This window comes from Amblyomma maculatum, chromosome 4, assembly GCF_055883805.1.
Source record: "Amblyomma maculatum isolate TAMU_Amacu chromosome 4, ASM5588380v1, whole genome shotgun sequence".
Taxonomy (NCBI): domain Eukaryota; kingdom Metazoa; phylum Arthropoda; class Arachnida; order Ixodida; family Ixodidae; genus Amblyomma; species Amblyomma maculatum.
In genome coordinates, this window is record NC_139347.1 from 60,659,822 (window position 1) to 60,731,910 (window position 72,089).

The 72,089-nt window shown below is 44.9% G+C and overlaps 1 protein-coding gene and 1 long non-coding RNA gene across 2 annotated transcripts in view; both read left to right on the forward strand.

Moving 5' to 3' along the window:
- The first annotated feature begins 12,289 nt into the window (after window positions 1-12,289).
- Window positions 12,290-39,434, forward strand: LOC146191195 (uncharacterized). The gene is made up of 3 exons (XR_014706348.1): window positions 12,290-12,348; window positions 13,110-13,270; window positions 39,353-39,434. It is a non-coding gene; the product is annotated as an uncharacterized LOC146191195 (long non-coding RNA).
- Window positions 39,435-47,936: 8,502 nt separating this feature from the next.
- The window catches only part of LOC146191196 (lysosomal alpha-glucosidase-like), a 44,841-nt gene continuing 20,688 nt past the window's right edge, over window positions 47,937-72,089 (forward strand). Inside the window, exons 1-13 of the mRNA XM_084601683.1 lie at window positions 47,937-48,074; window positions 51,018-51,106; window positions 51,489-51,808; window positions 55,632-55,777; window positions 59,355-59,520; window positions 60,321-60,417; window positions 62,743-62,981; window positions 63,160-63,291; window positions 64,150-64,260; window positions 64,340-64,456; window positions 65,068-65,276; window positions 66,192-66,325; window positions 71,911-72,062. Of these exons, the coding sequence (XP_084457809.1) occupies window positions 48,043-48,074; window positions 51,018-51,106; window positions 51,489-51,808; window positions 55,632-55,777; window positions 59,355-59,520; window positions 60,321-60,417; window positions 62,743-62,981; window positions 63,160-63,291; window positions 64,150-64,260; window positions 64,340-64,456; window positions 65,068-65,276; window positions 66,192-66,325; window positions 71,911-72,062 (1,944 nt within the window). The 5' untranslated portion in view covers window positions 47,937-48,042. The remainder of the gene's footprint in view (window positions 48,075-51,017; window positions 51,107-51,488; window positions 51,809-55,631; window positions 55,778-59,354; window positions 59,521-60,320; window positions 60,418-62,742; window positions 62,982-63,159; window positions 63,292-64,149; window positions 64,261-64,339; window positions 64,457-65,067; window positions 65,277-66,191; window positions 66,326-71,910; window positions 72,063-72,089) is intronic.

The window sequence follows — 72,089 nt, forward strand, 5'->3', positions numbered from 1 at the left end:
AGAATTTTTGACAGCCATGTCAAAATATCCTGTTACTATTCCAGATTTAACAAGTCTGAAATGAAAGGACTTGTAGTTTAAACGAGGCTTTACACTCCTAGGAGAGTACTGCCAACACACTTGATTCTAATTAAAAGTCAACTTTAAATCTGAAAATTGCAAGACATTTTGCTGAGGAACCTCAACATTGAAATTTAGTCTAGAACCATTCCAAGCAAAATATCAAGGATTTGAGGCCCACTTACAGTATCCAAGAGTCTAACTAAAACCAGGAAACCATCCACGTATCGGAATATACGAATAACCTTTCGGTTAGGGTGTTCTATATTTTTCATGTCGGCACAGCTAAGATAAATATGGCTGAGAGCAGGAGCTACTTTAGCACCTATACCTACACAAGACATCTACATGAATACTTTATCTTCCCACATTGCATAGGTGTTCTGAAGAAAAAAGGACGCAAGTTCCAGGTAGGATCCAATAGCTATACCGCATTCATTCCGAAACAAACACTCATCATTATCCTGTGTGATGCAATTCTGGACACATTGTAGAAGTTAATTATTGGGAAGAGAATAAAATAAGTCGATCACATCTATGCTAAAACCAGAACATGAAGCCGAGTTCCCGTCCAAAAGGTGCTTTACAACGGTGTCTGAATTTGGCGCAAGAAACGGGTCAATAACGGAAAGTGCTGACAAATTATTGTTAAGGTAAGATGATACAACCACTTGCCAAGTTTGGCGCTCAGAAGCTGTTGCCCGGAAATGTATGCCAGGCTTATGCGTTTTTGCCGAAAAGAAAGTTTCAAGAACTGAAAGTTCAGCTTTCTTTACTTTGCTTGCCGCATTCTCCAGCCCAAAGTCTTGCAGTAAAGCTTCAACTACTTTCTTGCACTCAACCGGATTCTTTCCTCTCACAATAAAATGCTAACTTACTGACTCACAGACTTTTACTGAAAACTGTTTCTCGGAAAGTACAGCAAAGTAGCCTTCTTTATCATACTGCGCAACGCGTAATCGATTCTCCCACGGGTAACTGACACTGATATATTATTTCTTTACAATGACCAGACTAATAGAGAAATCTCCGAGGTCTTCCATATTAACAGGAAGAAATGTTTGTGTAAGTAAAATGTCTGTAGCGTTGATAGTAAAAGAGATGACCATGCTGCACAATGGATAGTGTGTCAGCTGGTTCAACACGTGTGTGTGATGGGGCGTTTTTTTACAAGTTTTTGTATATTTTTTCAGAACATCAAATTTTACTATGCGTATGTGCGTCCACCAAGTGTTTGTACATATATGGTCTTCCTTTATTTCATTAAATCAGTTGTAAGTTCAGCGCCGTTGTTGACTTCTTTACCTGTTTGTCACATCTTTGCTGCTCTCTTATATTACTGTTCGTCATGGTTCACCAACTCGCCTAATCAGCCGTTCTTCGCTAGTTCTTGATTTATTACTATTTTTACTATACATTAATGACTTACCTCGATACGTAACTTCACACACACACCTTTATGCGTACAACTGTGTTCAATATCGCGTGATTAACACACCAGAAGGTCACCTTGAACTAAATTTCTCATTTGTCAGCTTCTTTACATAGTGTAGCACTTGGAAAATAAAAATAAATTTTACTAAAACAGTGATAATATCATTTTCTAATAGTAAATCTCTTCCATTATTCAACTACACATTTCAATGACTTATCTTACACAGAGTTTCAAATTATAAGTATCTTGGCGCCATAATCAAAAGTAACATGTCTTGCTCGAAATATATTAGTTTCATTTGAAATAAAGCAATATGTAAACTTGGGTATCTGAGCCGCAATTTCAGCAGTAACCCAAAGAAGACTAAGTCACTAATGTATAAATCTTTATTTCGTCCAATCCTGGAATATACATCTCCTGTGTGGAACCCCCATAAACATTGTGACATCAACTTCATTGAGAGTATATACAACGAAAATATATTAGGTTTATATATTGTCGCTATGATCAAAATTTTTCACCCTCTCGTGCCTTGCCTTCTCTCAACCTAACCCCTTTATCTGTACGCCGTCATAGTGAGTCATTGAAATTTCTGTATGGCATCGTGAATTTTTTTTATCGTGCCTCATATCCCATATAATATATGGAATATTAAAGCTATGGTGACTCCTACTTGATCGGGGAATATCTGAAGGAATATATTATATTCCTTCAGATATTTGCCGGTCAAATAGGAGTCACCATAGCTTTAATATTAAACCTCACTTTGCTCGATCTGATAATTTTAAATACTGTTTTTTTCCCCGCACTAATGAATTCTGAAACTTAATCCCTCGAGCAATTAGGTGACTGTCATTAACTGATTTTCTGTCAAAAGCTTATTGGGCCTGATTTTATGTATTTTGTTGTTGTTGCAGTGTATGTTGCTGCATTCTCGTTTTGGTACCGTTATTCTGTGTCAGATTTTATCACCTGCCTTATTTCTCGTGAATTTAACATCCCTGCCTTCCGCCCTCCTTTTCTCCTCCTCCTCCTCCTCCTCCTTAAATTTTATTGTTTACTTGCTTTTGTATGACATTTTCAATAGATTTGCATAACCCATTTCTGAAATAGCACCATAATCGGCTGCAGTATGCACAAATAAATAAACAAATAAATGCATTTGAAAAATCTATGAATATTCATTAATATCATTTCAACAAGTTGACTGTATGTTGAAAAACCTTTCCTGAAACCATGTTGATATTTTCTAAAAGAATTTATTTTTTCGAGGCATTCATATATGTGGCAACACAATAATATGTCCTAAAAGTTTGCAAGTTCTTCAAGTTATCAATATTGTCCTGTAGTTTTGAACAGTATTTTTTCCCCTACTTTTATGAATGGATTTATTCCTAGCAGTTCCCCAGTCGTTCGGTCTTTGACCCTCGCTAATTGACCTAGAGAATAAGGCACGCAAGTACTTAGCAGCCCATTCTGCATATCTCTTTCCAAATACATATTATCTGAGCCGTGTGAACTTGAATAGCAGATGCCTTCTTTTTTTTTTTTTTCTTTCTTTAATGGCCAAAATTTTAAGACAAAGGTTATCCCTGAGGCTATATTGGGGGGCAACGCGAACACCAGGTAAGAGGCAGATTGCTAACCAATTAACGAAATGCTTCAACATTTATAATTTTCAATTTAGGGATCATGTTGTATTTACAGAATTAAAGCTCCTCGTTCAAATAGCATAGCTGAGAAAACATTCTTATTAAATAATTTTAGCACAGGTTAAAATTCACCCTAATAAGCAGTATTACACAGTAACACAGTGTGTGACATAGATCGCCCCTCTCCAAAATTTCGTCGCTCTGCTGACATCAGTTTAGAACCAGATGAGTGCGCGGCTGCCTTTATGGATTTCCCTTGGACTTTTGCCTCGCTAATAGCCGCCTCATCGTGGCACTTTGTTACGTTGGCAGCTTCACAACGAAACAAAGTGCCAGCTTGCGCGTCCGGCTTAAATGCCTTGTTTTCTGTTAACTTTGTGCTGCATAAATACTGTCGCTGCCGTCAGGCTTTGCTATATATAGACGCAAACCAAGAAATCATTAGGCATGCCTGTATCTTGAAACGAATGTTTCCATGAAACGAGTTCCAACTTTCCACAGCGCGAGGAAAGAAACTGTGTTTGAAAGCGTCACCAGTGGGCCTTGTAAACCACGCGACAAAACGTATTATTTTTTTCCTTGGCTATGCTCTCTCAAGAACGGTCGATCTCCAACCCTGCAAATACAACAGGCCCCTCAAGATTGAAATTTTATTATCGCGTTCAAATAATTAAAAAACTAATTGAAGCTTCTGCCCATCATATTTCATCCCGTACTGATCATCCCTACAAAGTGCAGCCAATATTCGCACGAACGGTAAAATATCAAACCTCAGCCCTACTGTTATCTATAGAAAATTGGAACTCAATATGATATAGCTACTTAAATTATACTCTATCACAATTTGAAATAAAACTTTCAGGGCACCTTGGTTGTCTATAATCACCGTAGTATTGTTTTCACTATTGTGTTCTTAAGCGCTATGTGTTGTTCCCTGAACATAGTTATCCATTAGGGAATGTAGTGCTGTGCACTTCGATATGTATGATGCTATTCCTATGCCCCCCCCCCCCCCCCCTCCCCCATGTAATACCCACTTGGGCGTTTAGGGTACCTGAATAAATAAAAAAAAAAAATCAAGCGATGATTTTATTTTGGATAAAAGCTCCAATAAAGAAACCCCCAGTCATGGCACGCGAAATCCGGAACACTTGAAGATCTATCCTTGTTGCTCAAAGTTCGCTATGGAAACCCTACTTTGTACTTTTCCTCACTTATTGAATATGTATCGAAATTATAACATTAGCATCTTCGAGCTGAGCCCGAAACGCCTTAAAGATACCTTTGTGAATAATACTGCATTCTAAATTAAAATGACCTTTGCGAACCAATGACTGTTGTCAACCATTCCAGTTAATTTTTAAGCATGACTGACTGCAATGTGACCACCTGTTTGTGAAGCTATTTTTGGCATTTTTTCGACAACCTAAAGTGATTGCTAAATTTTTCTTTTCTATTCATGTTTCTTAGTGTCATCAACTCGTTTTCTGTACCATCATTTTTGATAGCTGTCATGTTATGTATAGATGAGTAGAATAATCATCTTTTTTCTTTTCTTTTGTGAATCGTATTTCCTGCGTTATTTTCGCCATCATTCGAAAATGTCTTTGATATGTTATGCCCACATATTTTGTGCTGTTATTAGGTTGTAGCTAGGTTTTTTTTTTTTTTTCTCCAACATGACACGCTGCAGTTTGTAGGGGACGAAGTCCAGCCAAGCATCGCAAAGCGGCTTTTTACCTCATCTCCACCATTTCTAATGGAAATAAATATTTATCTTATCCTAACTTAAAAACAGCCGAACAATTTAGCGAAGCATTTTGCACGTTCTCCACAGACTTGTGGAAAGCTTGTGGCCTAAAATAATGATGAATGTTAGCTACGGTAACGCATTAGTTAATTAATAAATCAATCAAACTTAAGAGACCATGCTCTCCTAGTAAGACGGTTATTTACTTAAAACGCTGCTCTAACTCAACCTTCTGAGATTGCGCCGTAATTTCTTTGACCTTGGTACTACAATTCTGTATGTGCGCCGCAGATGTGGCTTCGTGCTGATGGTGGCACTCTCCAATAGCCGCTGTCACACGCACAAGAAATGAATATCAATCTTGCGACGTGGGCAGCGACTGCTCGTAAAAGTGCCTTCTTCTTTATGCGGGGAAGAGCAAGCCATCGACGACGCCTTGCTTACCTTCTCTCGGTGCTTGATCGGGTTCAGGTTCACCATTGCGGGGCCGTTGTTCTGGAGTCGCCCAGCCGACTACAGGGGTCGTGTATTCGGTGCCGGCAATGATTCTGAGAGAGAAAGAGAGAGCGAGAGAGATGTAAAACGAAAAGAAAGAAAGAAAGAAAGAAAGAAGAAAGAAAGAAAGAAAGAAAGAAAGAAAGAAAAAAAGAAAGAAAGAAAGAAAGAAAGAAAGAAAGAAAGAAAGAAAGAAAGAAAGAAAGAAAGAAAGAAAGAAAGAAAGAAAGAAAGAAAGAAAGAAAGAAAGAAAGACATTTCGGCGTACATAAAGAGAGGGAAATGAAGTCGTGCAGGAGATGCAGCGTGGGCAACAGATGAGATCAGAAGAAATTGAAAGCGTAGTGATGGGCTGCGAAACGCCTAGTTGGGAGATTCCTTTAGAAGTCGACCACGAGTGGCGTATGTCAATGCTAATTGGAGGCCAATGGAAGAAGCTCTTGATTGGCAGTAATTGGGAGCGAGCAGCGTTCTGAGTTTGCCGTCGTATTTAGCCGACGCCGCGAAGTTTATACAGTTTTGAGACCAAGCTCCTCTTAAAAAGTGCTGAAGAGTGGTGCGAATGCAAGTGATGGACCAAGAAGCATGCGGAAAGGAGGTAGAGATCAATGAATCGCTCATGCTGAATCGTACTCACCTTTTCGGGCTTGCAGGGAGCAAGGACGACACCGAGCATCGGGACCAAGCAGGAGGAGGTGCCGGTGCCAGGGCCCGCTGAAGAAGCGTCGCTCGAAGACAAATGAGGTAGAGAGCAAGGAATCGCTCATGCCGAATAGTATACTCACCTTTTCGGGTTTGCAGGGACCAGGACGCCGCCAAGGATCGGGACCGAGCAGGAGGAGGTGCCGGTGCCAGGGCCTGCTGAAGAAGCGTCTCTCGAAGACAATTCGCCGACGACCGTGTCTCGATGAGACAATGCGGCGCCTTTTATACCGTGTAAGCCATGACGTTGCCTCGGGGCGGTGCGATGGCCCAGCCAATGGAGAGCGAGGGAAACACCCACTTCCCGTGGGCGCGTACGTGTACGTTAGCGGATCATCTGGTTACAGCAGCCATAGATGCATGTACGGGGCGGATGCACGTGACAGATATGCATGCAGGGGCGGGCATCCTTCTTCGGCCCCTGGGCCTTGTGCGAGCTTTGATTGGGTGGACCTAGTGCACGTGGTCTTTTGCGAGAGAGAAATTCTCAGCAGATTATGAGCATCGAAGCAGAACAAGCAAACGGCACTGAAAAACAAATTCGCTTGTGCATCTCATCTGCACTGAATGGAAAAGACGCATCATGCACGATGGAGAGGGTGACTTTAAAAAAAAAAATGATGGCTCATTACTAGCGGTGCAGGAATATTCGAAAATCTTCAATACGAATCTCATATTCATTAAGATCTTAATGGTCGCATTCGAATATTGTAATGTATATGTACGACAGAATTCATGTGTATGGAACAAGGGGGGAGGGGGGGAAGCTATCCGAAAGTAAATATTGCTTATGGTAGTAAATATAATTCATTCGCGGCTTGATTCGATACTCAAACATACTCTGCGCATTGAATTCGAAAATTCGCATTTGGAAAATTTGATATTCACAAAAGTCGTATATGAGGAGTAATGGTTGGTTGAACTCACAGACTGTTCCCAGTCATGTTTTATTTTAAACAAGCATATCTTTCGTTTTATAGTGAAGCATGCGCTTGCTTGGTTAGAACTACATAAATCACATTTGTTACACGCCAGCTCATATGGTTAGGTGGTGGTCTCGTTTACCAAGTGCTGGTCGAAAGTTAGAGAGAGCCGTTTACAGGAGTTGCTGTCTGCTACCCCGAAGACAAATTAAGACTGGAATAAAACGCAAGTAGGCGCCAAGGGCATACAACGAGTGAGCGGCAAATAAAGAAATGATTGATTTTAAAACGACTGCTGTTGATTCCAGGGGTCTCATTTAGGCAGCGTCAATTGTCGTTTCAACACCTGACGTCACGAAAACGCGCCAAGCTGATTGGCTAGAATTCTTCCGAGCTCAATTAGGACACTCGTGGCACGTCCGGGAGCGACGAGGGCAAATGCTACAAGAGGAAAGAGAGGGAACTCGTGACGTCAAGAGTTCCTCTTCTCCTCTTGTGCCTGCGTTTGTCACACAGGATGCCTACCTTGTATGGATGGAAGGATAACCCAACACGTGTGACCGTAGTGGACGCACAGTCGCATGGGTACCATGCGCCTATCCTGCACCTTAATACAATCTCCCTTCGTTCACCCCTTCTTCCGCACCCCTGCCCCGTGTCAATAAACAAGCAGCGGCATTTCGAAGTATATCTCATGTTGCTACAATTCGCATTATCGCAAGGGTAAGCGTGTATTCACATTTTTATTACTACATGCTGGGTAGATGATTAAGCCGCTTGTTAAGGAAAGTTTGTCGCAAAGAAGCAGCTGATCTTTCAGGCGCATGTCTGAACTGAACGCCGAGAGACGGATACAAAACAAACGCCGACAAAACAGCAGCGTGAAAGTGTCTGAGGCCCAGCAGACAACTGGCGCAGCAGACAAAACACGAACTAAAGTGTAACGGCACGGGCATGAGAAAAACGTGCATACTCTACGGTTTCGCTGTCGAATCCAACACGCATAACACAGAAGCAGAAATGAGATTTGCAAGCTGATTCACTTATTTTTTGCCCCTCTCTCTATTTCCTTACCTCAGCTATACCTTAGCCACAAAAATGAAAGCTTGATGGACGAGGAGAGGAAGAAACAAACAACGTCGACGTCGCCCCAGTAGGACGAAATCTGTAAAAAAGAGACAAAAGAAAAAGGCGATAGAGGGGGGAGGGGGGTGGGTAGGTGAAACGACACGTGAAAATTCCAGTCAGCGATTGCAATTACGCTGCTCGACTCGATACAGCAGAATTTGCTTACTTCCTTCTTTACACTTTTTCTTGCGCGGCTAGCACGCATAAATGATTCGGCGATTAATATCCTGCCTGCCCGGCGGTAGACTGCACCAGCCGGTTCAGCGCACTGGTCTTCTCAGGCGCAAAGAAAGCGATGGTTCTGACTTCGTAGCTGCCTACCGAAGCAGGAAGGAACATATATATTCCAGCAGTTCAGACGTCCGTCTTTGGAAGAAACAGCATACATGCGTGATCCATGTACTGGGCGCACAGCTGCAGGCTGCAGGTACTGCATCAGCACTGGTCAAGAGGCAGGTGATGCGGACGGTGGTCTCCTAGCTCTGCAGGAGCATTCAGCCATGCAAAAGAGCAGCGAAAGAGTTGCACCTCGTCGCAAGTCACTTAAAGCTGCATTTATGTTAAAACGACTAAACGCGCCAGCATCAGCTCTTAGAAACCCTGGTCCTATGCATGATCATACTGCAAAGCAACTCGGCAATAGAGAAGACTAGTCGGTGCAATCGAACATTGCTAAGCGCGACTGTACGGCACAGAAATAGAGGAATTCGAATTATCCCACGCTTTTTTATTATTTCTTCTGTTCCCATGTTGTCCTGGGGAACTAGTAAGAAACCCAAAGTAACGCCAAGACTGGGATGTCGTCCAGGTAGCTTACTGTCGTCGCTGACGGGACCAAGGTGACAAGTATAACAGCAGTGCCATTGCGTTTTGTTTATGTCAGGTAGATGGAAGCGGTGCAGTGCGCGGGCCTTGACGCCAAAGAGTGGTATGGAAGTTTGAAATGCCGAAATAGCAAACCATCGCTGTAATCGGGAAGTACGCTCTCAGACGTGTTTGCTCGCTCGAGTTGGAACTTGGGAGGGTAGCCTCATATAGTTTCCCACAGAAACCGACATCTTTAAATCCTTTGCTAAACCCGCGGTTCCATACAAACATTTTTCTGCCTGCATCGTCAGTATCATTATTTATCAAACAATAAATATGAGAGAAAAGCGGTGAACCGACGGTGTTTATTTCTCTCCGACACTAAATATGTTGAACTATATTAGACTTGCACATCTGAAGAAGGAAACGAAGGAAGGAAGGAAGGAAGGAAGGAAGGAAGGAAGGAAGGAAGGAAGGAAGGAAGGAAGGAAGGAAGGAAGGAAGGAAGGAAGGAAGGAAGGAAGGAAGGAAGGAAGGAAGGAAGGAAGGAAGGAAGGAAGGAAGGAAGGAAGGAAGGAAGGAAGGAAGGAAGGAAGGAAGGAAGGAAGGAAGGAAGGAAGGAAGGAAGGAAGGAAGGAAGGAAGGAAGGAAGGAAGGAAGGAAGGAAGGAAGGAAGGAAGGAAGGAAGGAAGGAAGGAAGGAAGGAAGGAAGGAAGGAAGGAAGGAAGGAAGGAAGGAAGGAAGGAAGGAAGGAAGGAAGGAAGGAAGGAAGGAAGGAAGGAAGGAAGGAAGGAAGGAAGGAAGGAAGGAAGGAAGGAAGGAAGGAAGGAAGGAAGGAAGGAAGGAAGGAAGGAAGGAAGGAAGGAAGGAAGGAAGGAAGGAAGGAAGGAAGGAAGGAAGGAAGGAAGGAAGGAAGGAAGGAAGGAAGGAAGGAAGGAAGGAAGGAAGGAAGGAAGGAAGGAAGGAAGGAAGGAAGGGCAAAGGAATGATATAAGTTTGCTTAACGCCCCTTTGCCCCTCCCCCCCATCCACCCCCCTGCCCACCCTTCAAAGAAAACAAAAATACAAGATTGCCGGCTACGTGGCAGAGCGAGCGCGCGCCAGACGAAATAGCTCTCTGCGGATGCGCAATGCAGTGTAACATATATGTTGTATTCGTTAAAGAAAATTTTTGTTTACAAAACGCCACTGCACCAAGATGAGGAATCTTACAAACGGGTTTTCACGGGACCTCTCAAGAAAAGTTATAATTTCGCTGATGTAACTGATTGATTCATCATGGATGCTTGATTTATAGCGAAGTTCAGCTGTGCCATGACACAACGGTGACATGACTCGTGAGGCTAGAATGGCCGCTCGAGTCGAGGCCGTTGAAACAAGCCGATGTCCTGCGTTAAATACTAAATGGCTGCTAGTGGTGACAATGACGTTAAAATAAAAAAGTACTTTATTAACTAATTCAGAGTTAGTGAGAAACAGTCGATTGTGGAACAGAGGCTTCGAGACCAAGTTCCAGACATCTATGCACACATAGAGAGAAAGAACAAAACGGAAATGGGTCTCGTTTCTCGCCGCCATTGTTCTCGGTGCCAACGTCGAGACTCTCTCACGTGAGCGCCATATTGCTGGCGGCTGCGATCATGAGACTTCCGAAGTAAAAGAAGAATAAAAAAACAGAAGCGAAGCAAGACAGAAGCTGGAATGCCGTCGTCGCCGCTGTCGCCATGGGCGTCGCATGTCGCGGGGACCGGACGTAATAGAAGGCGCGAGATCCGGCGTCGGCTCTGGGGCCTCTGGCATCCGCCGCCGTCACTGGCACGGCGCTCGCTCGCAGGTGTCCTCCAAGCATCGGATGTCTGCTGCGGACGCCTTTTGCGCGGACCGCGTACCGGCGCCGCAGTCGTCTCGAGGCGTCTCGGGTGGCTTCTGTCTGCTGCAGCGCCTGAATAACACGCACCCACAGGTACAGTGCGCGTGTACAGCGCACATTGGTTGAGAAGGTCTGGCGGTGATAGCTCATGGAGCCGACTGTGGTGTCGTCGGTGCCAGGCCCTAGACTGCACTCTCTCCAGCCAGACAAACAACGCGTCTAGACGGCCGTACAGCGCCATCTCTGCTTGGTACCGAGGACACCGGTTCACATTTTTGCGTGCATTTACTTTTTATGTCTGTCGGTCAGACGCCCAACAATAAGAAGAAGAGGCTCCAGGGTGTCTAGCGTAGCGTGAGCTGGGGTCGGTCAGACGCCCAACAATAAGAAGAAGAGGCTCCAGGGTGTCTAGCGTAGCGTGAGCTGGGGGTATGTGTGGTCAGCTTAAAAGCGGTATGCATACACACACACGAAAAATTGCCTTTTTATATAACTTTACATAACAAAAAGAAACGAAAGCCGGTTTCGCCAAAAGCGCCTCCTTATCCCTCAATATGGACATGATGCGGCGCCACTATCGCGCAGAAGATATGCGCTGCGTCATGGAGGAAGGACATTGCATTAAACGCTGCCGCACTGCATTGCCGTGAAGCGTTACTATCGCATTCATTAAAAAGCAGCTACAGTTTCTATAAGTGGGACATTTGCAGGCCTTGGATTTTGTGGCTCAGTAGCAACGTTCTTAGATATGTCTGCAAACGCGATGGTGTTTCGTTCGTACAAAGATATGTTTAAAAAACGCAAACGCAATTTTATTTTCTGTTGCATTGCTGAAAGAAGAGGGTTAGTAGTATTTCAAAAATTTCCGCCTGTGTATTAGCTCAATGTCGTCACCCATCTACCGCAGCGGGGGAGAGGGGAGCTGCAGTCGCTTTGCGATCAACTCACGGACCGGCGATATAGTTTTGGCCCACTTCGCACCGCGCAGTTTTTCAACTGTCTCTATCTAAGAACGTTGCTCAGTGGTTAGGGCGCTAGGCTACTGAACTGGGGGACCCGGGTTCGATTCCGGCCACGGCGACCAACGTTACTACCCGGCAACCAGGTTTCAATAAAGGCGAAATGCAAGGAGCCTAAAGTGGTCGAAATTATCCTGAGCCCTCCACTAAGACTTTTGTCATAACCAAAGTCACACTGGAATGTTCAACCTCATAAGCCAATTAACCAACCACCCTCAAAACCGAAACGAACCACTCGACTAAACCACTGCGAAGGGTGCCACTGTGGTCGAGAGCATGAAGAAGGGGTGTGTGAGAGAGAAATAAAAGCACGTGACTTGCCTTGCGAACACCTCCGTGCCTTTGATTGAGTCCTAACGCCATCCAGTGTGCACGCCTGCATCCTTGTCTTTCGGCGGCTGATCGACAGGTGGCGGGACCAAAACCACATTAGGTAGTCATCGAGGCACCCTACAGTCCACACCTTTTATAGCAGTTCTCTGAAGGCTAGCATCGGAAACAGAATAGGTAAATATCTTTCGACGGTTCCGAGTCAACTGCTTTTACTTTTCGCGTTTAACGCTGGATGCTTGAGGAGGAAATATACGGAGAATGATAGCGGTAGATATGACATGGTTTCGACGATGCTTTTGAAAGGAGCGGTTGTCGGTTTCGATGGGCTTTTGAAAGAGTGCCGGTTTTCAGTTTAGGGCTTGAGAGATTGCACTGCGACGGGGTTTTGTTGATGCAGGAGATGCTTTAATGAAAATTCTTGACGCACTGTTTTGTCATCATTCTATCAGCTTCACTACATCCACTCAGGGTAAAGGCCTTTCCCATATCCTTCCAATTAACGCGGCCCTTGCACGTGGGCTCTGATTTCGTGAGCGATTAGTGTGAATGACTGAGTTCGTTCGGATTACCGACAACCCTGCGCGCTGTCTCAGAGGTGAGGGTGCTCGACTACTGAGCCGGGGAATCTGGTTTCAAACCCGGCCACGACCGCCGTGTTTCGATGGAGGCAAACCGCAAGGTGGCCGTCGTAGACTGTGTGATGTCAGCGCACATTACAACTGCAGACAGCTGATCGAAATTATTCGGAGCCCGCCATATACGGTGTTCCTTTTATCCTGAGTTCTTTGGGACGTCTAAACCCATAAAGTATAAACATCACATCACTGACGAGTTATATTAACTTTAATATTTATCCTGCCGCGGGGGCTCAAATTTCCTGCCGTTCCGTGTGACTTGCTCCATGCTTGAAGGTGATGCTTTGTATCTGCCTGCAGCTTGTACTGACAACAAAGCTGGTGAAAGTTGGTGAAGACGATGGTATCCAAAGCACAGAGCGAGGGCCTGGCATCATGCAGCATGATCTGCTGGTATAAAGCACCGGGAAGCAGAGGTGACCAGTTCGCGCCACTTCAGGTTCGAGTCCCGCTCGACTACCGTAAGTATGGCACTCTCCTTTTGTTTTTGTTTTTCTCGTTAGTTGTTTATCTATACTCGGCTGCCGCCGGGTTTCCGCTAGAACAAAAGTTATAATACTAAATTATTTCCTACGGCATGCTTACGAACAACTGAGGGGTCTGAGGGTTTTGACACAAAGCAGAATTAAATGTAACAGAATGGTACGAAGCCACATAGAACGCAGCAGGAAAAATGACATGTGAGAAGAAAACGTCATAAGGACCAAATTTAAATACAAGTACTGAGTACCAGAGTACGGAAAAATCAAGTCAAGGCGCAGAAGAACACTACAGACGAAGGGTGAACTATGTAATGTAGTCCTAGCAAGAGAAAAAAAGAAACACAATATGCAGAACATTGGTATTACGAATTGCGCGTTAAGGGCTACAATAGGGAAAACAAACAGTGAACGCAGAAAAAAAAATCAGCTCGAAAGAAAGAAAGCAGGCTAATGAACTTATCAGCTCTCCGCGAATCAAAGGCAAATACAAATATTGCCACATTCTTTCACTTTTTGGCAAAGTGCACGATCACATAGTTGCCCTTGAATGTTCAGTTTTCCTAACAATCTGCTTGCAGCAGATTTATGAAGGCGATTAGAATAGCATGTGAACGACAGCTTATTCTACTGTTGGTAGGGGCTTTTATAAATGAAATATGCACAGGGATATTGGATTGACATTATGAAAACAAGAATTCACTATTGTCTTCGTAATCAATCTAAAATGCTCTGGACTGAAGGGTAACGAAAGCTTACTATTGCATGGTTCTGGCCTAACTGGTGTGACCCGGATGAAAGATAGAGCTAATGTACGGAAATTTGAGTTGTTAGAAAGTAGCACGAATGTCAAAATAAGAGGGTTATGAAGTCGCCTGAACATTGCAAGTATTTTAAAAGCCGTGGATTCAAAGGAATCCTAGCCATGCGATGTCAGTAATAATCCGGTAGTTCAACAACGTCTCTACATTGAATATTCATGTGCCCCTCTTGCTGTTGTCCGCAAGGTAATTATGCTCACCCGGTCTCTGAGTTAGGCGTCTACCAGTCTGACCTATATAAAATTTACCATCAAAGGCACCTTGTACACAACGCCTTATGTGCATTTTACAAACGGATTTTGATGCTTGACCGTACAAACATCCTTTCTGCGGTTTTATTAAGTGCTTTGTTTACGTATAGCACACTCCGCTTACTTGGGGCAGAGAACAAAACATTAATATTCACACGGTTAACATTTTTTCTAAGATTGTGCGAAAGCCTATGTTTGTAATGAATTGCTGCGTATTTCATTTCTGTCTTTTGTCTTTTCCGGCTCTTGTTGTGATTTAGTTTCCCTTTTGCTCCTTTCGGCAAGTCCTTCCGCTACTGAAACGAGCATGTGAAGTAGGCAACCAGCATCTTTTTTGACTGCAAGAAGACGCTTTCTTCAACAGCACGCGAACATTACTTTTTTATACAATTGACAAAACCTAAACGAGCTACGTTACGTTTAACGAGTTTAGAGTGCGCGGAACTGAAAGGTAAAGGCATTTTCCCATCTCTGGGATGATAAATTAAGCAAGTATGATCTTCTAAAAAAGTTACCATGATGTCTAGAAAGCGTATAGAAAGTATAGAAAGTCTAGAATACTTCTAGAAAGTACGACAAGGGGAGGTAAACAGTGCGAAAAACGATCTAAAACGCCTCCGATGGTCTCAACGAGGGTGATTACAGATCTGTCTAAAAATATTAATAAATCGTCGACAAACCAAAAAACATTTAACACCCCTAAAACTTTCAGGCAGGAAAATATCCTTCTGCCGCATTCAGATAAATAATGATCACTTAAAATGGGAGCAACCCGGGACCCTATACACATTCCTTGTTTCTACAAAAACAAGTTAGCGCCCCCACCTAACCAAAGTAGATTTAAGATAAGTAATTAAACGTTCTAGAAAGCCCCCAACACTCACACTCACTGAAATCTGAAAAGCAATTAACTGATTTTCAGAATTCATTGGGTGTGAGTGTTGGAATGAGCGGCGATGTGGGCTAGCTAGCATTCCCTTGAAGAAAAAATTTAAAATAAAAGTATGACCGCAATTTAGCGAGGTTTGGCCAATTGCGAATAACGTGTTCTAGTACTTTAGTTTCGGTTTCGGGTCGCACATGCTCATTAACACGTCGTAATCTACTCCATTAGTTGAGAGACCACTCGAGTTATATATAAAGCCCCGCTTTAAACAAGCCGTTCGAGAGTGCCTGCATGACCTAGGCGTATCGTGTTAGAAATAAGGGGTACCCTGTGAGTTATATTCCCATCTCAGAAGTGCAGCCCTAATGAAATCGGTGAATGAAGCTCTAGTGCGAGCAAACTAAAAGCTCAGCCACCAGATACAAGAATCAAGCAATGGCCCAGCAGCTCAAAAACCTCTTCGGCTACTTCTCAGAGCTCAAGCTTCCATTCATTAATATCAAGGCCCGAGAGAAAAGGCGACTTGAAGAGCGAGTGTGCCTGAAAAACAAAATACTTTAAACTGTACACGTTTACACGTTAGTGTGAAATTCTTTATCCGCAGATATCGCGAATTGAATATACCTCTGCAGCTATTGCTAATTATTGCGTCCTATAGAAAGGTAACCGCCCTTCGAGTTATTTTTCTTTTTTTACGAACAGCGATGATTTAAATGCACTGAGCTGGACGAACAATATCTTCGAGTAATCTGATCAGAACTATAGACCAAAAATTTCACTTAGTAGGCTGAGTACGAACACAAACCGGCGTTTTGTTAAGTTTAAGCAAAGGTCGAGTTTCGCATAAGACGAGGTTACAAGGTTAGCAGCCAAATTTTGTCTCGTTTGCGGTAGTAAATGTAGATCTGAGACACTCGCATGCATCGATGCTATCAAATTTGGATCATATTTCAAGCAAGCAGAACGCAGAGTAAAGTTACGATCGTATTTTAGAAAGAAAGCACTACTAGAAAGACTATACAGTATAGTCCGGATATATCGAAACCGGACATGTAGAATTACGTCTAATTACGGCCCAGACGAAGATAAAGTCACTTGTCGAAACGTTGGCTCGACCTGCAAACTGAGGCGTACCCCCTTCACCCTTGTTCAGTGCTCCTTCATAAAGTGTAAACCATCATTCTTCCTCTCGTTCTACCTGGATTCTTATATTAAAAACGCAGACTATTATCTTGAGAACCCTGTGTACAAGTATAGGAAAGTGGAGCTCTATACGGACCTGGCACTTCTGTGGCAGTTCGACATATCGAACTGCGCGCCGCGGCCCTGTGTGTGGCGCTTCTCCTAACGGGCTCTTTTCGATCATTTTCCGCTCGCAAAGACGTGCCGTCTGCGTGACCTTGCGCACCTGCTGACGACCCCACAGCGCACCGAAACCGCGTGACCAAGTGAACGCTGGGTGTGCTTCAGGGTGACCTTCGTTCTCTCGTTTTAAATTACAACGACAAATCACTGTGGTGCGCTGTAACCACCGAACTATATAAGGAGTATCTGCGGCCCTCGCATGACTTGCTTCACTGACGAAGGCGTTGTGGAAACGAACTCCACCTCAATTTTAACGAACAGTTATTTTATTCGTAGTTTAGTGGTAGCACCGTTAGATATGCCATGATAGTCAATGGTTATTAAGCACTGTTTGCAGCGCGGCTTCGATACAGTCACCGAAAACTTAACAAGGCCTGCACCACCTTTCAAAGCAGCGAACGTCACGAGGCAATAAAAGGGCTAGAGTCTGAGCGTATAGGTATAAGGAAATTGACGAGGGTACAAGTCCACTTGTCGAAACGTTGGCTGGACTTGCGAACTGAGGTGAACTTCCCTTGTTCAGTGCTCTTTCATACTGTGCAGACACTTCTTTCTCTCGTTCTAACCAGGGGCCACTGCGTGGCTCGACTCAGATGCGCGCTCACAGATTCATTTGCTTACACGTCATTGTCCATCCGTTGCTGTGTGGAGGTTTGCTGGGTTGCGCTGACCACGTCAAGATCTCGATGTAGTGGTTAGGCCCTAGCAACGCGCTTCGAGCGAAGAGCTGCCTGGGCATCGGTATGCATTCGGCACGTCTCTGCACTCCGCATGCTTTGCCGTCGACAAAGCGTTCGTACACGCTACACAAGATTCATGCAAGCGTTATCACTGCTTCATAATCTTAGCAAGCGGTTGCGTGCTTCCTCGAGATAACGTCCTGTTTTCGCGATTTCCCGCTGCTCGTTTTGCGTGCACATAAACGAGTAATTAAATGCAGCATATTTGGTTCGCAAACCGGATTGAACTGGACAGCACGCGAGCTGTTAAGAGGTTTAATATTTTGGTATAGTGCAGGCGATTATTGCGCGAATTTGCGCGTGAGTACGTAAAGGTTCGGGCATAAGTAAACGGGGCAGGCTTTTTTGTTCAAATTACAATCCCACCTTCTGTATTGAAGATCAGGAAACATTTGTCCAAGTGAAAGCGCACGGGCGTCTACTACAAGAATGCACATACCATGACTCCCAGATTCAATCACACAACGAGTGGAAAATATTAGAAAGAGGTGGAGTGCTCCGTTTACTTTTGTCCGCACCGGTGCATGATCAACAGAAAGACGTGCCACAGTTCCTTGAGAACAGTGGAAAGAAATGCGCTATTGCCGTCGGCCTTAACGTTAAAGAACCCTTGGTGGTAGAAATTTCCGGAGTCCTCCACTACGGCATCTCTCATAGCATGAGTCGCTTCGGGACGTTAAACCCCAAAATACCAAACCTATGGGACAGCGTTGGCTTTTGGGGTTGAACGTCCCAAAGCGACTCAAGCTATGAGAGACGCTGTAGTGGAAGGCTCCGGAAATTTCGACCACCTGGGGTTCTTTACCGTGCACTCACATCGCACAACCGAAAAGCTGTCTCCGTGGCCGTTCGATTCCGCATCCTTGAGCACAGAAGCCGAGCACCCTAATCACTGCACTACCGCGGCGGGGATCATGGAGCGGATAGTTTGACCTCTTTCTTTGGGTTCCAAACAAGCGATTATTTGAAAGAAAACAAGCAGTGGAGAAGGGGGGGGAGGAGTAAACAACTATGAATTCTGGAAACATGATCTAGCAATGCACAATATTCGTCCACTCCAACCAGCTCATTGGTTACATATGGTTGAGTGCTGCACGCCCCGTTGCTTGGACATAACCATGTTGAGCGAGAAGCCCAGCCGCTCGAGCGCACTGAATTGTTGGCCGGATAGTTCAGTTGTCGTGGGCAGTCATCAAATACAACGGTAAAAGCAGCTGGAGATACTACTGTAAGCTCCTGCAGGGCCCGTATTCAGAGTTTGCGTCGTTACCGAAGTGTCGCTATCTCATGCGACCTCGAGCCATCTGATTGGTCGAAACGTCGGAACCGGGTGTTGCCACTCCCTGGAAGAGGTGGCTGGAAGAGGTGGCAACATCATGTTCCGGCGTTTCTACCAATCAGGTGACTCGAAGCCACGTGAGATAGCGAAACTTTGATAAAGACGCAAACTCGGAATACGGGCCCAGGATACATTCAGTTGTCGATGACAATGCACCTATAAAACGAAACCATGGGATTACAACGCTAGCATGTAACATTGAATTAGTGATTACAATGTAAGCGGAAGATTTCCGAGAAGGGATAAGTCGTCCCGAGTGGAATGGTTCGAAACAAGACTGTAATCACAGCCACTTTTTTTCGAGTTCTGTTTTCTTTCATCCATTTAACTTACTCCGCGGCTCGTTTTCTGCTTAGCTGGAAAAACAACAAAATACATCATGCGCGGAATTTTCAGCGAGAAGGAACGTAAGATGGAACCAGTAGAACGTTTTCTACTACATTTTTTTTTCTTCCTTCATGTGACGGCAATGCGACGAGTGAAAATCGGACATGGCTTTTCACACAGCACCAATAACAGATACATATCGCCCACTACTGCGTCGGACCTCTTTCGATGGTGTCTCGCGGAGGCCACTACAGGTGGCGAAGAATGATATGAAGTTGCGCCAAACAGCTCTCGTGACACGCGCACGGATAACAGCGGCAGCCGCTGGAGTCCCGGAATAGAGATCGCACCCAAACATCCCCCTGCCTTACCTCTCAATAAATGTTTTCAGTCAGCCAGTCAGTCTATAGTCTGATCAAGCTCAGTAAGCTGCAGTCGTCTCGATTACTATATATCATTCAAGGAAATGCAGTCGCAGTTATATTCATTGCCGTAACATTGTACGAAACAAAGAGGTTACAGAAAGCTGTTCTACATCTCATTGAAGTTTGTCTTATAAGTAGCTAAGCTAACGCAGCCTGCGAGTGAATATCGGTGAAAATACTTTTTAAAAGTGTGAGCCAGACGATGAATCAATCAATCAATCAATCAATCAATCAATCAATCAATCAATCAATCAATCAATCAATCAATCAATCAATCAATCAATCAATTAATTAATTTTTATTTCAAACACAACAAAACCAACACAAGGAACATTGCAACAGGCATCTGGATCCCTAGCTCACAGGCTGGTTGGGATCCATGCACATAATGTTCAAAAAAAAATTATTTAGTAGAAGGACTGCGCCTTGTCGTTAATGGCGAATCAGATAGAAAAACAAACCGTGTTTTACTGATTTGTGAACCATGTCGCTGTTCATCCTTAGCTCCGCTGCGTTCATCTGCGAGTTTCGCATTATTCTGCATTATTCCTGCACCTAGCACCGCATCAAATTCACAGATGGCATTATTTACTCGTGCGCCGCATGCATATTGCTTCATCTCGCGCTGTGCAGTACAAACATTATGGTCTTGATCAACTTCCAACTGCAAAACACTCTCAACATTGTTGTCTTCATGAAGTACTATCTCCGCTGCTTCTTCATTTAACCTAAAATACGCCATACACACAAGCCACCTCGCAAAAGGCAGAGACCGCAACCGGGCCAGGCGGACTGCCGGCATCATCGAACAACAAGACGCCAGACTAGCCCGTTGCCGAGATGCTTACCAAGCGCGGAAGCGAATCAAACGTCGAAGCGTCAGTAGCAACTGGGTGCGGCCGATGGCTGACACTCGTGAAATTTGGTTCGAGGATAGTTAAGCCTCTACAATTTTTCTCAGCCGTTGCTCCTGGAGTAGCGCGCAGAAATGAACATATAAGCCGCATTCCTTGCCTAATATACAACATATTGCCCAAATGGTCGCTGTAAATGCAAATTGCATTACTGTTCACGGCATATACTCTGCAGTGTCCGTTCAGTAGCTTCTTTACTAAAGAGTTGTTGATTTCTTTTGTTCGCGAGTCTCGAGGCCAGGCAAGAAATAATGCAGGAAATGAATACAGCTGATTTCCACCCCAGGTGTCCTAGCACGGAACTCCCTTTTCGGCGTCGCGACCAGCTGACGAGAGAAACTGCCGAGGCCCTGAAACAGACCGTCAAAAACCGTACGACGTGCACAAGCCAAACACTAGCCTCGCTGCACGGTGATGAGTATGCTTACAAAATCAAGTTGTCCATGCAGGCATTAGTGTTCCTAGTCATTTTACGTCATTGCTTTATACGACTGTTCGTTCTTTTCATTATTTTCTCCATCGCCCATGTAGTCTGAGTTCGCTCCGATTAACTTAGAAGTGAGAAAGCAGTGCAGTCATGGGCTTATCTGCTCTTTTTCAGTGCGCGATATTCCTCCTGGAGATATTTTCAGGATGAGAAGCCAAATAGCTCACCAGTCATTTTGTTGTGCTTACCGTTTTTTTTTTTGTTCAAAGAAAAAAAATAAGCCTTTCTATCCCAACCTGAGCCACAAGGCATGGCAAAAGGCCGATACAGAATCAGGAACGGGTCAAATAACAATAGAAGGGCGTTTTAGTATGATTATGCCACCTGGATAGCAATGGTACAAAACGCCAACATTATTTTACGACAACCCATTTCTGCATTGTATACTACACTCAGTTGCCCACAAACATCTGACTGGTGCATTGTTTTGTAACAGTTCTTTGTATGAAAGTAGGTCCGAAGTTTGAATCTGTTTAAAAATTGAGCAAGTGACGATGTGGCCGAAAACATGAGAATCAGAACTCTCTTTCTCCCCCCCCCCCCCCCCCCCTCTCTCTCTCTCTCTCTCTCTCTCTCTGTCACACACACACACACACACACACACACACACACACACACACACACACACACACACACACACACACACACACACACACACACACACACACACACACACACACACACACACACACACACACACACACACACACACACACACACACACACACACACACACACACACACACACACACAGCGCGCGCGCATGTGTGCTCGCGTCCTTGGGTTTTCGGCCGCGCTATCACTTGCTAGCATGCATGACCAACTAGTCCAAATACTTATGCGGCTTAAAGGGAATGCTTCTATTTTTTCGCTGCTAAGCGAAGAGCCTTGATGTTAAAAGGGATGCAGGAAAACTGTCTGCAGTTTTCTTTATCTGGATAGTAAGTATAGTAGGGTCGTCGTGGTATAGAGGTTGGAGCATATGGTCTGACAAAACTTATGTAACAAGACTCCTAAGTCATTTATTTCATCGCAATAAGAGTGGTACTGTATGGAGATGAATATAATAATATCCCTCTACACTGTTCTTGTAAAAATGCAAAGCTGTCCATGAGAATGCGTCTGTTCTGTATAGTCGGTCGATTAGCTACGTGTAACTATGGAAAACACATGCTGAAATATTCACTGCCGGTATTTTAAACGAGATTTTCACAGAGAAAAATATTGGCACAACCAAAATATCGCTAAATCAATTGTGTACTGCTTGAATCATAATTTAGTATCTTTTTCTCACCTGTGTCGTTCTTATTTTTTATTTGCCCTGGAGGGTGATGTAGTTTAGCCAACATGTGTGTTGATATGTGTATTGCCTTCATCGCACGCTGGTGTGCTGCTTTGCGTGCGAGGGGGTCAAAGATCCTCAAGTTGTTTTTGCAGCTGTTTACCTGGTCTCCTAGCAAATAATACTTTTTGTTGCGAAAGAAATTTCAATTTCAACCAGCACATCGCCGCTGCCGAGGCGCGCTTCGAATAACGGTGCACCCAAGTCTCCGATTGCGCAGCCAGCCAGCGTCATCGTTACGCAGATACCCGCGAGTGCTGACCCCCGAGCGGCGTTGTCGGCCAAAGGCAGCAGATAAGCGGCGCCTTATAGCGGGGGTCGCGCCGGTCCGGATGTGCTCGCTCGACCAGCCTGACGCTCGCTCTTTGGCGCGCTGACACAGGGCCACGGGTTTACAGGGCGCGGACAGCGGCACCAGCACGGTCGCTGTCGCAGTCAGCAACGAACGTTGCCGCCGGGCTAATAATAAGGCGATGGGTTTAACGCCCCGTACAAGCTCTCGGCGTATGACGAGGAAAAGAAAAATGAAAAGACCAAAAACATGTGGCGTCAGCGAGTGCACTGTGGTGTGAGTCGTTCAGGGTGGATATTTCTCGCACTCTTCGAGAAGCTTATGCCGAAGTTGTGCTTCACTCTTGTTTTTTTTTTTTTTTATTTTTCTTTTTTTTTTAGTTCTGATCATGGAGGAATAATTAAGCAATACGACCGTTTCGGGGACGGAAAAGCTCATAACCGAGTTTTCGAATCAAAACAAAATTCCCTTTAGACAAAACTCCTTCCGACTGCTCTCAATTCGGAGCGCTTGACATCCCCGCCACTTTACTTCACTCGAAACATTCGCGCATTAATATATTAATAACACAGAACATCTTTTCAGGCATCGATTCGAAAGTCAGCAAGGCGCCCGTGTGCTGTGCGATGTCAGTGCACGTTAAAGAACCCCAGGTGGTCGAAATTTCCGGAGTCCTTCACTACGGCGTCTCTCATAGCCTGAGTCACTTTGGGACGTTAAACCCCACAAACCAAACCAATCGAAAGTCAGCTGTATAGTATACGACGAAGTAGGAAATACAGAGGTCTGGGCTACAAACCTGTTCGTATTTCCCAATCGATCACTGGTCATCACTCCAAAGCGCCTGATACTGCCAAGAGGTCAAGAGGTCAATGGCATCCCGAACGACAGTCAACTATATTGCAAATATACGTCGGTAACTGATGCGTCTGGGCAACGCTCTATTCACAAGTGAGGCGGTGAGCAGCCAGCACCACCTCTTGTTTCTGCATCACCGATAAATTCGATGAAGGACCCTGCACAACTCCTTCTTCAGGGGTCAGTGAGCTTGGGAAGATGCAGAAGGTGGCACGCGAGAATACGCGGTGCCACTTCACACACCGCCCGTCGAGCGGAGCATCTGTAGCTCGTTCTGGGCAGCTGTGGATATAAGCGCAATGTCTGGCGTCACCGTTCAGGACAAGTAGATTCTTCAAAATGTGGTTGTGACAGACGATGCTTTTGCGCGCAACATCGCATGCAAAATTTTGAAGGTTTACTAATGTTGGGACAAATTGTCAGGTAATATCAAATGGGATAGAAACAAAAAAAAACAAACAAACAGAAAACAAGCGTTTCAGAGTTTTATCCTCCACAGGACCGAAGAAAAACATCTCACTTTACCCCATTGCTTGCACTCTGACTTCACTAGAGCTCCCACTGTCCGGTCAATAGAAAGCTGGCTAGGGCACTTATGTCTAACGGCAGCCTATGTTACCTCATAGGCTAGCATGTCAATTCGGTAGTTTTACTGCGAAATCCGAGCTCCCAATGCAGTTCTGTGAAGCAGCACTTTGACGTTCCTATTTGTTAATCTTACTAGAGCTGATAATACCTAACATACCTCAGAATTCGTTACCACGGTTTCAAGAAGAATGAAGCAGGTGTGGTGGCACAGGCGCGTTTCTTTTAGTGCGTTAATTTGCTTTGCATAATGACATCGAAATATTGTAAGCAGAAACTCGCAGAAAAATAAGATAAGCGCTGTTGTCTTTATCCCGGGCCCTTTTTGCAAGAGAACTTCGAGGCTCTGAGGCAGTTTTCTAGCACAGCGGATACCCGGGGCTAGGAATCCCCGTTTTTAGCTTCCAAACAGACAAATCACGGACGGAGTCCTTTTCGGTCTAGGCTTGAGCTCGAATCAAGCGACATGCAAGTTTTGGAATACTATTCGGAATACTATCTTTCGGCGACCAGTAGGAAAAATAGTGAATTTCACCACACAATAGGCCCAGAAGCTATTCTTAATAAGGGCAAAAGTTGGAAAGAGTTGTCGTAAGTGTCCATATGATGCTACTTTAGACGCCAATGAAAGGTGTCATTAACACGCCTACATATTAAGTACATCCATGAAAAACATAAAAGGGAACAACGTTAAGGCATTCATTTACTCATTACTTCATAGTTATGTCTGCAATCGCATTTTTTTTCTAACTGATTTTCATTTCGGGGCACAGTATCCACAAGTCATTCTCAAATTTCGTGGAGAAATAATAACAAATTTCGAAATTTTGTGCGAACAGGTAGTTCCTTGCAATAATGTTCACGATCGCACTTACTAACGAGGAAGGCATTGTGAAATGTTGCTCTTGCTGTTGTATTTGTTATTGTTGAGTATGCAGAATATGAATGAAAACCATGTTATTCCTCAACTTATTGCACTGCTGCAACGTATATTTCCTGAAGTTGACGTTAAGCATATAAAACCGAGCTATGAATATGCGGGTCTCTAACAATTTAGGAGAAATAGTAAGAAACCGTAAGGAGCTGTTTACTGCCATTTTCATTTTAAATAATCTTGTATAAGTAATAAGCTTAATTATTGACATTTATAATGAAAGTTGTAGGCTAGAAGTCTGAGAATAGACGCTAAAATGTCGAAAATAGCGGAGCAAATTATGCTTTCTTTTTTTCTTTTCAAGGTTTAACGTCCCAATGCGACTCGGGGCTATCAGGGACACCGCACTGGAGTGCTCCAAAAATTTCGACCCCGAGCAGTTCTTTGCTGTGCACTGGCATCGCGTATAGTTCACGATCGAGTGGCTCGCTTTTTTTAAGGCGGCCGCCGTTTACTGGATTGAGTTAACCAGCGTCCTTGAGTTCTGCGTTATAACATTCTAACCACTGAGCCACTGCAGCGAGAGACAATGTTAATCCTGAAAACGATTTTATTCTTTTTTATTACTGCACCTTTGAGCGAAAAAATAAAAAAAAATATAGAAGAATCACGTGTAGCAAAACAGCATTTTCCTTTCCGGGCTACTTTACTATGCTGACTTTATCTACAGTGTTCTCTTTAAATGCGTTTAAATAAACAAATAGAGGCGCAATTTAGAAGGAGTACTTTAAAGCAGGATGCACCACAAGAGCAGCGTCTTGCGCGCAATAGGTGCAAACCATGACATTTGGATGTATTTACTCTTCAATGCGCAAAACAAACAAACTGAAAAGTGCAGAGAAAGAAAACAAAAGGAAGGTCAGCTTTTAAATCAGCGCGCGATCTGAACCTATTTGGTCGAAATACAATGATGAAACAAAGGCCATCGTTCCATGATTCAACCCCTGCGTAAAAACTGAATGGTGGTTGCCAGATAACTGCACAGCAGCTGTGGCGTAAGCTACTTAAAACCGCTGCGCGTGCCGTTGACGTTGGCAAGCGTCCATATAGTCCGGCTCACCAGGCCGAGAACTCGTAAACAAACCATTCATTTGCAACTTGCTTTGTTGGAAAGGGGTGCTTTGCATGCTGCTCTGACACATAGGACCTAACGGGCACGCTATCTCCGGTCGCAGCACCTCTGGAGAGTGTATAGAGTAATTTGCATACGCATTGCCTCGTGCCACGATAAGTCGCGTGACGAAAATCAACGCCTTCCGACTCGCCGCAGTGCTTCACAAAACTGAACTGCACGCGGCGTGCTAAAACAAGCTCAGGGTTAAAAGCTGCCTTAATAAAACCAGGTTCGCATAAAAAAGCGACAGAAGGCACTGTCTCGTCGTTTTTGCTAATGCATTTCGGTACGTCGTTGTGTTACCGCAAGCTAATGCGACGGAGTCATCATAAGTTACGTTATGTCAATATGGGAAAACAATTCATTACACCGATCATTAACACTTCTCGTGAGGTACACGTGTAAATGCGGTTCACTTATACAAAGCAGACAAACGAGCTAGCTCTTTGTATACGCACAGAAGAGTCAGCTCGCCTCTGTCCGAATATGATTACCCTCTATTAATTCTGGCGTCGCGTCGACACTCATGGAGCGAGATTATGGAGGGAACGGCATAAAATGCATATGAATTCTTCGACGTTAGCTGGTTTGTTTTCAGAACGAACCCAAAGAATTCTGGCATTCGGTGTCAACACGGCTAATGGGTATTGATCGCATTCAGCGCGACGTGTTTTGACAGCTGATTTGATTGGATTAATGGATATTGTCATATAAGATAGAAAAATATGCACACCTAGGCTATCGAGTATGGTGTAGCGGAAGGTCCTTATACATGTGTCAGATCACGAAATTTTTTCTCGTCCTGTGAATGATGGTACGGCGAACCGAGCCCGCCACTTCGGGTTCAAAAGTTGAAGGCCGTAGCCGCTGCCAACTGTGCGGGTATTTGTCGGCCGCCAGCTAATCTAGATAATTTAGGTCATTTACTGCGCTTAGCTGCGGTTCCCTCAAATGGTCCAATTTCGTCATCGTGGACAGAACTGTTGAGTCTACAAAGGTAAAGAAAAAAAACCTGAGAGTAAAAAAGAAAGAAAGACAAAGTTTCGCATTCATTAACTGACTAACTAGGCCAGTTTCCCGGTTAACATCACTTGCAAATTAAGTTCTAACCGCGTCTCACTCGCAAGATACTGTTGATGTCAACGTAACTATCGTAGGCAAAACTTGGGAGGGTTACACAGCAGAATACTCCCGACGGGTGGAATATCGCTTTTTTTGGGGGGACAACTGAAAGCAGAAATAAAAATGAATAAAAAATAATCTTCCAAGAGCATGCTGCAGGACGCAAATGACGTCTTAAAATGTAGGTGCAAAGCAAACAAATTAGCTAAGTAGAGTGAAATTTGCTGAGCTTCTAGCCAATGTTGTGCTCCTTACCTTAACAGCGCCGGCGCCAAGACAACCCAACGCCGACCACATCGTTGGGTACCTGGAGCTACGCGCCTAACGGCGTCTTGTGACAGCCAGCCGATCCGTACTGCGAGTTTTAGGAGCGAAATCCGGAAGAGTTGATGCCGTGGATACATTACGCACTCCGGTGATTCTCATAAGTGAAGCCCCGAGGCATAACTGATCAAAGCTAGCCGGGACGTGACGCGTCGGCATTTGAATGTGCACGACTCGGGCTGGACTTGCGCCCGTTTGCCCTGCTCGTGTCTGTATCGTTTTTTTTTTCTCCTCCAAATATGCCTGCCTACAGCACAGAGAAAATACGCGGATAGACTGGGAAGTGCAAAAGTAACAAAAAGAGGTAGAAAGAAATGAATGAAAGGACAGAAAACAACAAAAAAAAAATGTGTCACATCCGGTTTGCAAAAAAGAAAGGGGTGATCGAACTTGCTTGCGAGTCATAGGCTACGAAGCGAGGAGATCGTAGGCAATAAACAAAAACTTATTCGGAGGATACGTTTCTCGCCATTCTTTTTTCCTTTTTTTACGTCACATTCCGACCCCGGTTCGGGTCAACGGTTCCGTCATTGCCGATTGGTATCTTCATGGGGCGGCGCAGCGCGCACATTGTCGAAGTGTTCCACCACGTCAGCTTTGTGCAGCGCATTCAGAAAGAGAAGAAATGCAGGAGCAAAAGAAAAAAGAAAGTTTTGTTAAGGTTTGGAGAACGTGTGTTTAAAAATGAAGAATTTACGAAACGGCTTCCCTTTGTCCTTCCTATATTATTTAGCTTTTCCCCTCGATGACATGTATTTGAGATAACAAGGGCCTACGAAGCGAAAGGACACAGCTAAGGCGAATTCGCTCGCTGTTTTCCGACGACGACCTACTCGGTAATCGGACAGTGCAATCACCTCTGCCGAACAAGGGGGGGAGGCGACAAGAGCAACAGCTGTGCTTGGCTGCCAATTCAGCTGGGAGAACGTGGCGCGTTAGGAAAACCGGCATGCGTACAACGCAGGGTGCGTATGAGGCAGAGTTCATTCAGAGACTGTACGGTGTGACCGCAAATGCGACGTTGCAAATATCGCTAAAACAAGTATTTCGCTGAAAAAGGAAACGGAGGGATATTTTTGTTGCAGTAGAAATTGATCACACCACGGCTTCTTCTGGCTGCGTACGGATATTTTAACGGCTGCAAATGAGGCATTCATCGTTGAGAAAACTGGATTTAAAAATCTAAACTTTCGTTTCTCGTCGCTCGATTCAAACCTGCTACGTCAAGACCATGAGTCCGTAATCATCACCTCGAGGTTAATGACAGTGTTGTCTATAGCGGCCGGTATCCGCGTTGAAAAAATGTTGCGACAGTATAGCAGGTTTCTAGCAAAAACTAGCATACGAAGCTTACTTGTCTATTATATTAAATCTACATTTTCCTTAAAGGTAGGAGCTTTTTCACTAGAATGCGGTAATTCGCTTATAAATACATACATACTTTAAATTCTTCTCAAAGTATTGTAAAATATTACGGAGGCTTTACATCGAACAAACAAATCTCAACTTCCGGAAATTCCATTTACTCCTCTGGCAATGTAGATATATAAAAGAGAATTTTAGATTTACATAAAAAAAAAAATGTACGTATCCAGTAGAACAGATTGTTGCGCTATTTGGTACACTGCGTGAGGATAAGATAAACCAGCCATAAATACACACACAGGGGAAAAAAAAAAAAAAAAAGCACAGGAGCAGGCAGGAAAGAGGCTGGTCCAGTCTCTTTCCTGTCTGATTGTGTGTTTTTTCCTGTGTGCGTCATTTCGGCTGGCTCATTCTATCCTCAAGAATATGTACTATATGGAATTAAATTCAGCAAACCGGGATATATTCTGAACGCCTAACAAAATGACCAAACTGTAAGTCAAAGAAACGTGCAATCTATCAGTAGGTAGTATTCACAATATCAGTTCATCAGACGCTGCACAATGTAGCTGAAAGCCAGCTGGAATCGTACTTTCCTGAAAACAACCGCCCTGCCGCCCCGCCCCCTCCCCCCTCCTCGCCCCCCTTCCCTTCTTGCGCCCCAGGCAAAAGCCGGAAGTTCACCTTAGGCGACTACAAACACGTGTGTTTAACCAGCCGTCTAAGTCACACGCCAGGCGCCGAGCATCTTACAGTTAACAATGCCACTTCCTCAGAGAGACCAAAGACCGGTATCGTATTGTGCGGGCCTGCCAAGGAATTTTCAAATGAGGCGCGGCTCTTTTCAGCGCGTACCGCAGTAATCAGGAATTGCTCCCAGAGAAAGCACGGGTTTTAGCGACAGCCATTGCAGTTTCCCGACTATGGGACCCCACTCACGTTAATCTTTTTTCCGAAGGGTCAGTTAAACGTTTTCACCGCAACCTAGCCAGGAGGATCAAATTCCGCAGTTACTTTTCTTCTTATATAAGCATGTGGTCTATTTCGTTCCGCTGACGCATTAAAATCTGCTTTGTGAGCTTTGTTCGCTAGTGTGGCCTCAACAATATTGTGAAAATTTGGTCTTCTTTTGCCAGTGTCAACAGTATCTAATGGCATGTGTAAAATATGCATTACTATACTTCGCGAGGCAGGATGAGCTTATCTGAACTTGAAGAAAGCCGAAGCCTGAATTTCCCTGAAACAAGCCTTCAACAACTTCCTTTTGCGTTAGCTTCGCCTCTGCAAGCAGGATTGATAGGTACAAAGACTTGCCAATGGTGGCAGAACTTTCATAAAGTGAAATCTCCACACAGGAACTTGTGAAGTTTATCTGAACAACAGGTTCGGCATGCTCAAGCTGCGGCCTGAGTGTAGGGTGCCTTTACAAATGTACCAGTTAGCGCGATATCTACAGAATGAAGGGTATACGTGAGAGGGTAAGTTAAATATTGGCTATAGAGAATGTTTTGCAGTTTATCTTTGCCTTTTGCAGGTTTCCATGTGTTTTACCAGAGTTCGAACATATTCTTCATCGAACCCAACAAAGTTTATAATTATACAAATGACCTAATTTGTCACCTCTACTTTCTTTCTTTTTTTTTTTATAGTTCAACAATTATTCCAGTTTTAAAATCATTTGCTGAAGCTCGCCCTTAAGCGTTTTTCTCGGGTAATACTTGTCAATATATGCACCGTGTAAAGAGCACCACTAATAGTCATAGGCTAGACCTACAAAACGTAAGTACGTTTTTATTTAGTTTTGTTTTGGTCAATAGCAAATTAGAAAATACCAATTCAATACAATTACCTATTACGAGAGGACTAGTAATTACGAAGCAAAGGAGATAGCTAAGAGGGGCTGTAAAAAATAGCAACTGCATCTTGTGGCGATTATTGGAGGCTGGAGATGAAAAGGCAGCAGAACGCTCGAACGGCGCAAACGAAGAAGCGAACCAAACGCAGATGATGTTATGCAGCATTACAAACGCGTGACATTGAATGGGATTCGGTGGGGTACGGCCCGGTGACAATGCGAATCAACAATGCTTTATTTAGAACCCTGCGTTCCGGGGAGAGTGTACATCGGGGATCGGACACCGAAGCGGTGGCAGGACACACGACACCCCAGAACGGCGAGCGGCCTAGACACATCAAGATCTCGTGTAATGCAACGCCAGGCATTCAAGATGTCGGTTTGCAGACACTGGCCGGAGAACAGAACAGGTGTAGCATTAGGAGGACGTTAATCTGGCGTTTACCATGCTTTATACAACTATAGCGACCAACTGATATTAAGAAGACAAAACAGATATGGCAGTAACGGATTTGAGGGCATAAAAAATAGCACGCATATCAGTAAATTCAACATGAGACGCGGTTTTCGCACATAGCGTTGTACACGATAGAGGATAGATGGCATGCACTGAGATTGGCAGGAAATGATGTGGAAGGGATCAAGTCGATAACTACGAAGACGTGACAAGCGATCTCCCGCAGTATACCTGAAGAATCTCTCTGGAATCGCTGCCCCCGCACAGGGCCCTTGAAACGAACTTTCGCCTTTCGTTATCGACAGGTAATTCGTCCCCGTCTACTTTGCGACTCCGTCATCACAGGACTGCGCCGCTGGCATTGCAAGTTCGCGTCAGAAATCTTTATCAGCGGGTGCTTTGATAAGAACGGATAAGAAGCCTTAGTCGAATAGGTCGTTTCTGGGGAAAACTGCCGACTCTAAAAGCCGAAGATAATACTGATGAAACGTCGAAATTGTCTTCAGGACAAGACACGATAGCGCGCGTGCTCGATGTGCATAGGAAATCGCGCATAAGTCAGTTCTGAAGAAATCACGTGTTAATTTAAGTCACGTATATTCACGTCAAAGGCACGTCGGTCTTCAGTAGTACAAGTAGTAATCAACGCTTGCAAAGGCTACGAAATAACATTTGTGAAAGCGCTACCGCTCTCGAGAGTACGAAATATTGAAATGCAAATCGAAGACAGACGCGCGCAAAGTGTGACGCGACTGTAATCTTGCAAGAGAGCCACGAACGCGAAGAGAAGAAGCATCGTGTGATAACAGACTCATGCTGCATGATTAACTCGTACACTGCTGATGACGCTTATGGCTAAATGGCGGTTTAGCCGATTTCCAGATTGCCAAACATTTAAAGCTTGCCCGCACGACACCCGAATCGGTATCCACTTTTTTAAGTCACGCGTTTATTTTCCCAATATATGAAATAATCGAAAGTGATTTACGTAGTGCTACAAAAGCGGAATTCTCAACAAAGAAGGAACAAAGATTAGTTTTGCATGGCCAGCATTTACTGTGACGTTTGATAGGCGTAGATGAAAGTGGGTTAGAAGAGTTGGCAAGCCACGCTCATGTTTACCAGCTCCTTGGAACATGTAAACAAGTGCGAACTCAAATGAGCTGCTATTTTAGTCATAATAAAGACTAGTGTTGATGTGAATAGTAAACTCTAAAAGTCCCCTTTAGCGATCCATATGAATGATTTTGACATCTGCTGAATGATGACCTTGTGTCTTCTTGATGAGACCAAGGAAGTATGCAACGACTACAGCAAAGGTACGTAGCTTCAATAGTGTAGCGGTGTACAGGGCGACCATGCGCAGGGATTCCCTTGCAAGCTTGGCAAGCAGAACATCTGACTCAAGAATGTGACAATGGCCATGACATGCAGACTCTGAGAGCGTAAAAGGGTGCTTCGCACATAATAAAATTGCCCTGCAATTCAATATCCGCATCCCGAAAAACGCGCGGTGTTGCCTTGCGTTGCCTTATCATAACATTTGCTCCAAGCTTTACACCACAAAATCACTGGTACAGAAGGTAGGGTTGTTGGGTGTCTGCGTGGTGACCTGTCTAGTTTGTGGGAGGCTAGTTAAGTTTGGTCAGTAAGACTAAAATAAAAGCGCTCCATGTTGTGCAAAAGAATCGAAGAAGCTTTACCAGACTCCGCGGCCCGTGTGTTTAGGAGCTGGAGTGAATAGTTAAAATGGCTGCTATATATGCATATTTTGCACCACTTCCGGCATCGAAGGGAAAATCCGTGGGTTTTTTCCCAGACGCGGGACGAACCGCTTCGCTCGTGATGTAATCCGATCGAACAGCGCTGCGCCAATGCTAACATCACTTCCGGGTTAGGGGCGAAAAAAAAAAAAGTTCCGTTCAACGTCGCCGGCGGAGCCGCGAACCCAAACAAACCCCGTATGACGCACTACTGGCCGCTCTTGGTTCTTTGCTTTATTTCGTTTGATGGCGCAGCAACGCGGGCACCGGCGAGGATTCCGCCGGCGCGCTTTGCCGCACAACATGCGCAGTTATGCGCTGGAAACAAGCGCGGCCGATTTCCCGCTCCACTTGTGCAGCCCGTCGTTTCAGAACACGCCGGATATATCCGAAAGTGCAACCGGCATTGCTCGTGGTCCCGGGGACTAGGGTGCAGTGCGCCCCGGGTCCCTAACCCCGGGTTCTATGTCGCCAGGCTCCCACTGGCGACGCAAGAGGGGAAATTGAACACACACACAGACACGCTACGGGGGCGAGGCTCACCGCTTTTCGCGACGGAGCAGCAGTCCGACGCCGTCGCCGCTACGCAGTAGGCCCGGCGGCGCGTCCGACCGGTACCCGTGTAGGGGTCGGGGGGAGGCGGTGGCCCGGACCGGAGAGAGTAGCCCCGCTGCGGCGCTCCGGCCGCACACCGGAGTAGCCGGGCGCCGGTTTTCGCCGCGTAAACACCCCTAGCGTTGGGAGCGCGTGAGAGCGGTTGCGGAAGTTGGGAGCCCACGGAGCGCCCGGTGCGCGACGCCGGGTTCCCTGTACAGCGGCTGTTGACCCCCGACGCCAGCGCCATCCACCGCCTCCACCCCCACTTCCACCGCTCTTCCTACTCTGCTCTCTCTCTGCGCTTTTTTGCCTCGCGCGCCGCCGCCGCCGTCTGGGAGATGGTCCGTCTGCACTTTGGGGCCGCCTGATCAATAGAAGACGGCTGCCGCCGCCACTGCCATCGTGGGCCGTTGCTCGCGAACGCGGCGCGGCTCATTTGAGTGGCCGTCGGAACCGTTTCCCGAGCTGCGGGATCGCGGAGGCGCAGCGACCCGGAGAAAGCATCCGCCACGCGCCCACTATGTGACAACGCACACACCGATCAACGCCCGAGAGACATTCGTCTCCCACTCGTGAGAGGACGCCGGGACACGCGTGCGGTGGCGGCAGTGGCTCCGTAGCCGCGCCTTTACGGTAGTGTCGCCGGCTGCAGCGAGGAAGGAACAGATGCTGCGGCGGCGAGCAGACGACGCGCGAAGGGTTGTGTTGATAGTGCACGCCTGGTGGTGCCATCTAGATACTTCAGTGCGAACTGCAGAAGGAGAGGATGAAAAAGAGAGCTTGAGGAGAGCATACTAAACCAGGCCTAGATTTTCCGCATAGACTGGACGCCGCTATCAGCGCTATGGAGATGTACTTTATCGGCTGCTGCGTGAGAAGCGCCTGGCGGTTGAGTGATGAGCCTTTCAACGTAGCCTTCGGTGAGAGTTTCAGCCTTTCTGCTATCGTTTGTGGGGAGCACAGACATGGGAAATTCGCACTAGAACGGTATATGACTTTCAGCGATTGCTTATTACAGTTTCCGTCCGCCTAACCTTGTTTTGCTATGACAACAACCAAGTGGAGCGTTGATATACATGTCTATATTATATGAAAGACCATGAGTACCATGACCAAAGTCGAAGTGGAAGTTAAATAGGACTAATGAATACTAATTGAGCCTTCTCTCCCCCAAAATATTACAGCGCTAAGATTTAAATTGAGGGAAACTATCGGTTAAGCTAGACTTCATGGTAGTTTACGACTAATAATAGTTTTAATGCGGAAGCCCTTCTAGCTTACCACGAATGATTTCAGGAATTTCCGTTCGCCTAAGGCACCTTAATTATTGCCGCCCAACAAACAAGCCTCACTTTGGTGTACAGTGCTATACTATGACTTGCTATGTGAGACAAAGATGACAGTGAGTACAATGACGAAGGTCAGGTTCGAAGCTAATTTAAACTTGTGTGAAGGACACGTTATAAAATTAAGTCTAAACGTGCCTCAGCACACACATTACCGTAACTATGCCTTCTTAAGAACAATTTAGCATGTCAGGCTTAGTTAAAACACTGCGAACCAAGCAGGTCAGCTAATTAGTCCAAATTAGCACTAATTACACCTGTGAAAAGCCCACGTTAGGAAATGTTTACACATGCCTGAACATACGTTGCCGTAATTACGCCTTCTTAAGCCTAATTGAGCTTGTCAGGCTTAGTTAAGCCTGAAAAGCTAAGCCAAGGGGTCTAATAGAGCGTGTCAGGATTATCTTAGTCTAATAAACCTATTCAAGCCTAAATGTCTGTTAATTCATATTACAATAATATGATGCTATGGAGTGCTTTCCCCGGTGAGGTTTCACGTGTGTATTGAGAGATATACGGGCAAGCACCTGCTCACATGGTAGCTTGTTTAAGCACGATATGCTTTTAGCTCCCGCTTACGGCGACCTTGAAGGGACGTCAAAATAAAATCGAGGGCCAACATCTGGGCACCGATTCTATTTCATCTGGGCACTGAAACGTGAACATCCGGGCAACGAACGAGATTTCACGAGGTTCATTCATTCATTCATAAATCTTTATTCACAAGGATCACCTGATGCCTCGAGGGGAAGTGGGTGGGTTAGGTGAGGTCGAGGGGGCCAGAGGGAGTACGTAAAGGGGAGCCCGTCAGGCTTGTAAAGGAGAGTACGTCAGACGCTCGCCGGTACCCGTTCGACTCCAGTCGTCGGTCACTGCAGGAGCCACACGAACCACGGCTAGGAGTCCTGTACTAACAATGCGAATAAAGAGACGGTGTCCGTTAGATGTGTCCGTTAATTATTTTTCTATTGATTGTTTACTCCACGGCCGCTCAATGGGGCATTGAGCGGCCGTGGTTTACTCACTGCTTGGGCGTGACTTTCTCTGCTGTGAAATGCCGTCATATGCAGGGGCAGCCGCCCCGTCAAGCTGCTCTTCGAAGCAGCTTTTTAGCGGCTGCTCCTTTCCTTTCCGTGTAGTAAAGGAAAAATAAATTATTATTATTATTATTATTATTATTATTATTATTATTATTATTATTATTATTATTATTATTATTATTATTATTATTATTATTATTATTATTATTATGTCACATTCGAGTTTAATGGTTGGCTCGATGCGTAGCAGTACGAGATGAGTTCGCTTTCTCGGTGTTTAGCGCAATCCTAAAGGGTGGCGCCACGGTGCCACACACTCGCAGAACGACCTTGAACGCCGCCGGTGGCAGTAACTCAAAGAGCATTCGGGTATTTAGAATCGTCTGTCACTATTTTCTGTTACTCCTGCGGGGAGCACTTGAACGTGCTGCTTCTCTTACATTCTTGTCAGGCTAGCATCTCTTCGTGGCCGCGAACGCATCTTCACCGTTCTGCATTTCACTGCCATCATCATCAGAGCTGGTCAGACAGAGCAAAGGAGCCTGATCAAAGGAGCGGTGGTCAGCGTCTTGCGAAAAGCGATCGCTTTGCGAGTTACAGGCCACGGTAGAAGATTGCTCGCCCAGCGACAAAGCCATGGTACAAAACCACGAGAACGACTGAGTGCGCTGCGTTGTTGGAAGAAAAGCTCTTGGTGTGGTGTGCTGTGAACTCGCCCTGTTTCAAGATCGTGGCTTATATACAATCTACATGCCTTTAGCCATTTCAGGTTTACATTTACTGTCGATTATGGGAGGCACGACCATTTTGAGTGTGGCAAATAAATTTGCACGTATGGTATACTTTGGTGCGAGAATTTCAGTCAGTCATCTTCTGCATTGACATTTTGTTCTTAAATACAAAACAGCTAATTACTCTTGCATAATTGACCAACTCTGGCGTTTTAACCTTAAATACTTAACCGGTGACTGGATTTCAGTCAATCTCCACTGATGCGCTCGGCTTAAGATCTAGACGCTTGATTAAGATTAAAGCTACTAAAAATGTCCATTTTGTCTGTGCTCTGCTGGCAGAAGAACAATGGTCAGTCGCCGTAGGCAATGAGGTGATGAAGAAGGTGTACGAATGCCAGGGTCGCACTGAAAGTAATCATCGATAATTTTTTGCGCATGTCAAGCACCAAAGATTGTGATTTCGGAAGTGTATGGCGCCATCCCTCGTGTAACTCGTGTAATCACACAGATGCATTTGTAATCAACAGGTTACTTCATTTATTCACCACTACACTGAAAAAAAACGTCAGCTCGCGACCTCTGATGTCATCAACGTGCGTCACAAAATTTCTCGTCAAAGCGAAAATTTCCTCTGCGCAAATTTATGAAAGCATTCAAATTGCTGCTGGCGTCTCATGCATGAGTTCAAGCAGTGTTTAGAATTGGTCTGGCGTCAGTGAGATTGTTATAGGATTCTCTCGGCAGGGAATGTGGCGTAGTGAGCGAAAAATCACAAGTATGTCTCTGGTGTAGGCGGCATGCCCAGGTGGAGATTGTTGGGTTGGTTATTCAACTTCACGAGACCACATTACACGACCGAGTTGGCAGGAGCTGCACATATCATAGAATGTGCCCGAGTTGGCAGGGGCTGCACATACCATAGAAGGTACCAAAGTTGGCAGGGGTTGCACATACCATAGAATGTACCCGAGTTGGCAGGGGCTGCACATACCATAGAATGTACCCGAGCTGGCAGGGGCTGCACATACCATACAATGTACCCGAGCTGGCAGGGGCTGCACATACCATACAATGTACCCGAGTTGGCAGGGTCTGCACATACCATAGAATGTAGTACATGAGTTGACAGGGGCTGCACATACAATAGAATGTACCCGAGCTGGCAGGGGTTGCACATACAATATATAGAATGTACCCATGTTGGCAGGAGCTACCACCTCGGGTACATTCTGATATGAGAGGGTCAGATGGGAACCGAAATGCCGCAATCCTTGGATACCGCGGCAGAACGCTACCTATTGGCAACTCTGATGAACTACAGGAGGCGCTGTGAAGTCTGCCTACATTGGGTATAAGATGGCGCTGATATTGAGGTCCGCGCACAGCTTGTCGTTTGAGAAAGTGTTGCTGTTGCTTCTTTGTGGCGAAATTAATTTGTGGTATTTTATGAAGATCGAGTGTACACGTTTTACGATGACCATATTATTCTGGCATGCTCCAAGTGCACATGAAGCAATCAGGCCGAAGTTCCATCCTCAGAAATAGCGGCATAACATACGAACGTGTTTTCGAAATCTACCGCATAGAAAACGAAGGGTTCCTGCGTCGCCTTATTTCTGAGGAACTAAAACATGTTGGCTCTGTATTTACACACTACCACATGCAAAGAGTTGGCGATTTTATACATTATTCAGCGTGAAATTATAGACGTCGTGCTGATCATATGAGCTTCCGGCTGCCGCTCGTGTTGACCCTGTGATGATAGCAATCATCAGTAAGACCTTTTTCCGAGTCTGCGGTATATTTTCGTCTCCAAAGAGAAAATGAAGCTATTTTTGACGAGAAGGGGCATTGCGCTCATTTTAAGACAAATGAGGTTTGATGAGATCTTGCCTAGTGCATGACAGCGAGTTGATCGCACCGCTTTCTTTTCTCGGTGTCAGTTTCAGCGCGCAGGTTCTTTGGGTTTGCGCGTTACGCAGCTAACGCCGACTGACTTCAAAGGCTGTGTCGCGCACGTATGCGATTGCTTACCTCAAGAATGCGAGCGTGATCATACTGTCGAAAAGTGTGCGTGCGGTGTGGCCCCTCTCTTGTGTTATTTGTATCTTGACTATCGATACAGTAATATAATTCTGTAGCGAAAAGGCACAGTTGTGACAAGGCACGCACCCTAAAAAGCAAATAATTTGGACCATAAATGTGTTATGTGGCAACCCACCCGCAACACCCGCCGCTGGCCTTGTTTCAAGCTAGGAGAACGCACACCACTGGCGTTGAAAGGATAGCAAGAGAAAGTTTTTTTTTTTTTTATCAGCTTTTGAACTTGAAAATTTCTTGGTTACAATATCTGCTCTCTGTAGCTGCAAAACTTCACGATGAAAATATTTGGAAGAGAAAGAAAAAAGCATTTTGACAAAAAGAAAATGCTTCTGAACCTTTTCTGCGCTAATTAATAACTCATGCATTTGTATATGAAGAGCCCTATTCTCTTTTAGGAGGCAGGCATGTTTACTGGAATTCGGAGCAGTATATGATTGTTATTTTTAATTTGCTCTTATAAACACGTTTCTGAAAGGTTGCATATTTTTGGCAAGGGAAAAAACAAAGTTTTCTCCCATTTCATGAGTTAACACTTGTGTAAAATTATTTTATTTGTATGCAGTTTGCAGAGGCTTTATCGCCCCAACTTTATGTTTATGCAGTTTTTATGAACCACAGTGCTATTTCATTTCCTGCTAGCAGTTATTAAAGCTATGATTGTGTATTTTTTCATTGCAGCTGGAAATGCCTGCCGTCCATGCCAGCCTACTCTGCGTCCAAGGCATCAAGGTAAATAGTTTGTGCGGAAGGCTGTGGAAAGAAGACATCTGCATTAGTGTGTGTGGAGCATAGGTCACGGAAGGAGACAGGAAAACAACCAAAACTGTGACACGAAACATGCTCTTGAGTGGCTCAGATATCAAAATGATCCCTTCACTGCAGTTATTACACATACTGTCTTTACCAGGCAACAAGGTTTGTTTCAAAGCTGCATGGTGTATCCCTAATGACATCCCTAAATACCAGAACATCTTAACAAGGGAGAAAAATTATTTTATTTGCCTTACACAGGTTTAGAGCTCAGAAGTAGCATAGTGCTTTGTTAAATGACTATGTAACGTGTCCTGCGCTTGGTTACTTTTTCAAACAATGCATCTGCAGTCTGTGTAAATATATTTTGTGCGTAATTCGCATAAAACGCTTGTCAGTTACTCGAATTCTGAAAAGTAAACCTGTCCTTACTTTAGCCATGGTTGCTTGAACACAAAAAAAAAATTGCATCTAGTTTTCATGAAATTGCCTAAGTAAAATGATGGAGCTGAAAAGAGCAAGATAATTAGCACCACTTATAATCAGTTCTCTCCTCCTGGGTGCTCTGATATTGACATTATCCGTTTCTCATTTAAAATACTTTGTGAGGATCGAGTTATGTTTTAGAGATTAAGTGCCGATTAAAGTCGGTATATTCATAAATTAAATTATGGAGCACTTGATCGGTAGGTTAGTGGCACAATCAGCCTTAACGCCCTCTGAAAGGCGGCTCTGTCTTTTTTAGTGATGATTCTTTTATATTGTGCCAATCTGTGTTATGACATTGCTATATTCCAGCAATTTAGAGACTTGTTTGTAAACCTGTACTAGGCACAAATCGTGTCCCAGCTTCTCTAGCAGGTAAGCCGTTGGACATTCTTAGTCAACACTGGGAGGAGCAGGGACAAAACATTTATTTCGACACTCGATGTTCACTCAGGTAGTTCACTAGCTATGAAGCTACGAAATTTGTGCTCCCTGGAGCTCATTATAGTGCTTATCCACATTGGTAAATACTATATCATTTTAAGCCTCACTTCACGTTAAATATGTTGGACATATATCACAATCTACAGTATGTTCTATCATGTAGGCACTAATACATTAGTGCTGTGTTAAAACACAGCAATAATGTAATATAGAAAGGAACGTGTAACACTTTTCTCAGTTAACTTGTTACTTCGCCAGCAGCATATGTGTCTTGGTATAATTCTTAACAAAGTTCTGCACCAAATATGACAGGAAATCGGATATGAAGTTCAGGAGGCACACGACAAATAGTGCTTGCGCTAGCTCATGTGCTTTTAACCTTTTATTCAGTAGTGTGAAGATATAGCATGAAAAAGCAACAAATGATAGTACAGGCTATCTAGTGAGTGCTTAATGCACACTTACAATAGCCTAGTGCACTGGGGATGCAAATGTCAAGACGATGTGATTTAGTTAAAAAAGTTACTGCTATGCAAAAATCCATCGCCTTTAAGAGTATACCACGCACGAAACACGAAAACTGAGGCATCTGTTGGCTTTCTTGTATAACCGAACGCATTCGTCCCATCAAAGTTCACTTGACAGCCGTTGTGTGGTTAAAAGCGTTTAGTGCAGCTGCAAATAATTTTTTACAAATAATTGCCCGGTGTCCAGAAAAACATGCACTTCTGATTTGCGAAGCACACGCAAGGAACGCTGCATGTGTAAGTTTTTTATGACCATTATACATCCACTACAGCTGAGCAAATTAAGGGCTGTATACTGCTGCGAAACCTTCAAAACTGTATTTGTTGTTTTTTAGCTGCCGACGGCATGCGGCCTTATATCACTGTCAGTCTGGCATCAGTATCACTTCTGTATTCTTTGTTTGTTAATGCTCGATGTCGCGAGACGCACCTTTATCAGTTTCTTTGTCGTACAAGATGCACAGAGATCTGTCTCGAAAATTCCAGGTTCCAGGTTGTGTTACTGACAGTTTGCGACGTTATCTAGATGGTTCTGAGCCGCCTTTAATTGAGCGTTGATGTGTGCGACAGGCATTCTTTGTTCGACGATCGACGAGCACGTTTGTTGCTATTGCTGCTGCTGTTGAAAAGGGAGAAATGTTAAGGACGGTGGTGGCTTCTTGTAGTTGAAGGTTTAGAAAATGTAAGATAATTATGTAGCCAAGAAAAGCGAGGTGAATTCACTAAATTGTACATGAATTTGAGACACTCAGGGTGACGAGGGGCGGCAAGTGTACTAAGGCCTAGTTGTGGAAGAAATGCAGAGGGTGAAAAATCCATATCGAATCGCCTACAAACAAAAGGTACAGCCTTCTTTTGTACAGATTCTAGTTTGTTAATGTCACACAGTTTATATGGATTTCAAGCAACACAAGCGTATTCAAGGATGGGGCGAATGAGTGTTTTATATGTCAGGAGCTTAGTTTTTTGAGGAGCAGCGCGCAAAGTGCGATGCAAGTATCCTAATATTTTAAGGGCCTTATTACAGATGACATCAATGTGTTGTGACCAAGACACGTCCTGTGTTAGAGACCGAGGTACTTGTATTCGTACACTCTGTGTAAGTTTACCATATTATATGAATATGTGAAGAAGGAAGGACACGGGCGACGTGACACACAGAAACAGTCTTAGAAAAGTTGATATTCTTTTGCCATGTATTGGACCAGTCGCAGAAATCAGCGAATGAATCGTTAAGAATAACATGGTCAACTTTGGATCTAATGGTTCGATATATGATACAGTCGTCGACATAAAGGCGTAACTTTACTGAAGCGTTAATTGGCAGATCATCAATATATAACAGGAACAGAAGATGACCCAGGGCAGAGCCTTGGGGAACCCCAGATGAGCCATTAATTAAATATGAGTTGGTAGAGTTGCATTGTACGTACTGGGAGTGCTGGGAAAGAAAGCCTGATATTCAGTTAATCAGGGACGAGTTTTTTTGGTACAGCGGACAGCTTAAAGGGCAACTCCGATGGTTTTTTTATAATTTTGTGTTTTTAGTTGAAATACATTCCTCGGCATGTCCTGACTCCAACACAAAAAAAAACCGTTTTCCGAAATTCCAATTAGAAGCATTTTTAAAAAAGAAAAACAGCAATTCGAAACCGAAACTGTTTTCACGACCAGACACAATGTTCCTGTTGACGAAATGGTGACGTCACACTCAGTATTAGAAAAACAGTTGTACGTGCGTTGGATGGTGAAAATAAAGTATGGAAATCAAGAAGCACTGCATAAAATGACTTAGGTATAGTTCAATATAAGCCTCTCAATTTCATAATCACGCGGGAAGCGGACAGTAACGCCTATATACTGTTTGTGATGTCAGAAACTCAGTGTTGCCCGCAGAAATACTCTGAACTTAAGCCAGGAAAACGGCATATTTTAAAGCCGTGTTGCGCGTAAACGGATCATCGTACGGCGCTCATATTATGTAGAATGCGTCAAGACGCAGAGGAGAACCTATGGTAAAATTTTTATTAGAATATTCGAATATCAGAAACCCCCGGAGGTGCCCTTTAAGCATTAGTTTTGGGTGAGAAACTGTATTGGAGGCCTTTGCAAAGTCTATAAAAATAGCATCAACCTGGTCACCTATATCAAAAGAACTGCTGATGTCATGAACGATTTCTTTCAGTTGCGTTACAGTAGGGAAGCCACGACGAAAGCTATTGCTGACAATTGCGTAGGTTGTTATTAATCTCAAGGAATTCCATGATATGTTTAAAGATAACGTGCTCCAGTAGTTTACACGAATGCGCTGTTAAGGAAATCGGCCTGTAGTTAGATAATAAATGTACATCACCAGATTTCAGTAGGGCCAGAACCTTAGCAAGTTTCCACGACGAAGGAAGGGTACCGGTTGTTAGCGATTTGCTAAAAATAACTGTAAGGTACCTGCAAGACCAAAGAGAGTAACGAAGGAGAAACGCAGCAGGAATCTCGTCAGGTCCACACGATTTCTTGGTATCTAATTTTAATATCATATTGAGCACGCCTACAGTGGACATTGACGCATCGCCGATTGATGAATGCAATTCAAAAGAAAAAGGTGGAATTACCGAGTTGCTTCTCGTAAAAACTGAATGAAAGTAGTCGTTAAAAGCAGAAGCTATTATTAGCGGTTCAGACGCTGCGACATTATTTATGATCAGTGAATTCGAAGTGGATCCAGGGGTTAAAATAGACTTCCAGAATTTACGGGGATTAGCTTTCCTTAATTTGGGCAAAGTAACATTATTAGCTTTCCTTAATTTGGGCAAAGTAACCTTGTAATAAAATCTCTTGCGGCGTTCATTTTACCACGAAGCTCCTCTTTGACACTAGAAAACTGACTAATCTTTACTGGGTTGCCAGAACGCTTTGCTAGGCGTAGTCTAGCAATCCGGCGTGATAAATGCAATAATTCTTTAGTCATCCAGGGAGCACTAGCGCTATTTTTCTTTGTTCTTAAAGGAACAAAACGATTGATGCATGATTTGACAAGATGTTCAAAGAAAAGTTGTTAAAGTATTTACATCGGTACTAGAACTTACTTGCTCAAATTCTCCAAAGGAATCGCAGAGTGTTTCAGTGATTGCTAGATCATCTGCGCGGTTAAAGTAAGGAAAAGTGTCCTACTGAAAAAATTGTATGAGGCAATAACCTCACATTTTCTCACACAATTTCACACAGTTCACATAAGAAATCACATACAAGTCGCATATAATTGCATAAGGTCTCATAGCTTCTTGGACATTATCATAAATTATGTACGATATTTTATGATAATGATGTGCACCGTATGAGAGTCTATGCGAATACATGAGATTTTATGAGGTTATTGCCCCGTAGAACTTTTGGTTTTTCAGTAATATACTGAAAACGTTCTACTGGACAATAACCTCATAAAATCTAATCTAATCGCATAGACTCTCACACGGTGCACATCATTATCATAAAATTTCGTACATAATTTATGATAATGTACAAGAAACTATGAGACTTTGCGCAATTATATGCGACTTGTATGTGATTTGTTATGTGAATTGAGTGAGATTGTGTGAGAAAATGTGAGGTTACTGCCTCATACAATTTTGTTCAGTAGGGGAGGCTTAAAGAGTCACTTTGTGCAGGTCTTCTCCGAAATCCGGCAAAAGCCGCGGAGGAATTTGAAACCAAATCGCCTGCCACCGTGCAGACGCTGGACACCCGGATGCGCCACTACGAACTATCACTCCAACCGAACTACTCAAGCCACTATCCCAGCGTATCTGCGGGCGGAGAGAAAGCGACGGCTCCAGTGCAAGAAGCAGCAGCGATGAACTATGCTGCTGCATTACGTCGTCCAGCACCCCGACGCGACCTCCCAAGCCCTCGTCGCTACCATCGGGCTCTCGAAAGCCGCCCCTTGGCCCTCGCCAGCCAAGTCTACCAACGATCTCCAAGCCCCAAGAAATGCGACGCCTGAAGACGTCTAACAACCGAACGCTCTGCTTCCATTGTGATGAGGCAGGACACATCCTCCGTCACTGCCCGAACAGGCGGATTGACCTCCGTGGTTTCGCTGTCGACGCCCCACGATCCCGTCCTGGGGAGCGACCACAGGAAATCGACGACTTCCTGCGCAGCGGAAAGCACGCGTCGCCAAGACCTCTGTCACGCTCCCCATGACCGTGCAATGCCCGATTTGCGTCACCGGGCCGCGGTTACGTGCAAGGATGGTCCCATAACTCCTGTAGGGGAAACCAAAGGCAGCAACCTTTGGAGGTGAGGCTGCTAAATGGCGAAGTGATGGAAATCCTCCACGACGAAGACATTGACGACCATGCGACCACACGTTAAACTAACACCGACGCCCAGTGAACTGACAACAGTGTGCCTTGATCGCGACCTGAGCAAACGACATAGTAGATATCAAACACCGAAGCCAACATGCAATACGAGGGCACGAACAAGTGACCTCGCCGTTGCTGTCGACGGACGTACGGTTACCGCCTTAGTGGACACCGGAGCCGACTACTCTTTCATCAGTGGAGCTTTCGCCGCCCAGCTCAAGAAAGTGACGACTACTTGGAATGGCTCGCTAATCCGCACCGCTGGTGGGAATCTTATTACACCATCGGAGCGATGCACAGCAAGGACTGCGGTTAATGGACATATACCTACCCTAAAAGCTTCGTCGTCCTGCAGCAGTGTTCCCGCGACGTGATTCTGGGCATGGATTTTCTGAACGAACATCAGGTGATCATCGACCTCCGATCCAAGCTCATATATGCATCAAGCTGTCGACGGAAGAGCCATGCCTACTAAACAATACATCTGAGAAGCAGGGCAGTCAATGAACATAAGGTTCAACGGTCACCGGGCAGCTGACACAGGTAAAAATCTTCCGAAAGCAGTTTTCCAGCATTTTAATCAAAAATCCGATAATTTTTATCAAATTAAAATATTTATTCTTCTATCCAAGGCACAAAAATATAGGGAGGTATTTCTAATCCATGAATTTAGAACACCGAAACCAAAAGGAATAAGTATCTCAAAAGAGACATTCTTAAATATATTACCTCTGCGCCATAATTATTCAGGACGACAGTCACATACAGCTTGAATTATGCAATTTATTCTCAGTCAGACTATGCAGTTTACTGACGCTTCGCGAATACTCGCTTTACTTCATCTTGAAAGGTGTTAGCCGTGGAATGGTTATTTTTGTTTTTCAAAAGTAGGTAATCAAATCAATCGTAATGGACGTCAGTTCAGTAAAAACGGTCCATTTCCTGGCCCAGTGCATTAGGATCAGGATAAATTAAAACTAACAAAATCAAGAAAACATATAAGCTCCGCTTTTAAGGGTACGTAAGGGTAATATGGCTTCCGTCTGCGAGTGGTCTTGATGATCTTCGCTTCGCGCATGCATGTTTCTACTCGCTTAATCGATGACCATTTAATCAGTGCCTATATTATTTTGCCTACATTTATTACCATACAGTCGTATGCAACCCATTAATGTGAAAAACAACCCCATTGGCCCATAACGGTCCTCCGCGACTAAGCCGTACGGACATGCCTGCGTTACCTAGGGGTAGCGCGTCTGATTCATCTTCCAAGGCTCCCGGAAGCTTCGATTTCCATCTCACCCACCCATCGTAAATGAGAAACTATCCAGTTGGCAGCACTTGCCATGTCACGTGGTCTCATGACGTCGGACAGTTCTTCTGCCAATAAGTGCTCGACGTGGCAGCTGCCGGCTACCACTTGCAATGGCCATGGCCGGGATTTTTCGCACGTAATTCAGCCAACGACAACACTGTGTTATCTGCGGAAAGGGGACTTTAATGCTATGGCGTTAAATTCGAAAGGACAACAGGACATCGTGCGTTTTGCTTAGTTTGTTGCTTGGTCCTGTTACATTTTTCAGCGAGAGAGCACTACTCCACGCAGTCTGAAGAACCCGACATTTGTGTGAAGCCTCTGCCAGGCTCGGAAAAACGCCTAAGTCTAACCAAGGTAAAGCAAGTGGACTAAGAGTAAGACTAGGTGGGCCATACGCCCACTTCCGCATTGACTGCGTGACTACAAGATTTTGACCTTTGAATTATAGGTGGACTTCGCTCACCCTCGAGAATTATGTGGCCGCGTGGCCCATCCCAAAAACTGACTTTGAAAAAGTGGCGACCAACGGCCAAAATGGAGTTGGCCCTCTCCAAAAATACACTTGGCCCCACCCCTGATTTTTGTGGGGCTTAGCCACAAAATTGAATTCGAAAATTAAGTTTATCTCACCCACGTCTAAAATCGACGTGGCCCATGGTCAAAAAGGACCTGGCCTACCCATAAAATTGAGGTAGCCCAACTCCAAAATTGATATTGTGCAATTAGCAAATTGAGTTGACCCACTTTCAAAGCACTCCCCCCCCCCCCAAAAAAAAAAAAAGCAAAAAAAAAAAGGTCATCGTGGTGCAGAAGGAAGACACAGACGCGCCTAACTGCTTTAATCCCTACACTAATAACTCTAGGTATCGCCAGTACAGGAGAAAAGCAGACTAAATTATTTTGGTTTGTTGGAAAACGAAACATTAACGAAATGGGTCTCAAATTTCTTATCCACTACACGTGGCTGCCGACGCAACTTCTTTGCGTTTCAAAGGAGATCTGGAAGGGTCGAATTTATTCCTGGAGGAACGTGTATTACACCCACTTCGCAGGCAGCCAATCTCAGTTGATGTGTAGGTTGTTCATCAACTTTCAAGGGTTCGATACGGCGATTGCTGTTAGTGCAGAGCGCGCAAGTTTGTCGAGAGGACGGTATCCACTCTACTACCAGACCAGCGCTATCATCGCATCGCGAGCTGCTACACACATTGCTCTTCCATTTCTCGCGGAAAGCCCTCGATGCGTCGTCGAAAGACGCGCAGGTACAATCAGAGACCACGTATGGCCGAAGCGATAGCGGCATTCTTTTGCGTTACTCGACGCCGAGAAACCCCTCTCGAAGTATAGATGCCGCTGCCGTCGCACGCATCATAAAGCCCCACGCATCGACATAGACAAAGCGGTGTCGCTCTCCGAGGAGAGACTTGTCGGTGGAGAGATTGTTTTGCTACGCGAGGAGCGCTACAGGAATCGTCAAGCATGCTTCTCGTCTGGGCAACGCTTGGGATCGGGTGAGAGACTTTAAAGAAACGCTTAAAAGTTGCAATTCTTCTTTGTAGAGTATTTCTTTTTTGCAGTGCGAGCAGTTGTAGAAGTTTTTAGTGAGGAAGGAATCACTCATTAGCGTCCACCTAAGCTTTGCCCTACGGCAACAAGGAAAAACATTCCAACTACAAAATCTCTGTAGAAGCTGTTGGCGTTAATTTGTAGCCGCACGGCTGCGCTTGGATGAATTCCAATCAGTAACTGCTCGCTTACTACAAATCTATTCAAGAAAACTAATCACTTACCCGTTTCACTTGACATCGGATATCTGCATCATTTGGCTATTGCCGCAGGCCACTGCATAACATTTTACTGAATACCAGCACACTGTGGCATTCTAACCAACGAAAAAGCAGATGAAGCGGCTCGTAAAGATCACCAACATTGAAGGTATAATCAGACCTTGTTCACGCAATCTGATGCATCCCAGCAGGCTAAAAGGTGTGTTTTCGAAGAAAAGTATCGGCTCTGGAGCTTGTTAGCACATCGCTATCAATTCCTTTACTCAGCAGACCCACACCTAAAATCAAGACTTCCTCTTAGATTTCTTATCTGGAAACTCTACATCAACGGCTTCACATGCGCTGTGCGTTTACAAACGGCTTGCGATACCTTTTCGGTCAGACGAGCAGTTTAAATTGCGACAACTGTGGCGCGATCCAAACCGCAGAGCATGTCTTGCTTTCCTGTTTGCCCTGCGTATATTTGACTAGAGTGCGTGTTATGAACATTGCATGGAGAAGCTCTCCCCAGTGCCTCTTAACGTGGAAGAGTATTTAGGTCCTTTAGCCTGCCCTGGAAAACAGAGACAAACAATCAACTTTCTGTTTGCATATTTAAAATACATCGGACGTCTTCACAAGCTATAGTTTCACTTTGCATGTCACCCTCACGAATAGTGACACTGTGAACTTTGTGCGCTGGCAAGTCACTCTCACGCATTTTTCACGCTGAGAACTTTGTTTAGCACATTTTAGCTCTATGCATTTCATCACCTAATTGTTTAACTTCACTCGACGATAAACCTTAGTACATATTTAATGGTCGCGTTATATATCCCCGTACTTTTACTTTTTATTTTCAATACCTCTTTCATTCCGCCTTTCTTCACCAAATTCTTTTCCTACGCAGAGTAGCTGTAATCGAATCCTGAACGCCGGCTAAACTATCTGCTTTTCATCAACATGTTCTCTTTCTCTCTTTACTCCACGCTGAGAGATTCTCATAAACTTGATACCGAAGCAGATTTTGCTTGACCTTGTAGTTTTACTTTTTATCCATACATTAAAGCCGTGATGACACTGCATTCTGGTAAACAGGCGATGGCCATAGTGTTAGGCCGCAACCCTAGCGAAAAAAATTGTATGAGTCACAATAACCTCATATAGAATTTTCATACTAAACTCATACAATTCTCATACAATCTCATATAGTTCTCATACGTTGTATGATACCTGTATGAGATTATATGAGGCTTATACGAGTTTAGTATGAGAAATCTGTATGAGATTATTGTGACTCATAGGGTTTTTTCGCCAGGGAAGAACAACAAAAAATCGGGAGAAATAAGAATGTGCGGTAACAACAGTGCGAAAGCAATTGTATACGTGTATATCCTCAAAGAGTGTACTGATGCTTCTACTCTTATGAATGCTTTAGTGTAGGCGACGCTTCACGCACGCTAAATATTTTTGCCGGAGGGTGAAGGTTGATCCAGGTGGATCTGAGGTGCATGGATGGATGAGTGGGCAGCTTCTTAGCGTAGTTAAAATAGTTAAGGAGGCAGGGACAGGCTGCTAGGCTTTAGTGCTGTTTACGTGGTTAAAGGGGTATTTCTTCCAGTGCCTTGCTTGTTTCAGACTTTGCTTGCTTTACAAGCTTCCCCTCTTGAGTCACTTAATTGGCTTTTTGCACAAGCTGAGATTAAGGACTCGATATGGCTTCTGGCCTAGCGCTGATGCTTTTAATACGTGTGCTTACTTGGTTAACGCGGGCTGTGTACGGAATGTGTGTACACAATGTGCGTGCGATGGCTGTGTAGCTTATGTCGAGTATAATAAGCACAATGTTATATCGTCGGATTATAATCGCACTGAACTATTTGTAGATCTTAATTAGGTATCGTTAATTCATAATTTGTGATTCAAACTTATACTTTACGCTACGGTATCAAGTGATATATGAAAGATAGCTTATATTGACTACGTCTGTACTACACTAATTGCAGGTCTTGGTCTTAACCAGTAAAATGTGATCAGTTGAACTTTAAGCTACAACGTCAAGTCACTTATTGTTAAAAAAGTCTCGACGAGCAGAATTAAAACATGAAATGCTAAACCACGCAAACAAAATTTGCAATACCCATCGTCTACCGAGCTACTGCTTGGTTAAAGAACACGAACAATAGAAAGGATGTGGTAGCACTTAATGCTGACGTATTCACAGCACGTGAGGAGGCTTAAGTACCCACGGTAGAATTTTTTTGTCTATGACATTCATACGCTAAGAAGTAGGTTAACAAGCGGTAAAACTCAATTATATTTTAACTATGTATTTTCGGAGTGATGAAAGTGCAGCGGGAAAGAGCAAAACGTTTCTTTGGAACGATATCAGTTAACAGCGTCACTGTTCATTTTACAAAACTGTTTCTGTGAACAAGTTCGAGAATCATTGCAGTTTAAAAGTGGAAGCAAAGTTCACTTCTATAATGTGTCATTTGATATTTTTTTATGATGCGTTAAAATAACTCGTTTGCCTAAGTGTCCACTGAAGTTAATGAAGTGTCCATGCAATTATTTATTTCATTAAAGCACTCAAAACCAAAGAAAATCTCCATTTAGCGGCTACATGTGTCCCATCTGTCATTCATATGACTCATGCCGTATTATGGAAACTTCTTCCGTCGACAGGGCCATTGCTTGGATCTGTGGAGCAGCGGGGTCTGTGGGAGAACCGCAGTCGGAGCCGTGGAGTCCGGTTAGCCCTGAAAAACACAATGGTACGCGTGCACAACACTGCCATGCACCAGTGATTTCGCTTCCAGATGCGTCATTTTGGAAATTAATGACATGAATTTAAGCCTGTCTGTGTGTGCGACTGACTGAAAAATAAACACCGTTTAGAAGGGACGAGGCAGGATAGACAGGAACTCATGGGAATACCACCGGAAGTCATCGAGGTGCTGTCAGATTCTAATTCGAGTTCTATGCTCAGTGCGCAACAATTTCTACGCCCGTCTAAATGTCTGTTTTTCTCGGGCTCAGCTGTGAGTCGGATAGGGTATTAGTGAAGACATGCAGCCAAAATTTAAAATTTCTACGGAGTTCTTTACAATCAGCTCTCGTTTCAAGGAACTGGTCTCCTTCTCTTTATACTTGCAGCATCCAGTTGCTTGTTGAAAAGCGTCAACGAGCGCTTCGACTGTCACCCCGAACCGGGTGCGTCCCAAGAGGCGTGCCTGGCTCGAGGTTGCTGCTGGTCTTCTTCAGGGACGGACGACCTTGACCTTGATGCCGGAAGCCGCGTTCCCCACTGTTACTTTGCGCGCCACCACGATGGCTACGCGGTGGTCGACAAGACGACGGACAACGACCGAATCAGTCTGCGCCTCCAGCGCCGAACGCCTTCGGGAGTGGACACGGACGTCGAAAGTGTGAACGTGGAGGTCATCTTCTACGATAGGAACATCGTTCGAATCAAGGTAAATGCCTGCCCGCGTTAGGCCTTCCGGTATTCCGTAGTGTATTACAAAAATCTGATGTGTTTGGGTTTGTCGAGGTGAATAAAGAGACATGACATAAAGTAGGCAGGCTCAAAACAGCGTCATTCTAGAGGTCTCAATGCATTCAAGTAGGATATCATCGACAGATGTCAAATTTAGGGAAATCCACCGCGGTGGTGCAGTGGTTATGGGGCTCGACTGTTGCGCTCAGGGATGCGGGGTGGAATCCCGGCCGTGGCGCCCGCTTTTTGATGTAGATGATAAGGTGCCCGTGTGCTGTGCGATGTCAGTGCACATTAAAGAACCCCAGGTGGTCGAAATTTCCGGAGCCCTCCACTACGGCGTCTCTCATAGCCTGAGTCAATTGCTTTGGGACGTTAAATCCCAGAAAAGCAAGCGAAAGCAAACCAAATTTATTGCTCGAAAACTTGATGACAAGCAGCAGAAAGAAGTAAAGTACTCAATAACAAGCAAATGTGGCTTTTATGACAGTCTAACAAGGCTGCATAAAGATGCCAGAGTGCCGAAGAGGAAAGAATTGCTTTTTGATTACTCCCGGTTTATTTAGCAGTGTTTTAGCAGCTTATTAAGCGCGGATGTGAAGTTATTTTACGGAAGATTAAAAGGAACCAGGAAAATAATGAATTTGTTGACAGGAATCGTTTGACAGGAATCATTTGACAGGAATCGAAAAGTTAGATATCGACGTTTCGGGCCCATACACTTCATTACCATCCTGGTCATCATACGTTTTTTTTTTTTTTTTACTAGAGAAACGCTATTTCGTCCAGTAAAACTACTACTACATTTGTATTTTTTATTTATTTATTTATTTAAGCATATACTGTAAGCCTTGCTAGGCTCTTACTGGAGTGGGTGAACTAATGGGACCGTTATACAAAATGAAAAACATCAGAAACACACAAAAAATGGAAAACATACGCACTGCAACACTATAACGAGCATTCAATTTGTCGCATATGAAGCACTGAAAAGAAGAATTATCAATAAACGTAATATTCTACAAAAAAAGCAATATGCGTGCCATGAGTATGCCATTTTACAGTCACGCAGCACTCACGTTAACTGAAGCTAAGTTACATCCGGTGCCAGATATATACGAGGTGTGTCCAAAAAGTAATGCGCCGAGTAGTTTTTTTTTTCTCGACACTGTGCATCGATTAATTACGAGATTTACACTTTCTACAGCTGCATATCAGTTGAAACTAAGTTAATTTTGAACGTTATCTCGGTTATACTATATAGCTTTGTGCCATCGATGAACAAGGGTTGCATTCCTTCTTTGTGACACTATTCAATGCTGTAGAAATAAATATACCGTTAGACGAAAAAAGAGGCGTGAGAATGAAAGGAAAATGTTATTGGCAGGGAGTGGTCTCCTCATAACGTCGCCACTGCCGGCACTGAATTGTCTCTATAGTAGTATACTCTGTCGCCTGATTGTGTACACGTTACCCTGTATAAATATTTTTTTTAGTTCGTCGTTCTGTACAACTAAGCTAAGAAACATTTTAACATCTTTTGTATGCCATGCTGCCCTGTAATGAGGCGCCGTAGGCGTAGTTGAGCCTATTCAGAGAATTCTTGTCTACGCCCTCAGCATATTCGATGTTGCAACAAATGTTTGATTTGATTCAATAATGATCTCAACCACCATCAGCTAGTAGTACAAAGCAATATGAAGGTATTTCATAGGAACCTTCATTATACCGCCCTTTATGGCTTACGGCTGTCATCCGATTGACACATCTAACGACTGTGCATTCATTGCCTTGGTAAAGCAAAGTAGCCTAGGTGCCATAAACATCAACCACCACCACCACCACCATCTCCTGTCTTTATTATATCTACTGCGGAAGTACCTGCCTTTTTCAGTTTCTTTACATACTATTAATCTATTCGTACTTGTTCTACAATCTGCAATATTAGAATTATGTTGCTTTTCAAAATTGCAGCTGTCATCCCGTCATGATGTTGTGAGGCTAAATTAACCCGGTGGAAGAACAGCGTAGTACACCAGGAAAGTTTAGCCCTGTATCCGATTTTACTATATATCTCTGGACATGTGACAGACTCCTTTCTTTGTCGCTGTTTCTTTCCTTTTTCTCCCTTTATTCCCTCCCCACGTGTAAGGCAGCCTACTGGGCATCGCCTAGTAAATTTCCCTGCCTTTCTATCATGAGAGAGACCACGGTGCGGTTTGTGGAGATGCGTTGAACATCAAAAAGGACGTTAGATGTACTATGGAGCTTGATAATCAGACGATTAAGCAACTGAAATTATTTAATCAACTTTTACTTTTTATTTTAAGCGCGTGGCATGGGAGGTGGTTCGTTCGAAACCCGCCGCCGGGCACACACCGGTAAAAATGGGTACAAGCGTACCTCGGCCTGGCGCCCGGCTCTCACAGGGGTGTGCGCTTGGAAGAGGCTCCGCAAACCCCGCTGCGTTCCTTCTAGGGCAAAATAGTTTCGAACGCTTCAGCCTGCAAATATGGTTCGAGTTACCGTGTTTCACGGGGTTCAAAACGAAAAAAAAAAGAAAAAGCGAGTCGTGTCCTGCACACACGAAAACTCAGAAAAGCCTTGAAGTTTCAAGTACGAAACACTCTAAACTAGCGTTAATATAACTAATAACTAATAGTACCACTAATAACTAACTTATAACTAATATAACTAGGGTTATATTGCGAAACCGAAGACTGTCCACATCAAAGATGTGTCCATTTTTTAATATTCTTATTCAACATTGTCACTCCAAATATCGATCGACAAAAATAGGCTCGCCGGATTTTTTTCCATTCACTCCACATTCACAATATAGTGTCGCTGCGAGTGTAATGGCTGCCACAATGATGGCAACTTATTCTACATCATCAAATACACAAACCGCGTCTATATTTGATCCAGGAAAATTGCAACTGACAATGTTTTGCAAATCTGATATACGTGAAAGACGACTAACGAGCTTTAAGAGGCAGATTTCGAGATTTCGTGTTCCAGAAAACATCGGTAACCAAAAAAGTTCGAACAGGGAGCTTAACTTTGAAGTGAACGATCTTCAATTCGCAATATAATGTCGATGCTTAACACATTTAGTTAATTTTAGTAAACTAAGCGCCTAATCATTAAGATATATCATATACACGACGTCCACCTTGCTATACAGGCCACTTGCTAAAATCACATCGAGGTATTTCTCACGGCTATAACGATAGAAATTTGTAAACAGTAAAAGAAAAGTAAAGGACACTTAAGCTCCACCGTTAAGGGTATGACGCGATAGCGTCTCACTTCTTTATTTTTTGTTTCTTAACTTTTTATACACCGATACTTAGCATCAGCAAACATTAAATTTCCATTCTGAGCAGTTTGATGTCTGCGAACAGATTGTTCATTTCTTCAATTGCTGCAATTAAATGATAAATTACACACTCTAAATTTTCTTCATTGACATCATCAAGCATTGTCTTCTCATTCAAAGCACTTTGACACCTTTGAACCCCTTTTTTTCTTTTCGAATTCACTAATTAATCAGCTAGTTACAATGATTTCATTAACTCGTCGTTTCCCGTCACACACATCAATAAATCATCAATCATTAAAACAACAAATTACCGTGATATGATTTCTTTTTTTTTACACAGCCCCTGATTTTTTCCAGCACGCAATGCCGACTGCGCCGACGAGTTTACAACCGAACCAACTAAGTGCATTAGTTATCGCTTAAAAAAAAAAAAGAAACACCCTGTGCATACACATGACCACCCGGTGCATTGCAGGTAACAGACGCCTCGAAGGAGCGCTTCGTCCCTCCAGTGCCACGCATCCCATGTCGTACATTCGCCGGCGTGCGCGACTACTCGGTCGACGTCGACGCCAGCGGAACATTGAGGGTACGACGCAACGACCCTGCTCAGACGACGATGTAAGTGCTTGTTTTTGCCCTACTTACACGTTAACATGCAAATAATAACGTTGCTCGCACGTGCCTGCCTGCCAAAACAGACTTCAGCATAGATACGAGATAGCACAGATAATGGAGGCCGCGGCAATGAAATCCGTGTCTTTTGAAGTGCTGGGTTTTCGCACCGGCAGCCAATCTTATTCTCCAGAATATGCAAGCGTTCTCTGCTACTCTTCTCGAATTATCCCAGCGGGAAACGTCTTGAGAGATTGACTTCGTGCGACAGACGAGATCGTTTAAAAGCGATGGATAGCTCTCGCAACGTGCGATTAAATTTTCGGTGTCGATTACCGCATCGTCGCGCACACGTCACCAGAGCGGTAAGCATTATTTTCACGGACCCGTGTTTCTTTTTCACGTCGCCTTTCTGCACCTGGTAGAGTTTCCGCGATGTAACGAAGCCCCACGTGTCGCGACTCGCTTGTCAACAAGTGTGCGAGGAATGTAATCAGCAAAATGCGCGCCTCTGATTATTTACAATGTGTTCTCTCGTTTATCGCGATCCGAACGGTTGGCTAGAGTGATGTTTAGGAGCGCATTTTAACAACTGCTGCATAGACGCCTAGCTGAGTGCTCAAACATTGCCGCTACTTGGTGCCTTCTTTTGTTCTTCGATTATCATCGGCGGCACAAGGTCATGTCGTACGTTTAGCTACACAGGACGAACCAGCGAGCTCTGCAGAAGTCAAAAGCTGTTTCCATGATGCTCGAGAAGATTGTCGATGATTCCGGCGTTTATGAGGAAACTCGCTGCTGTTTTTTACCGCTGTCGATATCGACTAGAATTCCTGTCCCGACTACAGCCCGTGCTCTAGTTGCGCTGTCCGCCTTTGATCTGTTTTGTGTTTTTATTGCGAAAGCAATGTTACTCTAGGTTTCGAGCCTTCAGCGTAGCGCGGCCGGTAGCCACGTCTTACTCACATGACGCTGTGACGTCACACCCCACGTGACACTAGGGTGTGGGCTGGCAGGAGCTGCCAATTTGGGTCTCTCGTTTCACATGGGACGGTTATGTCAGAATCAGCCTGCTAGGACGCTGACATTCGCGTTACCCCTATAGGCCACTAAGGCACGTTCATATGGCTTGGTTAAATCGGGGCTTTATATGTGGGCTGAGGAAGAAGAAAAAGAGAAGAAGAAGAAGAACGCTCGGTCGCCCGCAGCTAATGCTTTCGCTCAATATTTGGTTCAGCAGCGTTGAACCATTGTAATCTTTGCGTTAACCTGATGTGACAACCACGTGACAATATAGACACCCTGCTATGAAGTTTGCTGTGTCGATTGCAGCTCCGTAACACATATCCTAGCGGGAATTGAGGCGCTTTCGTAGGCAGTTTTCACTCCACCTGCATGGGCTTACAGGGATCAGATTGCACGCCTTGTCAAAGCGTTGCATGGCTTGTGTCAGATAACGTGCTACATCGAGAGCTCCTGGCTAAGTACGTTATCTGTCACACGCATATATCTATAATGGTGCTGGATATGCTCGGTCGTATATCGTGAACCAAGCGTCTAACAACAGCATTCTTTAGGTGCGCTGGATGTATGGATAGATGGATGGATGAAATATAGGAGCGTCCCCTTTGAAACGAGGTGATAGCAGTAGCTATCATGCTCATTTTTCTCCCTATATCTTAATTATTGATTTAGATTGGTTAACTAAACCATCATTCTATTAATTAAATTTTTATTTCTACATTACTAAAATTGTCACTTCTCTGCTTTTAAGCCACCAACGAGCGCTGAGAAATCATTGCAGCGCCACCTTGGCACTGCAGGTTCCCTATACGAACCGTTACGGTGACTCAGTGTTAACGCGACCTTAAGTGATAATTTTAAGTTTTTGTTAAAAAGCTGTAAACGAAATCACTGGACAATTTTTATTTTCGTGCGAAACAGCTTCGGTGCATGCTGTGGCGTGGAAGTGAAAGAGAGAAAACTAAAAGTATGCATGTTATGGGGACGTAATGCCCAGACATGACCCCCGATCGGGACATATTTTCAATTTTTAGCGCAGCACTATAGCTCACTCGTAGTATGCTCGGCGTCCACTAATAGTTTTAAGTAACAAGCAAAGTACCTGCTATGGGGTTGCCTTGCCATTACTGCTGAAAGGTCTATAATGCTCTTGCGTCAGCCGACTCGCTTGCGAATGCACCCGAGCTCTTCAAAATGTTTGTGTGTGTGTGTGCGTGTGCGTGTGCGTGCGCGTGCGCGCGCGCGCGCGTGTGTGTGTGTGTGTGTGTGTGTGTGTGTGTGTGCGTGTGTGTGTGCGTGTGCGTGTGTGTGTGCGTGTGCGTGTGCGTGTGCGTGTGTGTGTGTGTGCGTGTGCGTGTGCGTGTGCGTGTGTGTGTGTGTGTGTGTGTGTGTGTGTGTGTGTGTGTGTGTGTGTGTGTGTGTGTGTGTGTGTGTGTGTGTGTGTGTGTGTGTGTGTGTGTGTGTGTGTGTGTGTGTGTGTGTGTGTGTGTGTGTGTGTGTGTGTGCGTGCGTGCGCGCGCGCGCGCGCGCTTGCGATTGAGCCGTTGAACTCCAAGAGCCACTTAAGTGAGGCCAATCGGTCATATTGGGCTGTCGGTGGGATTTTGGGATAGAAAAATATATCAGAAGCTTCACATAGTACCAAAAATATTGCTGCGAACCATTGAAATCCTTTTTTTTTTTTTCACCAGCCATCGGCTTCTGGTCTTATCACTGATTGTAGCACATGGAACGATTTCATGCTGGTTATTATTTTTTTTTTGTTCATGCTCGGTCTCGCGAAATACTCTTTGTAGCATGATTTGCGTCTAGATGGTCTCGAAGGACAGCAGGCAAGCACAACTGGTTCCGTATTATTCCAGCATCCCTTAGCTGGTGTATCTCCATGTTGCTGCGACGACTTTAAACTGAGCACTGCCGAATGCAACAGGCATTCGTAGTTCAACGACCAGCGAGCATATCTGCTGCTGCCGACGCCGCCGAGTTGCTTATTGCTTTTGCGAGCGCATGTCAGTACAATAAAGAGTTGATATCAACCTTACGCCCGCCTGTTCTTTTGTACTGACGGCTTTGTCACCATAGCGTGACAATATAACCTCAGACGCATGACAGCAATGCCCAGCTCACTGATTACGTGTATTTTGATGACTTCTAAAAAGCAGAATGAATTTAGGCGCGCCATGCGAGTGGAGTGAACCAGCAATTAAAGCTTAGGGCATGAAATAGCGGCCGCATTTTATTTATAAGCAAAAGGTAACTAAGGAAATGTAAATCGATGGCATCATTGTCGACCTTTGCCGACAATTCTCACAGAGTAAGTGGCGCACGACCTCGTGCCGTCGAAGTTGTAGCCTACAGGCGTTGAAAATTGTGCCTAAATTGACTTCAGCTTTGCCACACTCTGGATGCTAACATAAATTTTTAGATTTGCAAATATTCGATGCACATTGTGCTTGCACATCGATCTTTGGCTTGCCTGCTGTCTGTGCGCCCGTGCTGCTGCCTGGAGCATATGTAAAGGGTTTGTATGTGTTCAACAATATCTGACTCGCGACTGCAGTTTCGACACGAATCTCTCATGGCTGGTGTTCACGGACCGCTTCCTGCAGCTGTCGACGCGACTCCCTTCGGACGTGTTGTACGGCCTAGGCCAGCACTGGGGTCCTCTTCGTAGGAGCCTCAACTGGACCAGTCAACTGCTCTTCAACAAGGACAGGGCAGTCACGGTGAGGGGGTGAAATCATTGTCACAGGCGGTAACAAACCTACGACACGGAAGCTGCGCAACGGCTCGGGGATATGCATCTAAGCTATAATTGCTCTATATTGTGCATAGGTCGGCGGACTCACTCATGAGTCGACTCGCTCGAGCTCATTCAGGCTCACACTCAGATCATGATCTGAGTCGTGAGTGAGTCCGGACTCACACTCAGATCATGATCTGATTTTGAGTGGCAAGTACGCTGACCTCCGTGAACTGATTGCGTAAAGGCGTGGAAAAGAGAACGCTCCAATGAGATGGTGTCAACACGGGATATACACCCTGTCGGAAGAAGCCCTCAGTGACTCTGAATGGCTTTCACCCCTTTGAAGTATGAGCTTACTGCATGTACTGTGTGTAGATTGAATCAAGGTTAGTGAGATTTTCAAACTTGCTTGAATTTGGTTTCATTCGAGATTGGATAGGTTTTTGATTGGGATGTGTATTAAAAATCGCATGCTGTGTTTTGAAAGTCATGTTTGGAAAATAGACTAATAGAATGGACACAAATACCACGACGGAAGTGAAAGTGAAAAGTGAAAGGTGAAAACTTTCGATGCAGTTGGTGGCCACGGCAACGTAAATGCACTGTGAATAGGAGGATATTATAGATTTAAAATTAGGCATTTTTTGCTCGCCATACAAGTGATCATTGCTGTTCCTCAAAATGATAGTGAGTGTTTATTCTGCACATATGCCTAGTAGTTCAATAAGGAAACGCAGTGCACAAAGCTACTACAGAAGAATGCTTCTGTTCTCGCCGCAGGTGGGCAAGAACTTGTATGGGTCACATCCTTTCTACCTGGTCGTCGAACACGGAGGTGCGAGCCATGGTGTATTTCTGCACAACACCAACTTTATCGGTAAGACACTATGGTATTGACTGGTTTGTCTGAAACCATGTGAAGTGTTTTTGAAAAACGGGCATCGCCAACCTGCATTGCTATAACAACGTCTAATCAAATAGCATGATAGGATCGCCCAAGATGCATTGTTTCGACACGCGACAAAATCTCACCTCATGTGTGCTTAAGCAATGGGCCCACCAGCTATGTGGTCAGCAGCCGAGCAGCTCATCTACTGAGCCACAATGGCGAGTGACCGTCCTGTGACTTTAACCATACGTTTCATTCGTGTGTAGGAAAGCTCATCCTCTGAGGCGCAGGCAATTGAAAAATCCATCAATTTAGAATAAACGATCTTCAACACTACACATAAAGCCTGTCATGAGTTAACGCATTCTTTCAGATCGCAGCGACCCCTGTGCAGCCGCTTTTCATCTCACTGCGTCGTGTTTCACGCTGCCCGCTTTCGTGTTCGTTCGACTTTTGTTTCCTTGCCCTACTCGGGATGATACTTTCCCTTCCTTCTTTCCTTTCTCATTGGCTCGCGCCGCCTTCTTGCAGCGTATTTCGTAAATTATTATCGACAGTGCATGTCACTGGCTTCACCTTGACGGTCGAAGGCTATCGAGAAGACTCGCCTTTTATCGTAACTAGCTCACCTGCCTGAGAGGTGACCTCGCTTTCTGCGTATCATGAAACAACAAGAAAAACAATTGTTATATGCATAGTCTAGTTCACAATATAACGCGAGGTGCTTTCTAATGCAGGTAATGTGCGCAAAAACGCCACGTTATATTCATGTGTTTAAACGGGGTAATGATGCTTTCGATGGGTTTCATTATCATGACTCATATTCTAAATACTGTACGCGCGTTCCCGCCAAACCCGCAGTCTTTAACAGATAGCTTAGTTGAGCCGATCCAGAAATAAATTCGACTATCACCAGGAATTTGTTACTCTTATCTGAATTTGTTACTCTTGTCTTTTTTCACCTTGTTTTACCTGCTGTTGCTATTTTGTGTTTTATCTTATCTTATCTTGTTATTTTCTATATATATATATATTTTTTTTTTCTATACTTCTATATTACTTTTATATTTATGGTCATTTATGACTGCTGAACAGCCCTGTACCACCCCCCCCCCTTATGTAATGTCCCGAACGGGACCTTTAAGGGTTAATAAATGATGATGATGATGAATCTTTAACATGCTGTGACATCGCACAGCACACCTGAGTCTTGTGTTTTTCCTCCTTCGAAACGCTGTCGCCGTGTCCCAGATTTAGCCCTGTGGGCTACTTAGGTTCATCAACCATTCCCGTGTGCGCGTGTGCCCTCCAACCGCGCGTAACTGTCACTATCACTGCCTCGTGTGAATAGAAGCGAAATAAATCTAGCGATGAGAAGAATAAATGGCATGGACGCGCGCTACATCCGCCTCCGCCGATGCACAGTTACGCTTAAAGCGAGATGGTGTCCCCGCCCCTGTATACACTCCTTGCCCTCCTGCTGTGTGTTCTCCGCCTCCAGCCACTGAGCCACTGCGGCAGGTACTCCACTCTGGATGACGAGCTCAATTTGGCAACACTTTTTTTTTTATTGCGAAAGCAATACTACTCTAGGTTTCGAGTCTTCAGCGTGGCGCAGCCGCACCCACGTGACGCTGTGACGTCACACCCCACGTGACACTAAGGTGAGAGCTGGGCTACCAACTCAAGCAGTCGGCGTAGCGCGGTCGCAGCCACGGCGCAGCGCGTGACGTCACACCCCACGTGACACAAAAGCGAGAGATGAGCTGGCAGGAGCTGCCAACTTGGGTATCTCGTTTCACATGGAACGGTTATGTCAGAATCAGCCTGCTACGACCCTGGCATTCACGTTACCCCTATAGGCCACTAAGGCACGTTCATACAGCTTGGTTAAAGCGGGGCTTTATATGTGGGCTGAGGAAGAAGAAAAAGAGAAGACGAAGAACTCTCGGTCACCTGAAGCTAATGCTTTCGCTTAATATTTGGTTCAGCAGCGTTGAACCTTTGTAATGTTTGCGAAATAAAATATTTTCACATATCTTGAGCTACTGCAGCCTTTCTTCGGGATTTTATTAAAATGACGCTTGCGGCGAGGTCCCTTAGTAGGCATGAACCTATGTGGCGGTGCTCAGAATGTGAACTTGAACGTGTCAAGTGTGAATTTGAAACCAGTTTCTGCATTAAGAGTGAGGGGGAAGTTGTATAGGTTTTAGATGTGCTTACCTGGCCCGCTGGCCCACTCTTGAAAGAGGGCGAAAGAAACCAATAGACGTAGTGAAGACCTTTGTGACTGTATCATCTTGACCCACGCAGAGGTCCTTCTACAGCCGACACCTGCTGCCACATTCCGCGCCCTGGGTGGCATCCTGGATCTGTTCGTCTTCGTGGGTCCCTCGCCTGCTCAAGTGGTGCAGCAGTACCAGAGAGTGGTTGGCTTCCCCGCCATGCCACCCTACTGGAGTCTCGGCTTCCACCTTTGCCGTTACGGCTACGGTAGCCTCAACAATACGCGCGAAGTCATGGAGAACAATATACGGGCCGGAATACCGTTCGTGAGTGACCGTAGACTCCTTATTATATAGCTTTGCTATTCTTTTTCATTTGTTGGAAGATTATAGATACAAACAGTACCGTCGACATCTCCATCTTCATTCACAGTTTTAATATTCAAAACAGGCCATTAGCTTTCGCGATGAAGGTTATTCGCCAACTGGGACTCATATATCGCAGGATGCCCAGTGGAACGACATCGACTCCATGGAGCGTAACAATGGATTTACGTACGACGAGGAGACGTTCGCTGGACTACCTGAGTTTGTGAGCGAGATCCATGCTGGAGGCCGCCGTTACATGCTCATCTTTGTGAGTACGAGCTTTGTTAACACAGCCTTTCTTTTTTTTTTTTTCATCGCAGGTATAGTTCACAAACTCGTTCCATTACAGGAGAGGCCGCTGTACTTTGCCGACCGTGTCTGGTAATTTCTTATACACTTGCAATCAAAAATCGGAATTATGCGTTTGCTACCGTACTGGTAGTCACTTTTTGTGGTTGCAAATATTGCGGTCAAACAGAAAAGGATCAAGTTCTCGATTTTTCAAGCTTACTCGTAGACTCACGATTAATGACCATTATTCACTGCAGAACTGACAGCTAGTCAAGTTGGAGCGCCCAGGTATACTGTCGGGCAACTGAGAAGAAGGACGTAGCGCGTAGAAGAGAACACACAGGCATTCCAAGACCTTGCACTGTTTCTTTTCTGCGTCGCTCGCGCTGAAATTCCTAAACCGGCTTTTGAGAAACATTTTGTTCACTTAGTTCATTGTGCAATGAACCAAGTGGCAGCCAAAATGGACTCGGCGTAGATATTAGAAATGATTAGAAAAATCTCTAAATGAGATGAATTGAAACTCGATTTTGTATGAAAACTGGTAGGTTCGTTAAGTGTCTCCTTTTGTGGAGTACGGGTGTAATTAATATTGCCGACATGTGTAACGTGTGACATTTAGAGAATGTTTTTTTTTTTATAATACACCTGACTCAGACCGGGCTTTCTCTAAAAACAGCTAACTTCCTATAAAGGAATAACACTGCAGCGAAAGCACTCCTCGCGCTCTTTACCAAAACGTATAAAACAGAAACGACGGCTTCGGAGTCGAAGATTGGCCTGTTTGTAGTTTCGAGCTTTTCACTTTCACCTGACTGTACTCGCGGTGCGACAGGACCCAGCAGTGAGCGGATCTGAGGAGCCTGGATCGTACCCGCCGTACGATGACGGACTCGAAATGGACATATTCGTCAAGAACGCCAGCGGCGGCGTAAAGCAGGGAAAGGTAAGTTGAGAACGCCTCGAGGATTCGCTTCCGATGCCCTCGACGGCGTTTTTCTTACCTTGATTTACACAAAGCGCAGGTGTGGAACAGCAACAGCAGCGTGTTTCCGGATTTCTCGCACCCCGCGGCTGGCAGCTACTGGACCAAGCAGTTTCGTCGCTTCCATGAAGTAATTCCCTTCGACGGAGCGTGGATTGTGAGTATGTCGTACGCCTGAACAAACAGATGTGACAGTGAGGAAAGCGACTGAATGAGGGAAAACAAAGAAAGGAACCAAGTTGGCAATGAACTGCAATGTCAAGCAATCAACTATTCCTGTATACGTTTACACTGCCTGCAGCGCACACTTATGTGGCAACTGTCTGAAATACAGTCTTTTGCATGCTTTCTCTTCTTCCGTGGCTTGGAGCGATTGTGGCCATGAATACGGCGCATGCGCAGTAGCGAGTAGCGACGCTGACCCGAAATGCGCCGATTAGCTTAGTGTAGCTTTCGCCACAAACAGAAAAACAAACATGCTGACAAAAGATACAAGAATACGCACAGCGTTTTCCTGCTCCCGAAAGGAAGAAAGCGAAGTGAAAAGATGTGGAGAGAGATTATAATAAAATGAGGCTCCCTTTGGCAAAGCAAATGTTGAATAAATCGTGGACACGGTTCCATCAATACTGTAGCTCCCACTTTCACTTTCAAAGAAAACCACCAACCGCTGTTATTTGCTAGCGTTACGCGATAAAGGAATGTCGAAGCTGGCTTTCTCCGTTTCCCGGCGGCGTCACCCCATAGCCTCACCCTCCCACTTCGCAGGACATGAACGAGCCGGCCAATTTCGCCAACTTCCGCGGAGACGGAAGCGAAGGCTGCCCCGAGGAGGAAGAGGCCAACCCTCCCCCGTACGTGCCGGGTGACGAGGCACTGTCCAACAAGACGCTCTGCATGAGCGACCAGCACCACCTGTCCAGTCACTACGACATCCACAACATTTACGCGCACTTGGAGGCCATCCTCACCTACAGGTGCGCAAGGGCTATCTGCCAACTCGCAGTCGTAGAGGATGGCGAAACAAACAATATTTCATAGGGCCCCGCTGCGGTGGCTTAATGGTTAGAGCGCTTCAGGCCTGCACCCAAGGAACCGGGATCAAATTCCAGCGCGGCGGCCACTTTTCGATGGATGCAAAAAGCAAGGCGCCCGAGTGCTGCGCGATGTCAGTGCACGATGAAGAACCCCAGGTGGTCGACATTTCCGGAGTCCTCCACTACGGCGTCAATCGTAGCCTGAGTTGATTTGAGAGGTTAAACCCTACAAACCAATCGATAGTGCGCAGAGCGGCCAAGTAGCTGTCTATGTGGAGTTGATATTGCGCAGAGCGGCCAAGTAGCTGTCTATGTGGAGTTATTCTGAATATCACACAACCTTGAAAACCTCTCGTTACAGTAACCAGCAACAAAAAGCTGGAAAAACGTGGGGCGCAGCAGTACAACGAATAATTTCCTTCAGTTATAGTACTGCATTTTTGCTTCTTTAGGCTTGCCGCACCGACTGCCCCATCTGACCATCAGGGCAGAGTAGTGTCATCACACCCAATGCCAGAGATAAGAAAAAAATAACGTGTATAAATGCCCGCGGAACATGTGGGTGAAATGTTTTAAGTGCCCTTACACGCTCCTTCAAAGGAGCAATTATTTGCAAAATCCCGGACTTGTCTTATCAGCGTGTAATCAAACTTTTTATCAGTACGCTCTGTTTTAGTTGCTTAAGTTACGTGGCGGTGTCCCTCCTTATACGACATTGAGATAGATACATGTTCATTTTGGCTACGCCATCATCTGTTTACAAAACAAGAAACAACGGTAGCACTTCTGTGGAAAATGTAACGGCAATTTTACGAGCACCTTTCTGACAGGTATTGTTTGTTGTGTGCCTTGAAGGGCACTGGTGGACATCCGTGGAAAGCGGCCCTTCATCATATCCCGGTCAACGAGCCCTGGTCAGGGATCCTGGTCGGGACATTGGTCTGGCGACACCGATTCCAGCTGGGAGCACCTCAGATTTAGCGTTCCGAGTAAGAACTTCATTTGTTCTCACCTGACTACTGAGCCGATGCGTTACGCACCTACTAAACAGGTAGCTCCTTGGAGCCCACGCATGCAATGTCTAGGACGTTTTGCTTTATTCGCATAACCAAACATATCTTCCCTTCTGCTTTACTTAACGATTATTTTAACCAGGCAAAGCATGCAGGCTGCCGGGTTTCGCACGCATGTTGCGAAATGAAACGAAGTGATGAGATTTAAATTACACGTAACTATATTGCTATATACATTTTTTCTTCTTACTTGTGGAGTTCTTCCTTTATATCTTAGAAACAGTCCGCAACCTAACGAAACAAATAGCGCAGGGTTAAAAGTCGATCTCTCGTTCTAGTCTCATTTTGAGTCAGCATCGTGCACTGATAGGTTCCGAGCAACTGATTCCACTGGCTGACTTGGTGACGTGTCGAGGCTGTTCAGGAGCTGATCAGCACAAGGTGCTTTTTACGTCGACAGCGGACAAGTCCATTAATTAGAGCGAAGTTATGCACTGAGCGGAAAATTTGTTTTCCTAGAAAATGTCCGAAAGTTCTGGGTATGATAGCATAATACTCGGACACGTAAGGTATAATGTTCTTTGCAATGAATTTAATTTATCCTTCAGCCGACATCCAAAGCTGACGATTAAAAAGTGCTGTCCTTTTCACAAACAAAAAAGCGCGTAGTCGAAAGCAGAATTGTGTATAAAACAGGCAGTTTGGCCCTAAATACCTGCCTATCGTCGTCCATACGCGTGTGCTTGTCCATGTGCTTCGCCTTCGGGGTGCTTCCACGAAATCGCATAGTCGAGAATGCTGTGCGTATTTCGACATGCCCTTATTGTCCTATATATCCGCGAATTTCTCTATACTCCGAATTCCCGAATTCCCCTACCCACACAGAGTAGCATGCCAGCGAAATCTAAACGCCGAGAAAATTCTCTGTTTTTCCATTAAAGAGTCTCTCTCTCTCTCTCTCTCTCTCTCTCTCTCTCTCTCTCTCTCTCTCTCTCTCTCTCTCTCTCTCTCTCTCTCTCTCTCTCTCTCTATCTATCTATCTATCTATCTATCTATCTATCTATCTATCTATCTATCTATCTATCTATCTATCTATCTATCTATCTATCTATCTATCTATCTATCTATCTATCTATCTATCTATCTATCTATCTATCTATCTATCTATCTATCTATCTATCTATCTATCTATCTATCTATCTATCTATCTATCTATCTATCTATCTATCTATCTATCTATCTATCTATCTATCTATCTATCTATCTATCTATCTATCTATCTATCTATCTATCTATCTATCTATCTATCTATCTATCTATCTATCTATCTATCTATCTATCTATCTATCTATCTATCTATCTATCTATCTATCTATCTATCTATCTATCTATCTATCTATCTATCTATCTATCTATCTATCTATCTATCTATCTATCTATCTATCTATCTATCTATCTATCTATCTATCTATCTATCTATCTATCTATCTATCTATCTATCTATCTATCTATCTATCTATCTATCTATCTATCTATCTATCTATCTATCTATCTATCTCTCTCTCTCTCTCTCTCTCTCTCTCTCTCTCTCTCTCTCTCTCTATCTCTCTCTCTCTCTCTATCTCCCTATGCCAACCCTTTCCTTAGATATTTTCGTTATCCTTATCTCTACATTCCTATGAGCGGCATTGATCGTGTGATGCACGCCTGGTTTAATCCGTTGTATTTTGCGTGTGTTCCTCGGGAACTGCACCGCGCCACTGGCACGCAGCGCTCGCTCTTCCGATACATCTCGAGCCAGCGTTAGTGGGCTGCCGACTCGACAGAGCTCGCCGTGCAATCAAATGTGCGACGGTCGTTTACCGTCCTTTCAAATAAGCGCCCAATCGGAAGAGTCTGCAGCGTATGAGTGCGAATTCCAACTGGATCGTCTTTCTGCGCATCAAAGGAGGACGGTCACAGACATTTTCACGCCATTCTTGCGGGATTCTGTGGTGGTCACATTCCTTGCTGCATTGAACACCGTCGTCTTTTACACTGCAAATGACCCCTTGTTCGAGAGCGCCTGCCTTGCATCACCCAATTATTCGTTTGAAATGGGCGCATCTCTAGCTCATTCGTCCATTTCGTTTAATGCGGAAGTCTGTTACAGTGGGGTGCATTTTAATGGATCTGGTGTAGGCGCCTGTACACTTCCGCCGCCCCTTTGGTAACGTTTCGGGTACTGGCAGGTTTTCAAGGCTGTGGGGCGCTATCAATCAACTTTTTTTTTTAACTTTCCGACGTCTCAGCTGTTTTTAGAACTTTAAGCGTTGTTAAAGGTGACGAGATGAGTTTAGGTCGTGTGGATATAGTTTAGCATACCGACACCAATGTAATTATTGCATAAGTTTGGTCGGGCATAGATAGCTTTGTGAGTCAGCTTATCTTCCAGCGTAGTTTCTACAGTAGTTCTAGCTTTGTGAGTCAACTAATACTCCACCGTAGTTTCTACAATGCAACTACTGCCCCGCCGGGGTGACGCAGTGGTTAGGGCGCTCGACTACTGTACCCAAGGTTGCGGGATCGAATCCCGGTCTCGGCGGCAGCTTTTCGATGGAGGAGAAAAGCTAGGCACCCGTGTGCTGTGCGATGTCAGTGCAAGTTAAAGAACCTTAGATGGTCGATTATTCCGGAGCCCTCCACTACGACGTCTCTCGCAACCTGAGTCGTTTTGGGACGATAAGCCCCAAAGTCAAACCAAACCAAGCGACTGTTGCACCAAGCTAGCGCATTCACCTTTTTGCTTGGGCGCCCCTTCTCCTCCTCACCCTCTCGCTTGACCCCAACCACTACGAAATGTCTGCGCCATCTCTGCGGCGTAGGCGCTTGTCTTCACTTCCGCGCGTTCGCGTATTCTTGAGGAGCAGGAGGAGTTCTTAAATATAACAGCATGAAAAGGAAATGGGCGCATGGTTTTGCAGCATTGGGGAAAAGCATCGCTCTGCGCCTGAAATTATGAGAGGGTTTATGGTGGAGATAAAAAAAACTCGTGCATTAGGGGCTGTACCTGAGTCCAGCTAGTAGACTCAATATAGGGACTAGACTTTGAAAGGCAGCGAGTTTTTGGATCGCGCAAATAACAGCTTTCGCTCAGCATTCCACGGTAGGCAGAGGTGACAACGTTCATTGGTGAGCATTGCTGTTTGCAATAGGAATGCTGAACAGGCGCAGAAGAGGTGATCGAGTGTTTCATAACACCCAGCAAGATTATTTGGGGGAAGCGGCTCTGCCTTTCCAGAATTTTCTGGTCGCAGTGGTATGCACCGACATCAAGTCTGAGCAGTAAAGAGTGGCCTGAGTTGGAGAGCATAGATGGAGGGACCTAATCTATAGTCGGGGACAACTTTCTACGGCGATGCAACGAAAGCTACAGAGCAGAAACGTACCAAACCACTCCGCAGCAGAACATTGTCCTTCCAAAATTTTCGCGGCTCTGTCGGTGGAATATTACAAAAATAAAGACTTATTAACGTTATAATTACATTAAGGTTATACTACAATACTAGCCATCCGCATACCAATGGCTGCTCCTATTGTTGGCATTCCTGCGAAGCGCAGGCGAGCTGCGTCTGCCGCATCTCTGCGCCGGTTCCTGTTCGATTTTGCCGTGCGTTCTTTATGACAATGCACGTTTTGTGGACTATCGATTAGCTGCGAATTTTTCACATATGCCTTCAGAGAGATAAAGTAACGCATGTCTGCGCATTTGGGGGCCTGAAAATTATTTACCAGACAAAATTTAAACCGAAACCTAACTAAGGCCAGATATTCTTGAACTACATTATGTAGGAACTGTAACCAAAGTTCCGCCTCCGTAGTCTTGGCTGCATAGCCACGGAATTTAAAGCTGTCCACAAATACAGGGGTTTGCCCGAAGCGACGCTTGGGTCCGGGTGTTGTAGTAGTACCGTACGATGGATGATCGAACGGCAGCAGTCAGACGGGGTGATGTGAGGAGAAATGGGGACATCCAAGACACTGGATGATTTAGCGAGGACGTCCATAGCTGCATTTCCCCATACTCAAATATGTAAGGAGAGTCAGTGGAGGGATATTTTCATTCCGTTCTGCTGGGCGCAGATAAATCTGTGAGCGAAGAATATGATTCCTTATTGCGCAGTTCTGAGTTTGTGGATGTTCCGGAGAGCGGGGCGAGAGTTGGAAATGATGGGTATCGGTTTAGAATGGGTTGTTCTTCTACTTTATTGACAGCCGGATGGAAATCAACAAAGGAACAAACTACCCCAGAGGAACTGAAATATCTCGCAGCTCGTGACATGTACAGAAAACAGACTGGCCCAACCAGAGGTGCCGCCGTGTTCTTGCGGTCCACGCATTTGGCTGTATAGAGACAGCGTACGAGATAAAAAAAAAAAAAAAAGTGATCTACCTTCGCTGGACTGATGAGTCCTAAGAGCCCGAGTTGGAGAACAACAACTTGGAAGTAATCTGCTTCTGCAGCTGTTCTTCTGGCACGCATTCCCTCAATCCCACCCACAATAAAATTACCTTTTTCACAAAAAAAAATGCCAAACTTTCACCGGGAAGTGACCCCCAGTTTCGCCCACGGGCAAGTCTATACATGACAATTGTCTACTGCCGCACTCACCGTAGCCCTGTAGCTTCGATAAGACTGGAGGAGGCAACGAACGAAAGGCAGAACTGCTTAGACAGAGAAAAGGAAGTAATAGCGCACGCTGATGCAGCCGTTGCGTTGTCACGTGGCAAGGAGCTGTAGCAAGGTGGTCATGTGACGCGAAGACAGGAGTTTGCTTTAGAGAAGAAGGCGCGCTGTGGTGTGTGGCATTTGGCGAGACCAGGGCCGTGCAGATATCCTAAGAAAAGTGTCAGGTAGAGGCTAGAGTAATTGTTAAGGAGGGGGAGAGATCTCCCACGAGTTCATGATACAGGTGAGCCGTACTGTACATGAGTGTGAAGGGCGTATCTGAAGTCTAGGGACACGTACGTGCGTGCCGTAAGAGCTTTGCGGAAGTTAACGTCCTGATTTATTGGGAATTTAAGCATGTGGAGAGAGAGCGCTCATATTCCTGCATCCGCAAGGGTGGTCCCGGCGGTAGAGTATCTTGGTAGTACAAGGAAGGTTTTTACTGAATATTGGCGTGCGAGCTCCAACGTTTCGCCACCTTTGACGCGAGCGCCCTCAGCACCATCCTCTGTGGTGACGATGCTAAATACTTGGCGGGGTTACACCAAGGTCTGTTTACGCATGTCAGCTTCGCGGAAAGCTGCGTGAAAAGCTTTCGCTCCTGAAATAAAGCCAGCAAATGTTATTTTTCGAGAGGGCACCGAGTGCTGTACAGCTGCTCGCATCCAGGTGCCGGCATTTACATAATGCGAGCTTTCACACGACAGGCGTATATGATGCAAATTCATGACATAGTATGCAGTACATTAAGAAACGTTGCCCACATATCTGTCGCTTCCTTTTTTATGTCATAATCGTGGTCGATGACTTATATCCTTCTTATATCCCGTGTCATTTTTTCCTTTTCTCTCAGGCATGCTGAGCTTCAGCTTGTTGGGCATTCCGCTCACTGGTACTGATGTGTGCGGCTTCTTCCAAAACACCACGGAAGAGCTGTGTGCCCGCTGGTTCGAGCTAGGTGCTTTCTACCCCTTCTCCCGGAGCCACAACATGTTGGGCAGCGTGGTGAGTGCGCTGTAGTTCGTTTTCAGA